This window comes from Centroberyx affinis, unplaced genomic scaffold (assembly GCF_046629955.1).
Source record: "Centroberyx affinis isolate AG114_WGS23_722 - 3 ecotype Tasmania unplaced genomic scaffold, CSIRO-AGI_Caff_v1 ptg001738l_1, whole genome shotgun sequence".
Lineage (NCBI taxonomy): Eukaryota > Metazoa > Chordata > Actinopteri > Beryciformes > Berycidae > Centroberyx > Centroberyx affinis.
Window position 1 is genome coordinate 16,649 of NW_027280142.1, and position 72,089 is coordinate 88,737.

Below are 72,089 nucleotides of genomic sequence, written 5' to 3' on the forward strand. Positions count from 1 at the left end.
GTGTGTGTGAATGTGTGTGTGTGTGCGCAAAATCTTAAGACCCCTCATGAGTGCTACACCCCTTTCCAAGACGTGTGTGTATACAAGGTTGTGCATGTGCTTTTATATGCAAACTCAATTATTAAATATAAATAAATATAATGCAAACTTAATTGTACGTACATTTTTGTGTCTATACCATGCGCATGCATGTGTGTGTGCGCTCTATCCTTCTCCTTAATGAGAGTAAATGATTAGAGAAAAATAGCGAGGACTGTATCTCATCTCGACACACACACACACAACACACAGTTATTATCTGGGAAAGGAATCTTTGATCACAAAAAGAGAAAGAAAGACAGAGAGGAAAGAGAATAAGTGAGCAGCAGATAAAACGGAGCGAGAGAGCACATTGAAGCAGAGAGGGGAGGTGAGGAAGCAATAGATGACTCTTTTTACTAATTCATTACCATGGTTTTATAGCGGCTATTTTAGTTAGAGTGAGGGTTAGATATGGTTTCAGCTTGTATAGGTATAACAATTTATTTTGCTATCTCTCATACACACACATACAAAAAGTAGAGAGGGCAGCACCCGAGGCCTGAAGCCGCATGCATCTCATTCTCATTGTATGAAATTCTACCATGACACCCTCCAAGGTGTGTCTATGTGTGTGTCTATGTATGTGTGTGTGTGTGTGTGTGTGTGTGTGTGTGTGTGTGTGTGTGTGTGTGTGTGCACCCACAGGGAGCAATGTCATGTGCTTTGTTAGGTTGGAGAGTAGACACACGAGGGGACATGCCAACAGATGGGAGAAAGACCCAGGCTGGCAATGACGAGAGATAATTAAAAGCCACATGCAAGACACACGCACGCACACACACACACACACACACACACACACACACACACACACTCAATCTCAAACCGAGACGAATGTGCAGTCTTTCTCTCGCACACATACACACACACACGCACACACACACAATGACTCTCAGTCCCCCCTGAGTCCAGCTGCGGTAGCCCTGAGCCCTGGCTAGGCTAACACAGGCAGAAGCATATGAGAGCTTCCACGGTTGGCCGGTCAATAGCCACGGGAGGCTAGTAGGCTGGCTAGCTCACTAGCCCACTGTAATACTGCCTTCAATTATGCCGCTGTTGATTTCATGCTAGGGTGCGTGCTAAGATAGGGGCCTTGTGGTGAGAGAGAGCAGGATGTAATATGCTTGGCTTGTCGTGCTCACATTAAGGCTTAACTGGGCTGGATGTAATGGGAAAACGCTATTAAATGGCTATGCTGTCATTAGAAAGGAGAGGCTGCTGTACAAAATGACACATTTTGCTGCTAATTTGGGAACCTCCTGATAAGATTAAGTGACTGATGGTGCTGCGAAGGGGAGCTAAATTAGGTGGAAAAAGTAAATATTAGATGAAAAGTATAAATGATCTGTTTTGTCTTGAGCGATCGGTCTTGACTTCTATCCCTTCTACTGTATCTCCGATCCCTTTCATCAGTCTCTCCAGCTCCCTCTCCCCTCTCCCTTTCTCATCCGCTCTCCCTCTCTCTCGCTCTGCATGTGTGTGTGTGGTGTGTGTGTGTGTATGTGTGTGTGAACTAATGACCGAGGGCTAGCAGCCGCCCGCACAAAGCCAGCCTCTGTGCTGCTGCCCGGGCCAAATAACTCGTGGCTCGGCTGGCTGGGCCAAATGATGACACACATGCACGCACACGCACGCACACACATGGACACAGTCACTATGCCATATTATCTGATTAGGGTTTTCGATTTAGTACCTTATCAAGCATAAAGCTAACATGCATAAAAAGAGTGAGAAAAATAGTTGAGGGAGAGGGATTGGTGTGCATGAAGAAGTAAATCAGGAAGACAGGGAACCCGGTCAGTCAGAAAAACAACATGTTGGAATGAGAGGACACAGGAAGGAGAGGAACGAGAGGGATAGTTAAGAAAAGAGTGGAGACTGTAAATGTATTTGCTGTGTATGTCATGGTGGATGTAGATGCCTGTTGATTAAAAACCATGTGTGTGTCCATCTGGTTTGCCAGGCTGGGTAGCCCTATTCTCTACCCAGGGGACACAAATAAACACACACACACACACACACACACACACACACACACACACACACACACACACATTTCGTCCATCTTCATTCCTTCCTCTCTGTCACCCTTGGTCCACATGTAGCCCTCATGAGCTTCTTCAAATGTCATCATTAGTGTGTGTCCATGGTGTGTCTATTAGGCTGGAGGTGCCATCTGTAAAGGCTGGGAGGTGGACCGGGACGTTTAGATGCAACACACACACATACACACAGAGTGTGACAGGGCTGCATTATGCGGTGCTAGAATAACAATGATCAGTCAATTAGGCCGTGACACAGTTTCCTGATGGTGACACCAGCGGTCCCAGTGGAATACATCAACGAGTACACACTGCAATATACAAATACAAACGACAAACTGTCACGTTTTATTAACCCCCAGGATGCCAAGTGGCCAATCGAGTTAAAAGTATATACAAAATCTATCTAAAAAATGTCTAGGCTTATTAATTCAAAACATTAACAAGATACTGGGTTTAATTTATAGAAATGCTATTTGACTTCCATTGTACAATAATTTAAAAGAATATGGCTTAAAAAACATATATAAACATATACATATATATATATATATATATATATATATATATATATATATATATATATATGGCTATAATATCTGTGTTAATGTTTGAAACCAGCTTTTGATCAAATTAAATTGGAGAACAACCCACAGAATTTGACATCAAGGTGCATTGTTCAGAAATAGCATCTATGGTTTGGATTTGGTCATAAGCATAACATTTGTCCATAAGACCTTTTTCATAAATGAGGCCTATTGTATGTAGAATAGCCATAACAACTCAAATCCCATCTGGCAATTTATGATTAAAATCTAGGCCCTTTGCTGCCGCTGTTATCCAAAGTGACAAACAATGAGGGAACCGATAGGGGCTCAGGTGCTTGGTAAAGGACTCTTCAACAGAACCCAAGGCTGTTAATGCACACACTATGACTCATGCAGGGATCAAACCTGTGACCTTTCGGTTATGGGACACTCACACTAACCACTAATCCACTCTGCAAATTCCATTTTGATAGACTCTTATCCTGCTATGATGGACTCTCATTATGACTGTTTTTGCTAATGACTTTCCTATTTGCTTGTTTTAGCGCCAGTAGCCAATCAATCTATTCTTGCATTGCAATAGGCTGTCCTCTCTGTCGTCAGGAGCCCTGGGTTCGGTCCACTGATGCCCCTATGAGATGAATGGGCACTTGGCAGCACCGCCCGCCCCACCCACCCACCTGAGCCTGGCACAGCCGCAATGGGCACACAGCGGGCAATGGATGCACCTACCACCAGGCACACTGGCCACATAGCACACAGCAGATGGCTCACATCGGCCCCCGACGGAGGACCCAGCTGAAGAATGCTAACCCGTGTGTATGTGTGTTTGTGTGTGTGTGTGTGTGGTATCAAAGACAGGCACTTACAATAGGTATGGGATTATCCACTGGGACCCTCTCTTCTATCTGATCTCCTCAGACCACCTATTGAGAGTGTGTATGTGTGTGTGTGTGTGTGTGTGTGTGTGTGTGTCACGGTGCATGCCCTTTCATTGTGTGCACTCAACAGTCCCTTAACATGCAGAAGTGGCCAAGAGGAGACGCCTAAAGCACTAAGATTCACTTGAATGTCCATCTGCTGACTGCTTTACTACATGGACAGATGTAGCATGGCTACTGAAATCCTAGCAACTGAGGCCAACGGCACTGCCCTCTATGTTCACACACACACACATAAACTAAATTATCCAAAACTCCCAGGTGTTTCTCTGGGCAGGAAGGGATGGAGGAGAGAGAGAAAGCCAATGAGCTCAATGTAGTGTAAAGCTGGCATGCTGACAGATAGATGAACAGAGACACACGGAGGCGAACGACAGACCGAGCCAAGCAGAGAGGGATAATGAAACAGTCAGAGAGAATGGAGGGTTTTAATCCTAAATATTAAGTGCAGTGGATGGCCAGTCCGCCGCTGTGTCCTTGACCACAGCAGTATCCAGATGACCGCTGGAATTAGTTAATCACACTAGTGGACGTCACCTCTCTTCATTACTTCCCTCCTCTTCCTCCCCTCGCTCTTCTCTCTATCTGCCCCCTCTCTCTCCTCTTCATCTTTCCATCTAACTCTCTTCCTCTCCCTCTATCTCTCCAATCCGTGTCCCATCAGATCAGGACTCATTAGTAAAAGCTTCCTCTGTGTGTGTGTGTGTGTGTGTGTGTGTGGCTGATAGAGCGCAGAGGGAATTCATTAGTGCATTAAGCATGTTGTTTATGCCACTGTCTTGTTGCTCAGGACAACCTTGAGAGGGTGAGCCAAAGAAGCCATATAGACAGTTAAAAATAGACTATAAAATAGACTATAAAATAGACTATAAGTACTACTCAAGTCTCTCTATCCAGCCTCAAAAGGATAACAAACATCAAATGTTAAGTGATACAGACGATTGTACATTCATAACATTGACGTTTCCGTCTGGCGTCTGCACACCTTTTTCTTTCAAGACATGAAAGTGAACGAAGAAAAAGGAGAGCAAAGCGCTGCTTGGATCTGGTCAGAACGTATGCAAACATTGTAATGCTCATTGGAGGACGGGTCTATCAATAAATTACATTACAAGTGGAGATACTTGCGGTGAAAACATTTTCCCAGGACCCTGATGAACACCAGATCTGGTCGTCACGCGTCAGTTGTTCATTTTTAACTATGCAGCCACGATGAAAAAGGCTTTTTAAATTTTTTTGTGTCTGCAGACAGAGCGCCTTGACTTTCCGGATTTCCTTCAATTTTCAATCGTTCCCCCTCTCTCTCTCAAACTGTGATTGTGCAGCACACTAGAGAACTGGGTCCCAGAAGCCCAGTCATCCATCCAACCACCATTTTCTCTGTTTCTCTCTCTCTCTCTTTCTCTCTCTATCCCTCTCTCCCCTCCATACCCCGAGGCATGGCTATATAAACAGCATTCAACACTACTGTTCGCCAGAGAAGTGTGTAAGAACAGGAAGGTGCTCCATCATTGCATCATGGTCTGTATGCACTCCCACAAAGCTGTTAAAGGCTGAGAGTGTGCGTGCGCATGCACACACACACATATACAGATCCTAAAGAGCCAGACACCTGACTTCCCAATGAGATATAAGTACACACACACAATCTCATACACAGTCTACCAGAGGACAAGTGGGAGCTTGTTCCCAATTTCACAGCACGATAGATGTAGCAAAAAGAGACTGGGTCTGCTACTACATGCTACTCATTCACACTGTCGCTCTTTTTCTATTTTTCTTGGGCTGGCTCTTTCTTACCCTCTCGTTCATCTCTGCAAGTTTTTCCACATGTTGTCTATTCTGTAACCTATAGGATTAACCCTAACCCAATAGCACTGCAGACTCTGGCTGTGTTACCACACACACACGCAAATACACACATACACACACAGCATACTCAAACAACCTTGTGTTGCTTTCCCAGGTGATGTTCCACACACGTTCCTTGAGTAGAGTGCATTATAGCGCAGAAGAAAAGGCATGTGAGAATAGCTAAATAAAGGGGCTGTTGCCAAGCTAACTGAATGGGTGTCACTTTGACAAATGCACAGCACTGAATCTTAGTCAACATTGTATTGTGCTGTCTCTCTCTCCCTTATACACACACACACAAACACACACACTAAATCCATGCCATCACAAACTCACTTATTATGCATGCTGTGAGTGACAAACACACAAACACTGCACGCATGCACAAACACGCATATGCACGCACAAACACACACGCTGATTATACATTCATAATATTGAATGGATGACAGGTCTTGAGCAGTGCAGAGGGAAACAGGGTGAATTCCAATGAGTTGCTATCTACCCTGAGAGCTCTGTCCTCCATAGACTAGATTGGCACACACACACACACACACACACACACACACACAAAGCCATGACACAAATATAGTCACAAATACCCAAGTTGCGTACACAGCAAGCATATTACACCAAGATAATTATAATTATGGCATACAGCAAGAACGTACATCTAACAAACACACAATCACAAACAGCAAAGTTATGTACAAACCAATCAGAATCGCAATTATATCACAAGTGTACAGATAACATGGTCTCTTCCCCTACCACAGCAACTGCATTACTATGGTCATCTAGCCGAAATTTGCATCCGATACAGGCACTGAACCAAAACTATCAAAATAATTAAGAAATTCACTCCTAACTCATAAACTTCAAGAGGGAGAAATTATATTAAATATTGGCGTTTAAGTTTAAAAGACAGCATGAGAGACGGAGAGAAAAGAGAGAAGCACAAGAGATGGGAGGAAGGCGAGACAAAAAGATCACAGGAAGTTTAAAACTCCATCCATCCATCCATCCATCACCTCTCCATCTCTCCTGTCCCTCTGTCCTTCCCTCCATCTATCCATTTGCATTAGTCAGTGCCAGACAGCTGACCGGACAGAGAAAAAAAAAACGCAACAATGTGGCACCAGGGAGCCTTTCAGCAGTCATAGAGGTTTGGATTGATTGAAGGCGAGCTCTTTACATGAGGCACGAGGCCGTGCGTGGCGTTAGGACACAGCAGTAACATTTTATGTCCCACGTGACTAACATGAAGATCGATGGGGGAGTAGTAGGAGACTCGCTTTAAATTGCTTGTTAAACGAACAGGCTTTAAGAGGCACTTGAATTATCTGTTGGAAAATGGGCGCTTGCTACAAAAATGGTGTCGATGGTGGTTAATCTTACTACAAAAAGCGTCTGCGCATCACTCGGTGTAAATGCAGGAAGATTGGTCTGCGAAAGTGCAGCTCTCTTAAAGTCTTAGCCTAGATTCACAAAGCGATAACCCTGATAACAGCCACTGGCCGCCCAGCTACCCGCCATCCAAGACAGAAAAAACATGTCACTAAATAAGTCATATCCCCTTGACAGATGTCTATAAAATTACAAGTGACAAAAAGACGGTTTGTTCTGCATTTTAGAAATAACTGTAAGATGCAATTTGCCCGGCAAAAAAACTCCATTCAACTATTGCACTCAAAATCAACCAAAACAAAACACAGCCAACATTTCAAATCCCTTTTCGGGGGAAAAGAAACACACACACACACACACACACACACACACACACTCTGTACATATATATAAAAAAGAGCCAAAAGAAGAAAAAAAATAAATGTATCCAGTCCTACCTTCTTCATCTTGCCGTTGCGCGTGCCGGCGAAGGCCACGGTGTTGCCGCGGTAGTCGTACGCCGCCACCGAGGTCATGCCATCGTCTTTGTCGATGAAGAGGGGGATGCCCTCGATGGTGCTGGTCCCCCCCAGGGGCTGGTTGAAGTCCTGGCCGCAGAAGTTATCGTCTATCTGCAGAGGCTAGAGGTGAAAAAGAGAGGGGGATGGACAGGAGAAAAGACAGGAGTCAGAAAAGTGGCATGAGTAAAAACCGTGCTCAGATTTTATCTCTAACAGATTCTCAGCATACCATAATGTTATTTTATAACATTTGGTGGGGATTTGGTGGGTTTATTGTGCAGTAAGGTGTTTGTATTTCAGTCTGGTGCTCAGAGGGAGAAATGGAGAAGGAGAAGAGACAGAAATAGTACGACTGTAATATGAGGGAACAACACGCTACAGACTTTAAGTACAACAGCGGTTCTTTCAACATAAGCAGCTTGATGAATATGAAGGCTTTCATTCTAAAATGCTACATATTCTTTCTGGAAAAGAACTGGTATTTCATATGTATTGCTCAAGCTTTAAATAATACGGATGTCTGCATTCTGGAAAAAACATCACAATTTTGACCTTTGTTTTAAAATTGCTTATATACAATAATAATAATCTTCCACTGTGAGTTGTACTTCATTTCAAAGAGTAACTTTCACATTTTTACAAATGCTGGATGTCTCATTCTGGAATAAAACACCAGAAAGTGTATTTGATGTAGTAGAAGTTTTTGATTCAATGCATCGACAGTGCCATTCCATTTCATGAATCCAAACAATTGACTTTCTGCGGCGCCTCTGGGCATAAATAATCTCAAAACAACATTTTAAAATGAGCAAAACTATCTAAACGCGTGCTTGTTTCAATATCCTCATGGGAGTGCAGCTCAATGGAGTCCGAGAGGGCTATAGGTGTATCTTCTGAGATCAGCTTATTCAAACATGTGCCGCTCTTGAACGCACCCTTCATCCTCCCTGACAGAATTCCACCATGCAAAACCTTTTGAGCATTATAATGCGTTCGGTCACGGTGGGGACGGGACGGTAATGCCGCTGACCCACTGACACTTTCCAGAGCATTCCACTGTCACGGGGGGGTTGGTCGCCCCTGGCGATCCACTGACCGCATGACACGTTAACTATTAAAGACACACACACAAACACCATATGTATAATCATCTGCCTGAGAAGTAGGATAAGAGTGTGCATAAGTGTGTGAGTGACTGACTGACGGACAGAGAGAATGGAGGGTTTGTACAACTACATGTAAAAAAAATTAAATAAATATTGTACACGTTTTCAAACCAAATAATTCATAACCTCAATATGGTTTAATTGTATAAACTTCTTTTTTTTGGGGTTTTGTTTTAAAAATGTACATGTTGGATGCTGCTTTGCCGCTATTGTTTCTGATCAACAGCCACATCAAGAAAATAACTGAATTGAATGAGAGAGCTCGGGCGTTTGTATGTGTCAAGAGGAGCGCGAGGTAGGGCTGGGCAATATATCGATATTGTGATATGAGACTAGATATCGTCTTAGATTTTGGATATCGTAATATTGTGATATGGCATAAGTGTTGTCTTTTCCTGGTTTTAAAGGCTGCATTACAGTAAAGTGATGTCATTTTCTGAACTTACCAGACTGTTCTAGCTGTTCTATTATTTGCCTTTACCCACTTAGTCATTATATCCACATTACTGATCATTATTTATCAAAAATCTCATTGTGTAAATATTTTGTGAAAGCACCGATAGTCATCCCTACAATATTGTCGCAATATCGATATCGAGGTATTTGGTCAAAAATATTGTGATATTTGATTTTGTCCAAATCGCCCAGCCCTACTTACAACTGAACATTTAGCCCAATTCGTAGAAAATACCGAGATATATATCGTGTATCGCCATTCAGCCTAAAAATACCGAGATATGATTTTTGGTCCATATCGCCCAGCCCTTGCTGCTTGACTGGTAAAGGGTGGGATTGAACGGGTGTCAGCGTGTGTTAACAGGAGCGAACAGATGTATGTGTGTGCATACACACACGTGCACACACACACCTGGGGAGTGTGTAAATGGCGGTGTAATCCACAGTCTTATCACTACATCATCTGATTGATCCACACAGGAGAACAGATAACTCGCTCTTCCTCCCTCTCTCTCTGCCTAAATTGCTTGCAGCTCGCCACACGTCAATATCCCTTTATTCTGCCTTTTCCTACTTTCTCTCTCTCTCCCTCCATCCCCTTCCAGCTGCTACAGTAACTGAGCAAACATCAATATCCCCTCCCTCCCTACTTCTCTACCTCCATCCATCCATCCCCTCCCTCCTAATCGCTCTCCATCTCCCTCCTTCTCTCTCCCTGCCTCCATCCCTTACACCTCTCCCTCTCTATCCTTGCCTTCCCTCCCACACCTCTTTGGCTCTGCATTATGTTAGAGGCTCTCCAAAGAGTGTAGGGGGGCTGTGAGGGTGGTTGGAGTATCACAAGGAGTAAGAGAGAGGGAGAGAGAGAGAAAGAGAGAGAGATAGAAAAAGAAAGAGAGAGAGAGGATAAAAAGAGGAACAGAAGAAAAGGGAAAGCAGCTGGCTATCAATTGGAGTTAACAAAGAGCTCTCTCTCTCTCGCTCTCTGTCTCCTCCCGTGGCGCAGCGATTGTCACCCACGGAAGAAAAGAAAAAGAAAGAAAGAAAGACAGTTTAATGGAACCTTCTCTGACTGTGTGTGTGTGTGTGTGTGTGTGTGAGTGAGAGCGAGCGAGCGAGCGAGAGAGAGAGTGAGAGAGAGACAGGGAGACAGGAACACACACAGCCATTACCTGAAACAACTTTCTTTTGTAAGCACTAATGGCTAGGGGGCAATTTCTCTCCTTGGAACAAAGGCAACTGACAGACAAACACACACTGACAAACACACACGTGATGACTTGTAAACTGCACACACACCAAGGCACACACACACACTTCCATTCAACCAAACCATCCAATTTTCTTACACTGTGCGTGCGTGTGTGTGCTACAAGCAACAAAACAATTCCCAGCGTCTTTATATGACATACAACTAGAGGCAACGGTTTCAAAGCATATAGTCATGGGAAAGGAATCCATCAATCTGGATTAGAGTCGGTCCCACACACAAACACAAACACACACACACACACACACACACAGAGCAGTCCTGTGACGTCACAGCCTAAGGGAGACGAGTTAGAAGGGTTAATCCATCAAGTGGAGAGGACTGAATGTTGAAAAATACTGTATACAGTAGCCCCAAGGGTCCAAACGGGTTAACACACACCACACACACAACCACACACACTCAACAAACAAACACACAGAGTACCCTATATGGGTCTCTGTGGGGCGCTGAAGGGTAAAGGCACTACAGCATTCCCGCAGGTCTGGAAGGTTTAAACAGCATGGAGCAGTATGGAAGAAACAGCATTTCCCTTGAGGTTGGAAAGCATTTTAATGCAGGCTACATTCTGGTGTGGTTTCTGCAGTTTAAGGCACTGTATTATTCCCACATGAACCAGAGTTGAAATTCAGTATGGAAAACCGATTCCCTCTGTGGTTTTTGAAGGGTTAATTCTGTAGACTGGAGACCATATTTGACATTCTGCTGTGTTTTCAAGGACAAGTCCCCCTGCTAGGCCTGGAGAACTCTCCTGGGGATGAAAGAGTTAAGCTAACAACGTTTCACTGACTTTGGCCGGGCTCGCAAAAAAGAGAAGAAGACTTTTCTCTTCTTGATTTTAAACGACTAAATTAATTTGTGGGTTTTGCAGTGCAGTGGTTCTCAGCCTTTACACCTCGGTACCCCCGAAAAAGGAAGTGATGCCTATGTGTGTGTCTTATTTCATGCAGAGCGGTGAACATTGACAACAAAGGCTGAAGTTTTGGGGATTTTTGTTTTTTGGCTGTAAACATCCATTACTTCATAAAGAAAAATGCATTTATCACACAAATCAAAATACATTTGTATGTTAAAAATATATTTTTTCCTAAATCATTTGTGACCCCTTGAGATCTTTCTGACTCTATGGGGGGTCCCAACTGTCAGGCTGAGGACCACTGTTACAGCGAGTTGTAGAAACCTCACTAAGCTGCTGTCTTTAATGGGAGTTTTGAAAGGGTTAATATATAAGCTTCTATTGTGCTGGGTAAGAGCTGACTATCATATCTTGTAGTGTGTACATACACGTGAGCTGTCAGCTGATATCCAAGGTCACAGAGAAATGTATGGCCTGGATACTGTAGGCATATGAGGATTGCACACACATACACACATATGTATATAAACACGGAGTGGTCTCTCTTGGAGCAGTCTGTGGTCGTGGTAGTGAGAAGTGTGTTGCTGGCCACTGGCCAAACCTGTGGTTTCCCATGGGTGGGGCTGCCATAGCCACTTCACACCACAAAACGATGAAATATAGTCATTCATATGGCGCCAAACACACGTGTACACACACCCGGGCCCGCAATAACACTGACTGATTACAGACATGTGCGCTCACAGGCCCGCGTTGAAGGGAATGGTTAAATAATCATTCCCCTATGATGGCTATTTCTTTAACGCATTACGTCAGGAAAACATGTATGGGCACATTAGGCCGACCTCAAGTGGAATTCGTCAAGAGTCACCTCCTTTCAGAGAAGCATATGGAAACAGCATAACACAATATAGGCTTATGTGGAAGAACATACACTGTGTTGTTGACGACATCCGTTGCCGTAAATTATGGCCATTAGCGGGTAAAGAAAACAAGTATGACAACCACAAAAACATCCATTCATTCAGTAACATACAAATGAATTGGGCAGTATTATAAACATACTACATGTTTTTGTTTTGTTTTTTAAAACATGATGTTTTTCTAGAGAAAATTTTTAGGAAAGAGGTGGAGAGTAAAAGAGAGGTGGAAAAGAGAGAAGAGAGAGGGGCAGAAGAGGCTGGGGTTAATGCTGACAGCATGGTTTCAAGACAAGCCTGCAATTCATCTGTGTGGGTCTACCTTTGTGTGTGTGTGTGTGTGTGTGTGTGTGTGTGTGCATGTCAGAGACAGAGCAAGACAGTCGTCTCTCTCCTCGCTATTCATCAGCTGTCTCCTCATCAAGCCAACACACACACACACATATTTTTCTAGGTTGCAGTATCCTAAAACAATGAATTCCTTCACACCCAAACATAATATATATCCAAGTAATGTGTTTCACTGTTAGTTTACACATGGTGCATGGAATGCATGTGCACACAATGACCTAATTCTGTGAGGGCGGGCAGGCACGCGCACACACACACATATACGGGGGTCAAGGGCGTACATAAACACAGTGTGTCACATTCCACATACTGGCAAAATAGCCTGGCATCTCGGCACAGCCCTGCTATTCACAGCTGTGTGTGCTGTGTGTGCTGTGTGTGATGTGTGTGTGTGGGCGAGGCAGAAGTGAAAGAAGTGCAGGCCTGGGAAGTAGAGAAGGGAGAAAGAGGGTGTATCATGTGTTATATGCAGAAGGTCCAGTTATGAAACTATCTGGCATCAAAACTATAGGTGCTGTTCCTGTTTAGAAGCTTTCCACCCTGGTTTCCTATCAGAACATAAAGGTTGTTACAGTACACACACACACACACACACACACACACACATAGTTCTTCCACTGCAACACTGTGTTGGCAGACGCAGGTGCCTTCTACCTGGTATGTGTATGTGTGTGTGTGTGTGTGTGTGTGTGTGTGTGTGTGTGTGTGTGTGTGTGCGCGCGTGTGTGCCTGGCTCCAAATGGAGTGAGGGATTCTGGGAGAGGCCAGCTCATAAATTACCCAGAAATCTCAGCAGGGGCCTTGAACTCACAGAGGTATCGCTGGAGTCTCTTCAAGAATAAAAACAGGAAACGCTGCAGTGTTTGTGTGTGTGTGTGTGTGTACGTGCATGCGTATGTGCGTGCGTCTATGTGCTGATGTATATAGCAGAGTGTCTGAGAGTCTGTTGGTATACATAGGTTAACATTTCTAATGCAAACGCTGCATGTGTGTGTGTGTAGTCAAAGTCAGTCAACATCACCGTCCAATGACTTACTATAGGCCCCTCTCCCATACATTAATATTTAGCCTTAAGCTACAGGAAAAAACAAGGTATGAATGAGTCACACACATACACACAAACCAACATACATAGGACTCTAGGTCAACTCTGTTGTGTGTGTGTGTGTGTGTGTGTGTGTAAGACAGCCACGTGCCCTACAACCAGGTCACAGTAAATTATAAGCAACGTAAAGCTTGGCTACCCCTGACAGCACTGACAAGTGGACACAACAGATATGACTCATGTACATACAGTACATACACACATACATACACTCCAATAAAGACGGCACACACATACAACACATATACTCAAATACACAATCTTATATAAAAGAACACCTCTCTTCAGTGAGACTGTTACCTAAACCTTGTAAGCTGGCTGGTCTACTGAAATGCCGCCAACGAGTGAGAATTGCATCTGACTGTTGGGATATTTTGTTGCATCCAGTCCTTTTCCAGTGAAAAGTCAGTCATTATCTTCTCACTTATGCTAGCACACTCACTCGTGCCTTTTTTGTAGCTGTAAAACGTTGGTCCCATTAACTTCAATAGTTTGGGAGAAGGCTGAGATGGACGGGGACTAAACGAACGTGTGTTTGATGGTCCTACAATCTTCAGTGGAGTTTCGACCGACACGGGGGTGAGTAGATGATGTCTGAATTTTCATTTTGGGGTGAGCTATTGCTTTAAAAACACACTTTATCGTTTAAGAGAAAGTGAGTGTGGTTCAGACTGAGAAAGTTGATAATGAGAATTTTATTGTACTTCCGTGTTCCAAAGCACTTAACACCTCTATTCCTAAGGGGTTTAGTGTACATGAAACATACAACTGTATATGACGTATGTACAGATATACATTCGTACAAACAAGCTCTCTTACACACAAACACACCTCTCTCAGATAAACCCGTGATATTTGGTGTTTGGTTGGTAGAGCTTCATGTTGGCTGGGTGATACTGGGGGAAGCATGATGCATTAGAATTGCATTTTGGCAACGGTATTAGGCAATTCTGGGTAAAATGTAAATAGCTATTGATGACTCAATAGTGGCGTATATGGAACAAATGCGCCACGGAAAGAAAAAAAAAATCGTCCTGATTGTTCACAATCTATGTTTAAATTGTTTCATTCCAAAAAGCTATAGCTAAAAGAGATGACTGCACCAATTTCATATTCAAGGGTTTCAAGATAGTAATTTCTACGTTGAGTGCACTCCGGGCCAGCCAGTGAAACCTCCACAGGAGTTGGCACCGATTCAGAGAGCTGCTTCCAAAACCTGTCACCACACATTCAGACCTCACTACAACTGAATGGGAGAAACAGAGAGGAAACGATGCACACATACAGGAAAAAAAACACACACACACACGCACTAATAAGAATGCAGGATCTTGGAAATGAACCGATGCCAGTGCACACTCACTGGCAGTTAGAAAATAGAAGTGGGCTTGTGATCAGAAGGTCACCAGTTCAAATCCCCAGACCAGCTGGGAAATGTGGGTGGGAAGAGTGAATGAGTAACTGTCTTCCTCCCTCTGTCAACAACCACCACTGAGGTGCCCTTGAGCAAAGCACTTAGCCTACAACTGCTCCAGTGGAGCTGGATGAGGAAATAAAAAGCCAAATTGAAGACTTTTTAAGACCTTTTTAATGCTACCTGTAGTTGAATTCAAGACCAATTAAGCACAATAAAGAAATTATACAAACAAAAAAAAGCAGCTTTTTCAGATCGAATGCAACTAATGAAAGTTCTGAAACTCTAAATGGGCAGTATAAGAAAAAGGACCTGAGGACCTCATTAAATGTTTGGGGACATGGCGTCCAATTATGTTTTTTAAAGCAGATGCGATAAAAACAAAACACTTTTATGTTTTGTATGTAATAACACTGTTCTGTATTAATTTAAGAGTGGACATGCACAAGTGCAAGTAATGTAATTCAACTTAAGAAAGTAAAACCAAACCTTCTGCAAGTCATAGGCTATCTTTTGAAGAAACCACATAATTCATGTCATTTGCCTTATTTGAATTGGCTTAAGACTTAACATCACTGAACGTAAAGAATATGTCAATACCACTATTTAATTTCATATTTGCATCCAAAAGAAACTTAACAAAAAAAAATTAACCTGTTATTACAGGTTCAAAAAAACATTAACACCTCCAATAACTGTACTGAAGACATTTTAATACTTTAAAGCGCTGAATTTAGACTTTATCGTTCAACTTAAGACTTGTTCAGGATCTGCAGATGCCCTGCTGGTTATACTGGGAAGCCTCCAGATGTGAATATGTATCTAACTGTATAAATGGAAAGCAAGGTGTTGGTAGATAAGAGCATGCATGCTCAGTCAACATTTACCCCGGATATACATCCATGTGTAGGCATACACACTCACACACAGAAAAAAACCCCCACACACATTCTGACTGCATTAATTTGACTAGACTCTGTGGGAGGCAAACAGTAAATCTGGAAGCAGATGTCGGCATTGAAAAACACACACACACACACACATAATACTGACATGCGCAATACAGGCACAACCCCTGCACCACATTTTCTGCTTACTACTGATAATGATGTATGCAACACACCACACATGCATACACACACACACACACACACACACACACACACACACAGCAGAGATCAATACATAATTACACTGACAATTAGTATCATTAGAGTGGTGCTGGAGATGGGGATTTGTTGAGCTAAACACTCCTCAGAGAGAGAGAAAGGTCAGAGAGAGAGAGATGAGTGTGGGATGAGAGACAGAGAGAGAAAGACAGCAAGAGAGAAAGGAGGGAGAGGAGAAGAGAGACAAAGAGAGAGAGCGAGAGAACGAGAAAGAAGAATGAAACAGCTCACACACACACAGTCTGCATGGGGTCTCTTCCAAAGGTTGGCTATTGTTCATTAATAATGGGATGAGTGAGACACTTGAGCACAGAGTGGGTGTGCGATTGCAAGCTCACACACACACACACACACACACACACACCACTGTGACACCAATCCAAAGTCTACCCTGTGCAAAAATGAACACATTCCTAATTTCAAATCAAATCTCCTAATATTAGCCAAAACATGACCTATTAGTACCAATAACGTTTAAGACGACCCGCCCAATCAGCGTCTCCTGGCTCAACTCATTTAGTCTGTCAATTAACTCCGCTCGTCAACTCTGGCTCAATTAATCAGGTCTAATTACTTAAACGCATTTGCCGGCACATCCCTTTTGATTAGGTCCACAGAAATAGGACTGTGTTTCACAAAGACCACAAGTGAGCTACGTTCATTAGATAATATCATAACGATGGATTTAATAAGGTTAGGAGTCAATTCAACTTTGTCTTTTCTATAATTACACCCAAACGTCATGAAAATCTGTTCAGTTTAGTTCAGGTGGGATCACGATTGTAAAGTACAAGGAGGGCTGTACGATATTGGAAAAAACTGACATTGCGATATACACTTGATCAGTTTGTCAAACAACCAAAACAGGCAGCGCTCATTTTCAGGTTGTGGTAGGCGACTAGTGGGGCCTGCTTTGGTTGTTTGATAAATTGATGAAGTGCACCCCTTCACAAGAGCACATTGGGAACTGATCTGTGTACCCAAGAACCATTAAATTGGACTAAATTATGTAATATCAGACGGACTTTTCTTATAGATTAGTCATGGAAAATGAGAACCTTGTGAGTTTTCCTTTCGTTTCAAGCAGCAAAAAAAGTTGTAGCATGATGTGTTTGAGTTAATTTGCCTTACTTGACATTGCGCGTCCTGCAATGTGACTATTGCACATGCGCACATCGTGATGTCGATGCTGAAAAGATATATCGTGCAGCCCTAAGTACAAGTGTGTAATATCTGATGTAACTTTCCTACGAGCAGAGACAAAACCTGATGTTCTACTATCATTTCTTTGAAAAACTATTTGTCTAAAAACTCTCCCCACTTGAGAAATATATTAGGGGTGACAGAATTGAGTTCGAACAAGGCAGGAACCTCAATCTGAGAGCGATAACAGGATTTTACAAATCAGCAGAACTCATTGTGTGCTCCATTCAGTCTAATTTACTGAGGGAGGGTAGCGTTCCCCCACAGAGTGCATTCTTATCAGCCTTAGGTAAAGTGATCGGTTGTTGTGTTCGCATCTGCTAGACTATTGTAGTCCGTCTCCAGGGTGCAGCTAGCTACAAGATGCTATTTATTCTGATAACCATGCTAATCTCAGCCGCTACCCTACCCAAGAGGTTAGACCAAATACACACACACAGTACGATAGGATTCGGGTTCATAATGATAGGAGTCAATGTACCACACCAAACCCACACGTGCAGGCATGCACACACACAGTCACACATGGAAAGTTAGTGTAAGTACAAATAGCTGTAGCACATTTGACTATTCCACCATGACTAGACTAATCTGAACATTTACATACAACAACAGTGATTCAAACTAAACCCCATTCATGAAAGCTTTTACACCGCTGCTCTAAACACCTGGAGTCTGCTCACAGGAAGTGATGCGTTTTATATCTCCAACAGCAATAACAGCAGTTTGTTTGTAATGAATAGAAGAAGAACTGGGTAGTTGTCATGGGCAGTGATAGCCACCGTGGCTGAACAGACAAAGAAAAGAGCGCCACCTACAGAAACTCAAACAACAGAAAATCCAAGGAAAAAGACGTCACAGTACTGGACACTGTTTGATTCACAAGTGATGTCTGAGAAGAGCAGTGCAGAAACACCACGGCTATGAGCACTTAGCAGCAAAGACGCCGTCAAAACATATATATAAAAAACAAAAACAAAAAACAAGTATACCACAGATTACCACTTAATTTTCAGGTTGAGCATCAAATCTCAACTTTGACACTGTTGGAGACACAACAGCTGGCCTATGGAGCCAAGAACACTGACTGAAAACATGCACACTAAGATTGTCATGCAAAATCAATACTTGAATACTTGAGATTGAATCTTTTTTTTTTGCCATGATTGATTCTGTGGACCTCTCCGATTGATTGATGCATTGGCCTGTGACAATGAAACAAATTCCACAGTCTCAAAAGTTCAAAACCCCTTCACCCCATCTGGTGAACGAGAGAAAGCAGCTTGACATTTTGAATAGCCTTTGAGTCAGACATGAGTCTGATGTGGACACTGGCAACTAGCTGTGCTGCTGCCACCTAGGACTGCTGTGTAGTGTGTGTGGGTGGGTGTGTGTATATGAGAGAGAGAGAGAGAGAGAGAGAGAGAGAGAGAGAGAGAGAAAATAAGACGAGCTCGTCATAGCCCTGATGTTAAATTCCATTACTTTTACATGACTTCTCATAACTACATCAGAGCACTTCAATGCCCTAAAAATTTTATTGATTTACTAATTTGTTAATGTTGTGCTTGCTGCTGAGAAAAATGGCTAGAAACCGCCATTTAATGTGATGAATGTGTGAAACAAGCTGGAAAATACATTCTGGTAAATTCCTGCAAAGTGACCCATTTGTAAAATTCCCTTACATTCCCTGACTTTCCCAGAGAATTGATCCAATTCCCTAACTTTGACTAACTGGAATACACGTCTCTAAATTCAATGATATTCCAGAAATTCCATGACCAGTGGCAAACTTTGTATGACACACACACACACACACACAAAAGTGTTGTGTAGTGCTTCCAGCATACTAGTTATTACAGCATTCATTTGCAGACACACACACGCACGGGGTCAGGGATAACACTCAGATGAGCCATGAGCCACTATAATATGGTCTCTCACACACACACACACACACACTCTCACAGTATTGACATGACGGAGAGGCCTGCTGCTGAAGAGGACAGTGTGGTGGCCAGGTGACGGACACCGATATTATTTGTGTAGGAGCCGGCGCTTAATCACCCTCTCCTCTCCTCCCTCCATCTCTCTTCCCTTCTTTCCCTCATCCGCCCTTTCTCCTGCTGCTGTTCTTGGCAGTGGCGGCGAAAAGATTTCTGGGGCTATCACTCTTTCTCTCGCCCGCCTCTCCTCTCCTCCTCCTCTCTCTCTGCGTCCGTGAATCACTGCCTCTCCTCTGAGCACTCGCCGGCTGTAAGGGCTTGCTCTCTCTCCCCCCCCCCATTCACTAGCTCGTCCCTCGCTCCATTTCTCCCTTTCTCATCGTCGTCACTCCTCTCTTGCCCTCCTTCCTTCCTTCCTTCCGCCTCTTGCTCCCTCGCTTTTCCCTCTATTTCAGTGCCTTCTTTCTCGATCCCTTGCTTTGTCCCATCCCTCCTCCTTGGCTCGCTCCTTTATTTTCGCACTCACTCTGTCTCACTCATCCACTCAACGCCGTCCTTGAAATTCTCTCTCTCTCTCCCTCTCCTTCATTTCTTTGGTGTCAAACTCTCCCTCTCTCTGGATCTCTCTCCTTCATTTTCTTGCTCACCCACATCCTGCATCTCTCTCTCTCATCCCTCTCCCTGCTGCTGGCTCCCTCTCTCTCATTTACTTTCTCCGACTCCCTCGCTCTCGTGCTCATCTGTCTACCTCTCTTGTGTTTTCTCCATCCCTCACTCCACTCTCACTCTGCCTCTCACCACCTTTCTTGCATTCATCTCTCCCTCGCTCTATCCTACCTTACCAACTCTCTGCCGTCCAAGCCTGCCACGGTTCTCTCTCTCTCTCTCTGTCTCTCCCTCTGGTTTGTATTGATCCACTCTCAAACCGGGGAGAAGGTCAGGGGTTCACTAATAAAGCTCAGGGACAAAACAGAGACACACACACACGCAGCGAACAAATATATGCACAGGTTACCCTGGGTTGAAGTAATGAATGGTGTGTGTGTGTGTGTGTGTGTGTGCTTTGTCCCCAAGTTTCTACACATGCACATGCTTTCCAAAAACACATCTTTACCCTAGAGTTGCTTGTAATATGCCAAAACATTTCTATTTACAGAAAACACCCAGCATCATCAGCACTGTGCCCATAAACAAATCACTGTAATGATGTCCCCAGGCTAGAAATTATGACCTAGCACAAATATGAACTACACACACAGGGAACTGACAGTGTGCCAGGCCATCCGTCATGTTACAGGCTGCATGGCTAGCAGCTGTCCAGGCCTCCACCCCCCCTGCCCTGCCCTCTTCATTGCTCTATAGCAGGGTCAAACTAAACTTATCCAGCCCCTCCACCACCACCCCATGTCAGAGAGCCTTTCCCACAGTGCTCACACAAACCCTGTTGTGGTAGGGCTTCACAGGTAGGTTAGAGAAGCGGGTTTGAATACCTGGACCAGCTGGGAAAATGTGAGTGGGGATTGGGAAATGAGTCCCAGTAACTTCTGTGGAATTACACTTGACTTAACATCCATCTGCTCTAGTGGAGCTGCTCAGTAGCCAACAGCAGAAGACTGTCGTTGTGCTAGGCAGCTCCCAGGTGTGAATGTGTATTACTGTATGAATATAAGGCAGGGTGTTGCAGAAAATGAGAATGCATGCTCACGCAACTTTCCCTGTATGAATTAAGTTAGTAGTCGACTTAAGTTAGTAGTCGAGAAGAAAATACTAAATTCTATGGAACCACCTCTTGGGAGTATGTGAAGGAGTTATGTGCATTTTAAATAATGTACTTCTCATTTTGGCTATCAACATTAATCGCCAATGCCATTGTTCATTGAACTGCCCAGACAGATATACGAGGAGTTCAACACTGTCATCTGATTTCCTTCAGTGTTTGTATCAGCAGCATATATCCACAAGACATTATCCCCAAGTAATACTGTCCTTGTAGATTATGATGAATTCATTACTATTTAGCAAAGAGGTGAAACATTTTGTTTGGGCAAAAACATGAATCCAGACCAGAGTCATCAATGTAAAGATATGTCTAATTTTTTTTGTCTGCTTTCATCACTTCGCTTGATTTTAAATACTGTACAAATAAAATAAATTGATCATAACAGGAGAGCTTGGGTCAAGCTCGGCACAGCACCAGTTCCCACACTGTGAAAAGCGATATGAGGCACTCATCTGAGGTCAGATTTGAGGTCTCTCTGGCCATTCACTGGGGTTAAGGTCAGTGGAGCAGTGCTGACATGAGGTCAGTGCTTAAGGGCAACATGGCAGACATCATTAACCTGAGGCTGACCCCTGGGGTCATGCTCGTGTCATGGGGTCAGCCAATCAGCTTATCTCTGGGGCTATTACATCATCGTTGATGACAGCTTATATGGGAGATACGGCAACAACAGTTTTTAAGAGCCTGTGGGTATGGTGATGAATTAGATAAGATTATTATTGGATGGAATCCTTATCAAAAGTGCATTGGTATTATTCTCCTGATGGGAATGTAAAAGCCAGAATGACTGATGGTAACCATGGCGATGGGGTTGACAGGGTTGCAGTCTATGAACCAATCAATCTACATTTTACACATTTAAATTTGTACAGAATGGGAAGGAGACAGGAAAGGAAGGATCTAAGGATGGAAAAAAATATGAATAAAGGATGGATGGATGGATGGATGGATGGATGAATGTTCAGTTTTATCAATTCTAGGTGTAGTAAATGGATGAATTTTATAAACCAAAGCCACTGTTATCCTAACAGATGCTCTTACTGCATAACAACTGTTACAAGACATTGGCGGAAAGACATTGCAAGAGAAAGGAAATAAGGAATGAAGGAGGAAAGTGAACAGGAAACAAACTACAGCTGAAAGTGAGAGGGAGGAAGAAAAGGAGGTGAAAGTCGAGCGACTCAGCTGGGTCATTCACATCTCTTCTGCTCCACTCAATTCCTCCGTACTCCACATGCAAACACACACACACACACACACACACACACACACACACACACACACACACACACACACCTGTGCACTCAGGCTAATGAAGACCCATAAAGAGCAAGACTGCTGTTCTTACCAAGCAATCCACTCCATTAAACACAACACAAGGTGAATGGTGTGTGTGTGTGTGTGTGTGTGAGAGAGAGAGAAAAGACACCTGCCAGTAAAATTGCTTGCACTGACATTTAAAGAAAAAGCTTTAAATAGGTTTTTTTAATGAAGCCATCTTGAGAGAAAGCGAGATGGAAGGGATGGATGGGTGAGTTTAAAGCGTGTATGGGATGGAAGATGGGGAGGCCGAGACAGATGGCCGATGGAAAACTACAAGAAAGAGACACTTAAGGAAGAGAGAGAAAGAAGCAGTAGAAACGATGGAGAAAACATAAAAGAGGAGTTGGGCAGCTATGGACTGAAGAGGAGAGAGAGAAGGTGAAGAGAAGCAAGAACAGACAGAGAATGAGGAATGAAAGACATGACAAAATGAACGCAGGATGTGAGCAGGTATGCGTTAACCTCAGAGAAAACTAGACTGTTGTTGTGCAGTGCATTAAGGCTGGCAGTGTGAGCTTGTGTGTGTGTGTGTGTGTGTGTGTGTGTCCTCTGTAAGGCATGCAGGGCCATGCATCATGGATCAGTTAGTAAAAACCAAGCCCAGCTCATGCTATCCCCTAGGATCTCACACTGCACATAGCAGTGCACCGAACCATACTCAATGAATTACCACTGTGTGTGTGTGTGTGCTTGTCTGTGTGTGTGTGTGTGTGTGTGTGTGTGTGTGTATGCTACACTTGAGTGACACTTCACAAATCCAGGGGACTGGGCTAATGATGTCCCCTGTCTGACTAAATCAAAGCACCAAGAGGTGCTGGGGAGAGAGAAAATGGGTAAAGAAAAGAGAAAAAAGGAAAGAGCAGGAGAAAGGAAGCAGAGTTTTTCACACTTCCTATTGAGTATCACTACCAATCTGCAGCAATAGTCGTTGGGAATGAATGTGGCATGGGAGGGGGACCAGGATTCAATTAGCAGGCCCGTGTTAGAGTAGAGAAAGAGGGTTGGGTGACGATACCAAGGACCAAGGACCACAGTGACACAAATTCCTCTGACATCAAAACAAGTTTTCAATATGTTTCAATATGTGGTTATTCATGTTTGCCAGCTTGAAAGTCTTCAGTAACTTTTCTGACAAGAGGCAGCACCCAGCATGTGAAAATGAGCATTACTCATGTTTTGCCAAAGCATGGTGTCATAATATCCTTTCAGACTGCTTCCTACAGAGCCAAATGGATTACTGGGTCCTTTCAATACTAATGCAATCTGCATCAAAGTCAAACTTGAGTGTTGGAAAAATAATATGTGTGCTTGGGTAATAAGTCAATTAAATCAGAGGCATTCTGACTGAAAAGGTTCTAAAGTGTATCTACTCAACAGAAATCAGAAAAGCCAATAGAGATGTTTTAGCTTACCGAGTTGATGCAGGCGAGCTCCTTGTTGAGCAGCCAGGGTAAGGAGAGCTTCCCATCTCCCTTGTAACAGGACTGGATCCTCTCTTTGATCTTCTCCTTGATCTTCCTCAGGGTGAACAGGCACAGCGCAGACTCTTTGGGTGGTTTGGCCCGATTCTTCTGACCCTGAGAGAAGACTGTGAAGAGGATGTCTTCATTCTCAGAGATCCCCAGAGAGTTTGCCAGCTGCCGGCCCGGCCGGGCCAGATAAGCATCCTGGACCAGGCGGTACTCTACCCCATCTTTAGTGCAGCCGATGGGGAACTCAACATAGGAGTAGAACTTGGGGTCGTCCACGCATAGGCGGACGATTTTGGAGGTGAAGAACTGCTCGCCGCTGGCATCGGGGGAAGTGAGCTGGGTATCCAGCTGCATGGTTAGATAATAGACAAACTGCTCACTGCTGAAGCTGTACACATAGTAGATGTCAAAAGCAGGAAACTTGGACAAGGTGTCCGAGGGGATCTTGAGCTGAGAGGAGACAAACTCATCCTGATAGACGAAGCTGAACATGTCTGCATTTTCTTCATTCTCCATCAACTTGCGGCTGGAGAGGGTGGGGAAGTACTCAGACTTGCCGTCAATGGGGGTCCCGATGAACAGCTTGCTGGCAGGACCGTGGGAAGAGCTGATGATGACCCCGGACATGGTTCCCGACTCAGCCACGCTGGACAGGTAGTGCTCCTTGCGATGGTGGGGCTCACCCAGCTTAAAGAGGTCATCCAGACGGAGGAACTGGCAGATGCCCTGCGAGGTGCTGCCGCAGGCAATGAGGCGGTTCTGGGCGTAGTCTATAAGAAGAAGCTTGTTCACATTGGGGGTCTGGGCCAGGTCGTGAGGGCAGGACTGGACGCTGGGCGGGGGGTAGCACTTCTCATTGTCCACCACTGGGCCGGTCATGTGGCTACGCAGCTTGGTCAGGTTGCTGGACAGCTTGAAGATCCAGTTGACAGCTCCCACATAGACTTCTCCAGTTTTGTTGTGGATGGCCAGATGCGTGAGCCCCGACTCAGTAGGGGCGAATCGTTTGAAGGGCTGGGGTTGGCCTTCAGAGAGGTAGGGGCTTGTGAGAAGCAGCAGACCCAAGAGGAGGAGCAGGTTCCTCAGGCTAGGGGAAGCCACTGACCGAGCTAGGGGACACATATCTGGGGCTGGCTAGAGGCAAGGTTGCAGGGGATGGGGGAGGAGGAAGAGGAGGTGGAGGAGGAGGAGTACAAGCTCTGGTACCAAGTCCCGAGTCAGGCTTTTTTTTTTCTTTCTGTTCTATTCCCCAGGAATGAAGGAGGACAATTGGATGGAGGGAGAGAAGGAAGAAGGGAGGGAAAACCAAGCTCCTATTGATTGTCTGTCCTTTTCTCAGCGTTGTAAGCCTTCATCAAGAGCATCATCCGCAGAGGCATGGGGGTGGGAGCCCTGCAAGGCAAACACAAAAAAAAAACACATTATGAGTGTCGAAGGAACATTTCCTATTGATTATGCATCAGGCAGGCAGAGAGGCCTAAAAGGCTCACGAAATGCACAGCTAAAATTAGAAAAAAAGTCAAGCTGACATTTGCCCCTGTGGTAAATAAATGATATTAAGTCAAGTCTGAAGGGCAAATGCGTGTCGGCATTTAATTATGAGGGAAGATAGCAAGGGAGGCATGGGCCGATTATTAAAGGTTCTGTACACATAATGCGAGTCGTGCTGCAATGAGTTATAGACCCACAACATTGAACTCTTTAATATTTCATAACTTCCAACGCTACCATGGGGGCTTTGGAACAGGCCTGTGTTTGAAAAAGTGCCAGTGGGCACTGTTAAATTGACAGCAAGCAATTTATAGCCAGGTCTACTCTAAGGCTTTCCCGTCATGGTTAGAACAGTATCAACAAACTACCCAGTATCCCCTTATTCTAATTACGCCTGTTGTTCTGCCAATAGTGTCCAGGCATCAGGCTCTCAGTGGCCCTCGTGGCAGCTCGGCAGCTCTCCAATGGCCAGAACATAGTCTGCTTTCCCTCAGGGAGCTACGATCACAACAATCCAGCAGCCGCTGTTCTATATCAGGATATACAAAAACAACTCAAGCAGAGACAGAAAGGAAAACTACTGACTGAGGTGTATGCTGTCTATAATGTCCAATTCCCTGGACATTATGTTGCCGTTGTTATGATCCCACTTCAACCAAAGTTGCCCCTGTCCCTCTAGACAACAATGCAAATTGTCTGTACAGTCCAAACCTTCCTGTGTATTCCCTGTATGGGAACAGTTAGAAACAAGTTAGAGAGAGTGGTATTCCTTCGTTCTTGCCGTCGTCACCCTCTCACACCGGCTAATTATGGGAAATGAAGAGAAGACGCTTGGTACACACACATAAGTCACATCCACTCTCGTCCATCAGCTTTTTACATTATAAACATTTCACACAGCACATAATATTCTCCAGAGTCGGTATCCCTTGACAACCCAGGATGCAGAAAACAGAGGGGAGTGATTGAAGGGCAGAATAGAGGTAATGAATTGGGTGGAAGGTTTATAGGAGGAGGAGAAGGAGGAGTGGAAGGGCTGAATATTTGCTCCTTTGGGTGTCCTCCAATGACAACACAATGGCAATGGGGAAGGGGGTTTGCCGGGCGCGTGCCTCACTGCCGCTACTTGACAGGCCAATCATGTTCCTGCGATACCAGGACATTAGTTCTCCTGTAAATGCTGATTATGCAAAACGGGCCACAACTCTCCCAGGGCCGCACACTTCAATTTCACCTTGACTATCAAAGTGTCTGCGCAAAGGGTGTTTTATGACCACGCCGAATCGGGAAGATGAGAGACACTACAGAAAGACTGGGAGGGTAGGAAGAGGGGGATGGGGGGCAAAAACATGAGATAGAGAAAATCAAAGGGAGGAGAGAAAGGAGGGAGAATGTGGGGTTTTCTTTTCTTTTTCTCTTTATCTTGGTTCCCTCCTCCTCCTCTGGTGAGTGATTGAGGGGCAGGCCTTTTTGTCAATCAATCACCAAGCATACAGGCCAGGGAGTGTGGTCAGTTTACCAAGCTCAGAGGGACAAGAGTGTGTGTGTGTCTGTGTGTGTGTGTGTGTCAATATCTGTGTGTGTCTTTTATGTTTCATGCAGCCATTCTTAAGGTGTGTGTGTGTGTGAGAGAGAGAGAGTGTGTGTGTGCACACACCAAGGGACAAGATTCACTTCCTCTAGAATCGAAAGAATGAGACACTATAAGTGGAGTCATTGAAATGCACATCAATTTTAGTCGCTGCTGCTGCAAACAGAAAGTAAGAGAGAGAAAAAAAGAGAAACAGTAGCGGCAGTGCTCATGGAATAGCAAACCACAGCTCAGCTGAGGCAAAGCCAGCCAGGTTCAGGGAGAGGCGGTGTTGTCCAATTTCCACAAATAAAAGGCTGGGGACAAGACAAATGTATAGGAGAGAGAGAGGGACAGAGGAAGAGGTGAGGGAGGAAGGGAAGGAGAGGTAGAGCGAGAGAAAAGAGAGAGTATGTAGGAGACAGAGGGAGGGGAGGAGAGATTGCACAGACAGAAAGACAGAGAAGAGAGCAGACCAGAGGGGAGCGTGAAGAGCAGTGGGAGCCAAACAAGAGGCAGCACTTCCCCGGCATTTTAATCATGGCTCTACCTGCATTTAAATCAAACAGCAGGGGGGCCCTGTGGGGCTGAGGCACCTAGGCACAGTAACTGCAGACAGCAGGGCCCGAGCTGCAGTTATCAGATATACCCGCACTCGCCTGTCTATGAGAATAAAACGACTCGACGCGGATCGCGGCCTCTTCGACATAAGCAGGCGCAATAAAGTGACGAGCCAGCCTATAAAAAAACTAATTTCTTGCTCAACGGTACAGTCGCGCTGCACTACGAGAGCAGATGTCAATTTAAAGCGTGGCGGCGCACGGGGAGGCCGGCTGCCTCATTTTCCTTTGTCATTTCCAAGTGAGGGAGAGAGACAATGAGAGCGAATGAGCGAGTGAGAAAAAAAGAGAGAGCGATAAAGAACGAGAGGACCTGAATAAAAAAAAAAAAAGTCGTCCCTACAGTAATTCCTCTTCATTTGGGCCAGCCACAGCTTGATGTAACAGAGCGTGAATCACACAACAAATTGCATCTGGGGGTCTCCGGCTGCTTGTTATCTGCCCTGGTAATAAGACGACGGCATCATGACACATGCTTTGATGAATGCACGTTACTGAAAACACAATGTGGAGGGATCCAACTCCACAATATAAAGTTGAAGCCTGATTGAAGCGGGAGAGGGGGCAGGAGGGGAAAAAAACTCACAGCAATAATTCCCTGCCCCTTCCCCCTGCCCCCCTCCCCAACCCCAGTCATGGCTGACATGACTGACAGATGAGGATATTGTCAATCACTCAGCGTCTTACAGATTTTCCTCTTCCACCTCCTCGCCATTTTTTTTTTTTTTTTTTCAAATTTCCCCATTTTCCTTGTACCTCCTTATCCGTCCAAACCCTCTTCAATTTCAATTTCCTCCCGACCTGAAGTGAAATGGTGGGAAAAGCGCTGGAACAAGGTTGTGGGCCATATCTGGCACCATCAAGGAAAAACATGTCAATCATTTTGGGCTGCAGCGTGTCTGCGGCTTTAGGAATGGGCAGCCGGCGCATCGGGGGAGCAAAGGCCGTTATCGCACCGGGAAAAGCGTTAGAAAGGACGGGGTGTGAGGGGCCGAGTTGATTGGATTTGATATCGGGACACCCTATCAATTGACGGAGGCCCGTACGCCGTCCCTATGGGGCTGGGAATGGGAATGAGGGATTGGGAAGGAGGTAGACATAACACAGGGATGGAGGTTTGGAAGGGGAGGGAGGGAGGGAGAGCGGGAAGTCCTTCCTCGGCTTTGTTTCACTTTGTTTATTTGGTTTAACAGGAGCAGGGTTAGGAGTCCTACAAAGAAATGGGGGTGGTTGTATGTCTGTGAGTACGGAATGAGGAAACTCAGAAGGCTGGCCAAGTGGTAGGTAGGGGATGCGTGTGTGTGTGTGTGTGTGTGTGTGTACAGTGGGGGTGATCCACAAGGGACCCCCAAGTAGAGCAGCAGAGAATATACACACCTCAGAGAGAGAGAGAGAGAGAGGAAGGCAAAGAGTGTCACACATGGAGAGACCAACACAAACACTCTCACTCTCTTTCTCCCTTTCTCTCTCTCTCTCTCTCTCTCTCTCCCTCCCTCCCTCCCTCCCTCCCTCCCTCCCTCCCTCTGCCCCTCTCTCCCTCTCTCTCACCCTCTTCTCCAAAGCAGCTAAACCTGTCCGTTCAGATAATGGTCGCTGCTCGGTCCCGGAGCTGTGCTGATTTATTGCCGGTGGCATATCAATTACAGCACTCGCGCTGGAGGAGAGGAAGAGGAGGAGGAGGTGAAGAGAGAGGAGATGAGAGGAAAGGGAAGGGAAGGGAAAAAGAAGAAGAGTGGCGCTCAGACAAATTCTCTCCCCTCTGCACTGCATCACAACATGTGGGTCACATCTGGGGCCGAGAGAGAGGAGGGAGCGTGCGGGAGGAAGGGGGGAGAGAAAGGAAATACATCAGGGAGAGTGGGAAAAGTGTGTGTGTGTGTGTATGTGTGTGCACGCAAAGAAGGGCTCTCAAAACGAATGCAAATTCTCAAGACACACACATTCTCATACATGCACAAGTCCATTATTGTAACCCAAACAACATATTCAAGGAGGTGACAGAATACTTCATGGTTTAAGAGACACTCGCTTCGCACACTCCCACCCCCGCCCATCGCATATCCTCTCACCCACGCTACGTTTGTGTCTGGATACACACACACACACACACACAAGGATTTATCCCATACGTTACGCGCATGTAAATCAAACACACTCACACACACATGTACAAAACTAAATGGGTCTCCATCTTAATCTCCCCTCCACCTCTCCGCTCAGCAGCCAACACACTCAAGAGATTGGAGATTTGCCCCCGGGGACGAGGGGGGTGGGGGGGTTTGGTTGAACAGCAAAAGCAGGCGAGGCGGGGGTGGGGTGGGGTGGCGGCTGTTGGGGTGTGCGGGGGGTTGGATGGGCAGAGAGGAGGTAAGGTAGAAGGGGAGCCAAGCCCCAAAGCCTTAATCCCCTCCCTGGGTCTGCCTAATCTCTACCATCACCACCACTATCTGCATATGGGAAGAATGGATTACCATCCCCCCGACACACTGACGGATGGACTGATGGAAGGATGGATGGCAATCCCTGGATAGGCTACACGCAAACACAGAAAACACACTAGCAGACAGATAAAAACGGACACAGTTATTACAGGGTAGATGAAGTAGGCTGCTCAACAGACACACACTCAGGGCCTCGTCACACACACACACACACACACGCTTCCACAGGTAGGCGTTACGCAGATTGGTCATTTGCAGCCTGGTTAGCCTGCCAGTCTAACATATGCCTAAGGGAGGTCAGATGGCTAGGAGGGGGACAGGCCCCCCTGTCCTGAACCACACTAATGCTATATACGTACAGGCCTCTTAGCACACCATCTCACACACTATAACACAACAATGACACTCAATCTGTTGAAGATTATCAGAGAATGTCAAAATTATTACAATAAATTACTGGAATATTTTCTAAAAATGTTGTCTGTCTGCCATTGTCAACATAATTTTGTTAATGAAGGACCTGCCTGGTTCAATAATGGTTGAAAAGTGAGAGAATACATATGAATTATTGAATTTGGATAGTTACAGTGTTTTTTGAGTGAGTTTTGGTCGATATAACCAGACAAAGTCATGAAAGCAAGCTAAGCTCTGACATTCATTTTCAGTTAATTGCTTTCATTTAAAAACTCATCACCAAGAACATTGTGCTAAAAATGTATTTGGTGCTAAAGAGCCAAAAATATCCAAAATGCGAGCTAGCACACTGGAGGTGCCAAAAAAAACTGTACATATATCCTATTCAAGACGTGCAGCGAGCCAAGAAAAACTTCAGAGGAGGTAAGACCAATTTTCGAGAGGTCGGACAATAAAGCAGTATTGTATATTGTAGTATATTGTATCATTTCCTTTCTGCCTTGGCTAGGGGAACGAGCTGACTGGCACGTCTTGAGCCGTATAAAAAGCCCTTATGAGCTCTGTTTTAATGCCAATGTAAATCAGTTTAGTGGAGGACAAGCGCTGGTGCCCTTTCTCTCTCTCCGTGGCAGACGGCCTGCCAAAACAAATGCCTTGTGCCAGGGTAGAAAGGTGCAGTGTGTGTGTGTGTGTGTGTGTGTGTGTGTGTGTGTGTGTGTGTGAGATGCAGTCAGACACTAGAACAAATTGAGCCCCCCGTCTTTAAAGCACCTTGCAGGGCTGACTCCTAAGCCAGCAACTCGACGAGAGTGATAAAACCTGATCTAGACTTGTCTGGCGGCTGCCCTTGATGTGAAGGAGTTGAGGAAACGCCCCAGATTAGAAATACAGGCTAGAGTCCTGATCTTATTTGATATTCATTTCCCCAAGTATGTTGGCCAAGAATAAGTTGTTTATAGCAACCGCTTTACAAGCTGCTCAACTCCGTTTCATGGGATAATGGATTTTGAAGATTGTAAAATGGCTTTTGAGTGGATATCACAAGCCCTGGGGTCATAAAACACATTATTATAAAACATAAAAAATCATGAAAAACATTTAAAAAAACAAAGACAGCTAGAAGATTCTTACACAATAGCCACCATTTTTGTTAGCCTGTTCCCTAATCCGTATTAATCTGACACACACATTGATGATTAATTGATTAGGCTAGTCAATGTCACCCATTTCCAAGTCTTCTATTTGTTTCCCAGGCTTGAATCAGTGGCTTGTACAAGGACAAGGGTAGAAGCTGACTACTCACACATTCAAGGGCTGGAGCAGCAATAAGTGCAAGGACAACTGCTTCCCTGACACCCAATGTGTTGTGAGGATAAGAGACGTGTGTGTATGTTCCTGTGTGTGTGTGTGTGTGTGACAGCTGCCACTCCGAGACAGTAGACAGACTGTGGGCGCTACATCACACAGATTCTTCCTCTCCCCATTCCCTGTGATGGCACACACACACACACACAGACACACTTGTGTTTTCAGAGGTAAACAGGATTATACGCCGACAGACGTGGCTTCAGACGCACACTGATACATTAAGTGTGTGCCTATGCATGCGTGTGTGTGTGTGTGTGTGTGTGTGTTTGTGTTCTGAGACGGGACTACACAGTTGTCCCTGGCTGCTCTGCCTGCATTCCTAGAATATGGGACAAAGGGAGAAGGGGGCGGTCAGCTGTGTGTGTGTGTGTGTGTGTGTGTGTGTGTGTGTGTGTGTGTGCAAGATGAGGCAGGAGGACATAACCGCATGAGACAAGCCTGCTTCCCGCACACACACCTCCCTCGCAATCTCACCACCTCCTGCAAGCTCTCTGAATCTGACCCGTGACAATCTTACACTAAGTCGGCTCTGAATGGGAATGCAGCGGGAATGCGCTCTGGACAAACCCCTATATGTGGAATTCATCACCTCATCAAACAAATACATAATATGTGTGTGTGTGTGTGTGTGTGTGTGTGTGTGTGTTTGTGCAGGGTGGCTAAGCTACATGACAGGTGTGTGCCCTACTCTTCTCGTCCCTTCTCTCAACTCTCCCTCTACAAAGCTAACAACCTGTTTTTCTTAATATATCTCCCTCTTTCTCAAGTCTGCACTTGTCCTTCATTGTTTCAGATGTGTAGCGCTGGAGTCACAAGGCAACTAGTTGTTACGTGTTCATAAAAAATGTCAAGAATTGGGATACACGGGTAGCCGGCATAACCTGAACTATGAATAGTGTCGCTGCTGACTCTGACCTTGGCATCAGTGTTTTAATGTTCAAGGCCAAGAGTGTAAATGTGTGAGCGTTTGGTTAGTGAACACCGACCCAGCATTTCAAACTCTCTGAGCAGTGCGAGAGCATTGGCTTGTGAACGCAGCCCTAATGTTATGAAGCCTCCATGCACAGTTTGCAATTGTTGAGTGATGAATGCAGCCACATGCTCTGAACACTTAATGAACCGCATGTTATCGGCGAGCAGTGAACGCAGCCACTGTGTTTTGAACACTCTCTGAACAGCTCGCGGTGGTTGGATAGCGAACGGCATCCGAATGTTCTGAGCGTTTTATGAACAGTGTGTGTACGTTGGCTGGGGAACACAGGGTTGAGCGCCCCGGGGCTCTCTCCCAGGCATCCTGCCCCTGTCATTACAATAACACATGGACAGCAGACAGACTGTATTTGTCTCTCTATCCCTCTATTTCCCTCCATCTCCTCTGGCCCTTTGTCGCTCTCTCTCTCACCCTGTTTCTTCCTCCCAATTCTGCCAAACACCTCCCATCTCTCTCCGTCTCCTCTATCTGCCTAGCCCTCTCTTTCTCCCCCTCTTCTCCTTGTCGTGTTCGACCTTTTATGGTTCAGAGGCCCAGCTAAAATCCAAATGGCTCTAACGCCAAACCTATGCGTATCACAACAAACAAACCAAGAGCATGGGAACCCATTTTCTCCTCCCTGCTTCTCTTCTCAGAGGTGAAAGCCCTGGAAAAACAAAGACCTTCATTCCCGCTGCTAAGACACAAGGAAACACTGTTGAACCAGCCATCACATAAAACCTGCCCACGTTTCAAACAGGAGCACACACACACACACATACACACACACACACACGGAGCCAGGCACCGTCAGATTAGTGCTTTAGTCTTAATCTCTCGACTGTGTTCGGGCGGCCGGGCCTTTCTTTCCTTGACAAATCCTCTATGTGCGTGTGTGTGTGTATGTGTGAGTGTGGTGAGTGTGTGGGGAGGTGGGAGAGGTAGGCGATATGTAGGTCAAGGCCAGAGCATGTCTGATATGAGTCACAAAGTAATGCAGTAACAGTGTTGCTAGTTTAACATTTCACTACTGCCACACTATGGCAAACGCAGTCAGTCTATACTGGTGTTCATCAGTTCTGTAGTAGAAACCTAATGTTTTTTTCCATTATTACTTATAGAGAATGACAGTAATGATGAGAGAGCAGAAGAGGTGATGACATGCGACAGCAGGTCATGAGCTGAACTTGAACTCATCCTGTATGTAGAGCTCACGCATGGTAGTCTTGTCCTATAGAGCACCACACAATTTCACATTTTATAATGAAATTAATCTATGCCATTAACAAAACGGTAAACTTCCATGCTTAAAAAAACAGCTGGATTAGCACACTTTTTAAATTCTCTATTACTCAATACAAAGAACACTGCACCTGCACCACATATTTGAGCAAACCACCCTGTGGAGTGTGCAAGCAGGGGGTTCCCCAAATTTTTGAGTACCCAGCCAGGTGGGAAAAGTAACCGGCTAAGGGATGTTTGTGGCGGCAAGATACATTTTTACGGTGATGCCACTTTTTAGCAAACCTTAAATATGTTTATGAAAGTATGACAATTAAAATAACATGAATACAATTTTTTATTAAAGGCTCAATGCTCAATTGAAAAATAAACGGATAATCTTTATTAATTGTGAATGTTAAATGCACTTTCTTGAGTCAGTGCAGAAATGCAATTTTTAATTGAAATAAGTAGGCTAGAACAAAAATATATAACAAATAGTAATAAATATAAGAACAAAGTTAATATTTTAGTCTTCTCAGAGCAATACTGGATCTCTCTCCTGAGTACTACTGCACTCACAGAACTGAGATCCAATAATTATGGAAACATAAATCAGTTTAAATAATGAGGAAATGTTCCAATTTTACATGGTCATAACCTGCATACTGGGGCTTTAACAAACCCTCCTAAAACAGAAGCCCCTATGATCTTTCCCTGTTCCTCCCTTTACTTCTCCCATTTATATTTTGAACATTGGCAAAATGGAGTCAGTGTACAAGTGGAACTTGTCAGGATTAGTTCAACTTGGGTGGCAACATCAAAATCAAGGACCAGAATGGCTCGCGCAGATTAACATGACGTTGTTCAGTCAATTACTGGTGTCAATTAAACCGAAAATACAGGCAATGGTAGCCTCCATATTGATCTGAAGTAAACGTTACTATGGTTACAGACATTATTTACAGGCCATTGCGAGATCGTAGGAGCGGAGTGACTCCCGTGTACCATACATATGCGCATTCACTCAATTTGGTTGTCACTACCAAATTCTGGCAGTGTGTATGTAGCGACAGTGACATTCAGTTAGACAGAGGTGGGTAGACGGTTAAATAGCTGGCAGCCGGTGCTTGGGGAACCCCCTGTGCAAGGTGCTAAACTAGGCATTGCTATTGCTAATCACAACAATGGCATGTAATTGCATGCCACCCGTTGACATGAATCAACGCCGAGTAATGCTGGTCACATTGGAGGTCAAGCACAACAACCTCGTGGTTTTCCAACACTCATTCACACTGCTAATCCCGCTGTGGTTCGGGGTTTCTGAGCTGGTTGTACAGGTGTTGATGTCGTGAAAAAACAAAGCGAGACAGTTTCGGTCAGTGGTTTGAATGAAGTGGTGAGCAAACATGGTAAAGAGGGAACTTAAAATGGTGGCTATCCACTGACAAACAAAATTATTCACTGACGTCTATGTTTATGTAACGTCACGTAACTAACTGTATACTGTGAATTGAAATGATAAAAATGTGGGTCACATACAGTATGAGTTTTAAGGCATGTTTATTTACAACGCCCATCCCTGGATTAAGGCTGTGTCCTGGGATGGCTCTCTCTCTCTGCTACAACAAAGCCAGTGCATTCCTCCATAGCGCTGCTTACATTCTCCCTGCTGCTCACCATGATGGAATGCAGCCTGCTTTGCCGAAAACAGCCTATTACCAAATACCGCTGTCCTAAACCGCACTCTCCCTCCCTCTACTTCCTCGTTGCCCTATCTCGCTCTTCCTCTCTGCCTCCGTTTATGAGCTTCATTGACCCCCCGACACCCAGGGTGTTGGAGTGGGCTCGCGACGTGGCCCGCCACACCGCTCTGTAAAAACGCGCCAGAGAGTGCTGATTCTCGTAAAAGCCACCGCAGGCCATTATAAATCCCCTCTGTGAGGATGAGGACGATGCTGGTGACGGTGGTAGTGGGTGGAGCGGGAGTCGCTTCAAGGGGAAAGGCATTAAAAAGAATCACTGGCTCCTTTTTTTTTTTATGCTGCCGTAAATGTTTCCTCCCCCTTTTTCGGACTTCATATTTCCAAAGTGGGCACACGTACGTGGATGGCGGCACCGCATTTGCAGCCAAAATCGTTAGCGCCGACGACGGGGAGGCCAGATGAACGGCCAGCTTGCCTTGGGACTGTATCAGCGTTTGAACACAATGCCTGTTATGATGTATCGGCTGCGAGCCCACGCCAAGAGGACCGGCTAATGGGGAGATATTTCAAACGGCCGGTATCGACTCCAAATCGCCATTCGTCTGACACGAATTTCAAGCATAAAGGGTCACGGCGTTGAGGAGTTGGGAATAAGTGGAATCTGAAAAAGGAAAAAGGAGGTCAATAGGACAGTCTGCTCCTGGCCTGTTTTACATATCTGTGGCATCATTGGGATTTGTGAGGGGAGAGAGAACGTGGTGCGATATCCGTCTCTAGATAAAGACAATATAAACCAGAATCCCATTCGTATTTCCCTTTTGAGATTACAGTATAAAGAGACCGACGCATGACCTGAGCACTTCAAAGAATTGAAACCAGCCCCAGCCTTAAACTCGCTCATATCTTCTACTCTTACCACAGTGAATTCTTCTGGTGCCCCATCACACTTGATATGATCTTCTATTCACCCATTTGTTAAACACAGACAACCAACTGACCGTCTGCCTTCCTTTGTCCTTTTCTCTGAATCATTATGTTATTCAGCACAAGTTACAGCAAACAACCGTCCTGTTTCATTGTAATGACAATGTAATGTAATGAGCACACGCACACATGCAAAAAACTCATGCAAATGTACACTGACACACACACACAGAAACACAAGCACATGCTGGCGTCTGGCTTGGATCACTATTGAGTTGGGCAGCGTCCTTATCCATCTTTGTCCATTAGGGCCCATGCTGTGTGTGGATGTGCGCTGTTGAGGAGTATTAGTAACCATATCAGCAGCTATGACCGCATGGCCTCGTCCTGTGCTCTAACTGCTTTAAGATAGCCGTGTGGCTAGTGTCACAGAGTATTTGGATTTATGTCTGCGAATAGGTCACAGGACATTAAGATCGGGGTTAATGTAGATGCCTGGGCTTGGGGATTGTGGGTTCAACTCCTCAACAGGGGGTCCATCAAAAATCAGTGTGATAATCCATGTAAGTTGCTTTAGATACTAAAAGGCATAGACAGTAGTTTCCCATCATTTGTGGCAGGCTGTGGCTTATATGCCCTGTCCTAATTTTGAAAAACAACTTTACTTGGAATTCAGTTTACTGTATTTGAGCCCTGAGACAAGAGAGAGCAGAAGCTTTTGTCCTGAGCGTACAGCAAGAACAACTGGCCAAAGAGAAATTCCAACATAGTGAGCTTATTCGCCGCCCAACACTCACCCACACGGTCAAACTCATAGCCGCATACAGGAAGACACACACATGTGCGCACACAAAACACAGACACTGTCCTGTCCAAAAACTCAGTGGGATAGGACTGCTCATTTTGCCTAAATAGCACCGTTACATCTGAGCCATTTGAGGCCAACGCCAATTATCTTCAGTCGCGCCGCGCTGGAGCTGAAACAAAAGAAGCTCGTCTATCTCAACCGTTTTTAGCTCGGGAGCCAAGTTTTAAGCCAGTGAATATTCAAACATACAGACAGTGTGTGTGTGTGTGTGTGTGTGTGTGCATGTGCATGGTGTTAAGTAGGAAGAGAATAGGGGCCTGTGAGCTCAGACAGTTTCCTGCCTTTCCCTAGCTCGTCAGCACATATTCCCAGTGAAGCGCAACACACAGCCCAGCATGCCTCACTGCTTCACTATAGAGACAGAGACAGGGACCGGGGGTGGGAGGGGGGACGAGGGTCATGTATGAGCAGTGGATCCCAAGGTGGGAATGGTTTTATTTGACTAATATTCATTCACTAGAAATTAGCCCAATAAGACAATGCATAACAATGACTGTTCTGATCACAGGTTTCATTTTCTCCACTGTTATCTCTCTCCCTACAAAAGGGACAAATTACATGTAAATGAAATTAATCTTCTCAGGTATGGGGATACATAAAACTAAATTTCATCATCAAATGGAGGGCTGTGGTCAAATATGCATCTATTTGGTGGTGCTTGGCATGATTCAAAACCCATTCAAAACCCAAAGAAAGAGAGGGAGTGTAAGTATGAAGGAGCATTAGGAAGGAGGGGGGAGGTGGAGCTGAGGTTGAGAGAGAAGGAAAGATCAAAAAATAGGATGAGATAGCGGGCTGGAATGGGGAGAATGTGGAAAAAAAAGACTGGTGAGAGACAGAGCGAAAGGGAGGGAGGGTGTAATAATCAGGTTGGAGATGAGAGGGCGTGAGCTGGAGAGAAGAAGGTGGCAGTGAAAAGGCGAGGTGATGGAAAAAGAGAGAGACAGAGAGACGGAGGGGTGAAGTGAGAGGAGTTGACGATACCTTTTCAGATAGCCGGCGAGGCGGAACGAGGGGGAATGGAGAGAGATAAGAGGAGAGCAGTCGGCGCATGTTTAGCTAAAAGGGAAACTTTTTTCTGAGCTAGTGGGCAACTGAGTGCCTGTCACATAACTACATCCAACACCACTTTAACTCAGACTAAGTACTTTAAAACAATACCCTTTATGTTACAACACTCACACAACTTTCACAAGGATCCAACATTTTTTAGAGCTTCAATCAAGTGTCTCAATACATGGACATAGTTAAGCATTTATCAGTCGATGTGCTTCAAGTAAGAGTAGCTCCCATTTTGTTTTCACTGGGATTAATGATTGAAAAAGGCTGCGCTTGTAACTTATTATTGTGATACACCAAAACAAACAAATGCCTCTCAACTGATTTTGAGGAGTCTTGGATTAATCTTTTTCCATCATCAAGAGGCAAATTCAGGTCAGCCAGTCAGGCGTCAGAGACTTCATTCCTCTACGCCTGTGTGCTATCAAATATCACAGCTTACAGCTCTTGAGAAAATAATTTTCTGCTAATCTTTATCGAGCAGCATTTACAAACTAAACACAAGTTTTGTTATTGTGAAAACCTAACCTTAACTGTGAATCTTAGCTGTGAATTTTCACACAACTCCCACAATCCCCTTCTTGTACTTCTAAGACAGACCCCTTTAATACCAAGTGTTTTTAGCACAAGAACCTAAGTAGCATTCCAGCATGACAAATTTGCGACACCCAGAGCGTCTGAGTTGCTTGAGAGGCGCCCGGCTGTTCGTGGCCCCGTCCCAAGAGGAAGGGCCAGGCCGGGCCGACCAGTCGGTCCAGTAGTACAAGTAACATCGGCCAATGTGTGTCAGGCAGAGGGCAGGTAAGGGGAGGGAGGAGGGAGGCTCAATAGAAGACAAAACACACAGCAATCTAGAGCACGTGTTCATTAGGTCATATTACTGAGACTGCCTTTCAACTTGGCAGACAGCACAATTAATAAAGCTGGAGCTAGTGTAAACAGCGCGTGTGTGTTTTGTGTGGGTGTCCGGCAGTCTTTGTGTCTGTCTAAGTTTACATTAGATGTTCCCAGGCCTAAATTTAGCAAGCAAGACATAGGGAGGGTGAAAGACAAAGTGCTGTGTCCAAGAGCTTGTCAGTGTCAGTATCTTTACGCCAACAGAACCCAGGACAAGGTAAAGCTTTGTGGAGGGAGGGGGGAGGGGGGGATGCGGGGGAAGACGAAAACAGACGTGGAGAGAAAGAAAAATACAGAGGGAGACATGTTGGAAGGAGAGAAATGTGACCACAGAGGAAGAGCGATAAGGGGGGGTGAGAGGAGGAGTGGTGAGTGAGAGGAATGCCAGAGACAAAGAGGGGAGGAGAGGAAAGAAGAGACTAAATATCAGCGTCTTACTTAACATAACATTACAGAGCACTGAGCTGGATATGCAGTCCGAGGCAGAAATAGAACTGCTGCATGTTGGACTGGATGCTGCAGGCCTAGATACATGCACATCTTGTTATATGGTTGCCAAATTTCTGTCAATTCCATCCACAAAGAAGAAAAACATAACCTCTATACAGCCACACATTGCCCAGATATAATTTTGTACAAAAGCTGACACTGCTGGTGGGATCTGCATCACCTCATACACAGTCTGTCCCACAAAGGAGACAAATAAATCCAGTATTTCTAATCTCAGGTCAGAATATACTGTGCATGATTGACACAGCCTCATAAGAGGATACACTCACTGTGAGATAAGAAATATTTCACTTCCCATGGCTTTCAGGGATTTAAATGTGGTCAAATGTTATTTCCTCCGGTCTGATTAAGTCACCCCTCTATTTCTATTGCATTCCAGCCTGCTGAATGAGCTAAACACTCCCTCCACACCCCCACTCCTCCGCATTCTCAGCAGGCCACCACGCTCAAGTGTGTAAATATATCACGCCAATACTGGCCAGGCAAATGACCTGCCATGTTCCACGGTCCCCCAGGGGCCCACTGCCACTCATAACTCCCCAATCCCTCGCTTATTTCAGCCACTAACCGCCACTTTCCAAGCAGATTGAAAATATGACTGAGGCATTATTTGAGCGCCATTACCGTACACTGTTTGGGCATTTATGCAAGCTAGGCCTCTCGGCTTCAAAGTGAAGTAGATGGTGTCAGTAATGATGTGAAATGTGTTGAGATATATATTGATGCTGTAGTGGAATGCACAGGTGCAGAACAGGACAGAGCACAGACACAGGGGCTTTCAGTTTCCACAATTTATAATCGTAGAATACAGGCATAGTAGCACCCACTATGGTCTAAAAAAAAGAAACATCTTAATATGAGATGTCAACAGTGGAGAAAATAATCAATACTAATCATCGTAATTAACAACTGTGGTCACAATATCAAGAAAAATAATCAGGATTATGATTTGATCCATATTTTTGCAGGCCTACGTGGTTATTAGGTTGTGCCAGCCCAGTTTTTAAACTATTTTCTTCTGCACAGCAAATGGGATCAAGCTTTGCCTTCAATCCTGTGTCTGAAAGGACTTAATACAAGCAACCTTTTGTTCTCTAGCAAATCAGTTTACAGAGAGGAAAATCAGTTCTACAAAGCCCAGGAATTAAACCACAACCTAATATGCCATTGGTACAAGTGGGCCTTGACCTATTATTTGACAAACGCTGTTTGATAATGGGATTCGGCACTAAGCCGGTCTCCATCGCCGCACTGCAATCCACTTTCCTCTGTAGGTCGGCTGACCCTTCCCTTGATGTGCTGAGGGATGGCTTGTATGATCTGTTCTCGCTTGTTAAACCTCATGTGATTTCACAAGGGGGAAAGGTTAGACTCGCACAACGACAAGAACCTGTCACCAGAGCCGCTCTCGCGACCTCTACCCACAATGCCCAAGGAGAGGGACGTCCTCAGAAGATCTGTTTCCCTCTCTTCCTTCTCTCTCTTTTGAGGAACACTCAAGTCTCGACCTGCAGGCCTCATTTGAATTTCAACGGCTGCCTCAAACTGGGTGGCAAGACGCACATACATACACACAAACACACACACACCAGAGCTTTTCAGCTCAATCGTCCAGGAGAAAGCACATTTTCCAGGCAAAGTGACGCATGAATGGTGGATTTGTGGGTCGGGAGATGTCTCGCTATGCGCTCTGACCTTTCCAAGGAGAGAGCAAAGTGATTCCATTTTCTCCTGGCAGTGTTTGTATGAAGCACGAGGCAGCAATTATTAAAGCCTAATGAATAATGGGGACAAAACAAAGTGACGGCGCACTCTAGCCATTTCTGCTAACCCAAAAGGCTACATTAGCATCTTAAATGCAAATGAAACAGATACAACTTGCTCTTGGGGGAAAAAAATAACATTATTCCTCCTTCCTACCCTGTAAAACCAAACACTTACAGCATAAATATGAGCCAAAATTCTTTTTTTTAGAATAGGTGGTCGTTAATTGTTGAAAAGACGGGAAAGAGGGGAGGGGAGACATGGGGAGTTACAGAGCTGTATGACCATGAAAAATGGCGTTGGTCTGTAGTTCAGATAGCAGAGGCAGAGGGTTGCAGGCTCAGTCTGGGAGTCTTTATTTTGAAATTATTTTTGGGGAGTAGTCGCACGCGGCAGACACTGCAGCTGTCACTAAAGAGGGGATATTGAACAGCTACATATGGGGCTTAACTAGCACACTGCAACAGGGAGCTACACTGTAAGCTGATTCACTCAGGAAGGAGGAGGGATAGATTGAGAAAGAGAGAAAGAGAGAGAGAGACTCAGAGTAAAAGAGATCGACAGATTGTGTAGGGTGACCACAACCGCTTTGACCACCACCAAAACCTCTTTAAGCTGTTATCATGTCAAATCGTAGAAATCCTAGAAAGCCTCAAGCGCAGCGTCTGGCTCTGACCATTTATTTCACAAGCTCCCAGCTGAACGCACAAACAAATCTCTCCCTTCAGAATGGATTTCTGAGTCATCCATCAATGTATGCACTGTTGTGGTGTGTGAATGGATGGGTAATGCTTGAGGTGCTTCGTCCTGCAAGCGTGACTCCATGTGGCCGAGGTCCAGCCTCGGACCAACAGGCCGCAATACCGCTAATAAGGGTTACTGTGTTGCCGGGCTGCGGCCTGTCTTCCTACGGGAAAGCAGCATATGTGTGTGTGTGTATTGTGAAAGCATACATGTGGGGGTAGTTAAATTTTATTCACTGTCTGTTCTCCAGCTGTGTGTGTGTGTGTTTCCTGTGCTGAGCTAGGCTAGTCCCTCTCTCTCTCTCCCTCGCCTGTTGTAATGTGGTTTTGATTAGCAGGCCAGTGGCTGTGGTAGATGGCTGGCAGAGTTATTCCAGCTATGTGTTTGTACTGGGGGGGTCCTCAGGGAGAAATGTGTCAGACCGATCCACTGCCTGGACGAGACCCTCACCGCCGCCTCTTACCATGGAACATGACAGAGAGGGATGGGAAGGAGGGAAGGGGAGGACGAATAGAACAGCGAGGTAGAAAGAGCTGCGCATGTGTGTGTGTGTCTGTGCACGCTAGTATGTTGTTGCCTTCTGTGGTTGTTGAAGCTCGGCCAAGTACTTAGGCAGTAAACACACATAAACGTGTATACACACACACGCACACACATGCACACACGCACACACATGCACACACGCAAACACAAAGAGGGCTTTGCTCTCTTGACAGGAATAAACCTCAAGAACAACAGTGAAACTGGATCCTGAACCCATCTCCTGAAACAGTGTAGTCAACAGTCTTAACTATTACTAAAGTGCTCCCAGACCATCGGAAATGGGGGAAATATAGATTTCCTTGACAATCTTTGAGACTTTGAAAGAAACTTCACGCTCTTTAGCCTCTCAGAGCACGTCTACTCTCATGCAGTAACTCAATTTGATCTTCTAGAGGTGGCACTAGGAAAGCCCTGCTTTTCCTCTGTGGTGGCAGTTTGTCAGTTCTCTCGAGCAGCAACGGGTAGAGAGATGGAGAGTTTAAAAGAGATTCTCTATATACTGCACGCGACCACAGTGCGAGCTGTGCAAACACACCCGCGTGTTCTTTTACCGATTGGCTTTTCCTGTTCCACCTGCACGACTGCACAGACACTACACACACACATGCGCGCGCACACACACACACACACACACACACACACACACACACACAGAGCATACAATGCCAACACTGCAATTGACACACACAGTAAACACAAACTGAAACTTCACCAATGACACACACACACACACAGACATGGGGCTGGGGCTTACCACAGTGGCGCCGGGGCAGAGCAGGCGGTAGCAGCAGCTACTAATTAAGAGTGGTTGACTGAGCAGCTATAGTTAGGATTGGAGCTGGAGGGCTGGGGAGAACAGGGCGACAGGTCTGACACTGTGTCTGTGTGTGCGTGTGTGTGTGTGTGTGTGTGTGTGTGTGTGTGTTACTAGCAGCCCCGGGGCTATAGGCTAGGGCCCCAGTTCAAGTCTTGCTGACTCAGATTCAACACCGCCTGTCTGGCTGGCTGCAATACTGCTGGTATAGCTAGCAGGGAGGAAGCGCAATTTGCTCCCTTGCTCACTTCCCCTGTCTCTGTTTCTTTCTCTCTCGCTCGCTCTCTTTTTGCCTCGCTCCCTCACTCTTTTCCTCCCTCGCTGGATGTTGCGTTTCTTCTACCTTTTTGTGCGTATCTCGGTTTTCCTTCCCCTCTCCTGCTTTTCATTCCCTTGCTCCACTTTCCTCCCACTCTGTCATTTTCTGTCTCTCCCTCTTTCCTCCCTGCTTCCATACACAGTCAGTATAATTCAATAAGCTTTATTGGCTGTGAATGCGTTTGCGGAGCAGAGGTGGGGATTATAGTGGGGATCACAACAGGAAATACATTTGCTTTTAATGGTGAGCAAATGATAAACACTTTCCCGACACTGATACTATGAATCAATCTTTTGCTCTCTCTCTCTGCCTCTGTTTTTGTCGTCAGTTGTGGTGTACCAGATATTCCTGTTCTCCGGCAATTGTAGTGAATCAGACGTGTTGCGCAACCCTGGGAATTAACCGTGTCATGTGGTCTGTGTCTCACGCTGTGAAATGTAAACACAAACAAAAAAGGAGACACTCGTCACGGCCGGAAATATCCTCAACGCCACTTTAGGACTTTGCAACTGTCACTTCGCAATACAGAAATAAAGCTGGTTTGGTTTGCCAATACAACTATGTCAAAAGGAAATGGTATTTTCTCTGTTTGCCCTGTCTTTTACAGAGCAGAATTTGAAACAATAAGTGAGCTTGTGATTTGATTTTCATGATTTACCAACACAATAGGACATCACACATCTCTAGCAATGATGGGTGTCTTAAGAAATGTGGTTAGAAATACGCAGGCATTTCTGGTATGAACTACAAAGCATCTAGTGTACATTAATAAAGCGATATATATTATATGGCAACAACTGGTGACCATATTAACATATATTAAAAGAGGCTTGTGGCAGAGTAAGAGGCTTGGCCTAGGCCTTAGTTATTTAGCATGCCAGCTAATCCCATTGTTGTTGTCTCGGGAGCATAAGTGGTGAGCTTGATGTTAAATCCCTGCTTTTGTCTCTTTGCTGTGAATGTATCATTCCCTGCCAGGGAATTTCTAAAATAATGGTCCTTCAAATTTAAGTGTACGCCATTTTCGGATGTCAAGTACTGTTCTCATACATACATGTACAAATACAGTGTACTACAGTGTGAATGTCACATAAAACAATCCTAAAAAGACATCTAACTAATACACTGGGTGCATAATCATGGCTACCTATTGGACTGATTTCATTCCTCCCAACCCATCCACTGCATTCGCAGCATTGTTGAACTGCCAAAAATGGACATTGACATTGTTGACATTTGGTGCTTCGTACTGTGGGAAGGTTAATGACGTGAAATCGGCAGGCCATGTTTTATGCACCAGGTCCTGCTCTGCAACTCTCCTTTCTCTCCCTTTCTCAGGACTGCTGTTTTCTGGGGAGTTGCATACACACACACAAACACACACAAACACTTGCTCCTTTGTGTTTGCAGTCTAAACAGAGAGTTACAGGAGAGTGTGTCAGTTTATTGTTTGGCTGTTCCTCTCTCCGTGCTCCCTGATGTTTACCTCTGCCTAACAATGGACTGGCCTGGGAAAACTTCAGCACAGGAGGTCTGATCCTGTGTTTGTGTGTGTGTGTGTGTGTGTGCGCGCGTGCGTTTGTGTGTCTGTACGTGTGTGTCAGAATGAAGCATTTCCCCGAGCGTGTATTGAAATTCTGATTGCATTTCCTTCATTCCCTCGCTGTATTTTCCCTGATACACAAAACACAGCTACTTAGCACTGTCTATCCACCACCGTGCCGCTTCCCGGCCGTACGAACACGAAGGCCAGGTGTCTACATCGAATCACGTATTTCCTCACATACACCAGTCACAACTGGAAAGCCGCTAAAGCAGGCCTACAGCCTCCGTATCCACACAGCTGGATTAGCACATCTGCCGATAGACTACCAGATAGAGATAGAATGACGGATGGTGACAGAGAGAAAGAAGATAAATAGAGAACAAGAGAGACATGGACAGAAACACAGTAGAGAGGTGAAAAGGGCACGGGCTCTCCTGCTGGTAGCCTTACATGAAAACCAGTGTGAGTGTGTGTGTGTGTGTGTGTGTGTGTGTGTGTGTGTGTGTGTGTGTGTGTGTGTGTGTGTGTGTGTGTGTGTGTGTGTGTGTGTGTGTATGTACAGTATGTGTGAGATCTGGGCCCATAGCCGGCCAACAGCTGGACTAACCCAGTCTCATGTGGGCTAAAGCTCACTACTGAGGCTAAAGCTGATATGGCTACTGCTGTGTGGCTAGTGGATTGGGGCACTAGCTGTGCTGTTTGGCCCAATATCCAAGTTAGCATTAGCATTAGTGACGGTTAATTTTGCATTTTGGCATGAGGCTTCGTCTAGCTATGGCATTATTACTGCGTACAATGGCAATGAATGTGCCTATTCATAAAGCTATTTTAGTTTGCTTGCTGCAATGGAGATCAAATTTATCCTACATTTATACAATCAGAAAAGACGAGAGGACTCATTCTGTTTTATGAGAAAATATATCAAAAGGAGGTTCAAAAGCAGAGCATGTTATCAAAAGTAAAGGCCATGTAGCTTTCCATTAGGCGAGCTTGACACAGAGGCAGAACAGAGAGAGGCCTACGCTGTGCCCATCCTCACTTTGGCCCAGTGCCAGGTCTGCTCCGAGAGAGGAAGAGAGAGAGGGGGGGGGGGGGGGGGCAAACATTCCCCTGGCAGGATCCCCGGGACCCGGCGGAGGGCAAGGTTCAGCCGCTGAAGGAGAGGCGGTGTGCCCGGCAGTCAATTAGCGGCCTGCATTTACAAAACAAATGGAGCTCCCGCGGTTTCTCTCGCACACACGCGCGCATGCCACTCATGAGTGTATCCACTCAGCGCTCATCAGCACACGCCAACGCAAGGTCAGAGAGATGAGGAGGGAGGGAGGGGGAGAGAGAGAGATGGAGAGCAAGGGGCCAGCTATCTGGTAGAGTGGCTCTCCACACACACTAACTCATTGCCCGTATCAGAAACATAAGCAGGGCCATGGTAAGCACAGAGTAACAAAACCTCTACTATTGAATACTGGTGTTGTGAAACATGTATGCATATGTGTTCCCAAAAACCATTTGCCCTTATTAGATTTAGTGGAAGAGATAACAGTGAAAGACACAAGGTTGCTGGTTCAAGTCCCTCGACAAGTTGGGAAGATGTGGGTGGGGAAAGTAAATGAGCAACACTCTCATCTCATCTCTAAAGGTAAAAAGTAATATTGGAGAGAGGCTACTGAAAATAACTAAGTGCTCCACCAAATCACCACCTTGCATCGATCCATACGTCCACATTAGCTCTTTCCACCAAACTTTATCAGCATGTAGTCAACCCATGAACAGGCTACCATACCAGGTCAGAATCAGCTTGCTGAAAGAGAGAAATAAAGAACTGGCAAGGTAAAAGGGAGCTACTAGCCATCCAAGCAGAGGACGAGATCAATATGCATGTTAATAATACTAGTAGGAGAAACACAGGCGCTCCTTATCTGTCTTTTTTTTTTAACAAAGTGACGTCTTCCATCACACACCCTAAACGCAGCATCAGGCCTCACCTCACCTATCCATCCGTATGTCATGTGTGAACGCATTCTACACAGACATTTTACAGATAGTTGCCAATAGTGTGAACAGGGGAAACCACTAGCACTGCCGTTAACATGGCAATCTTACAGGTTTTATGTGTGAAAGGGGCTAGAGAGACAGAGAGAGAGTAAGACAGAAAACTGAGAGAGAAACACTCTCCGTTTCCCTCTCTACTTCCCCTGCTCCTCCCATCCATCTGTCACTCTCTCCCATTGACATTCAGGTGAGAACTGCCTCGTCTGCAGACACCCGTCTGTGTGCGTGTGCGTGCATGTGTGTGTGTTTGCGTGTGTGTGTGTGTGGGAGGGGGGGCTCAGCAGTAACAGAGCGGAAGCAGCTTGCCGAAATTCAATGGAGAGACATGGTTCTATACTGCTGTGGAGGTGTGTGATTGCATGTGTGTGTGTATCTTATCACCAATTGGTCTGCTTGCTAGTGTGTGCATCTGTCTGTCTGTCTGTCCATCTCCTTGCATATACATCAATCTATTAGGTATTAGTGAAAGGAGACCAGTGGTAAGTGGATGAGGTGACCAGCGCCATATAGCAATCAAACCCCCAACCCGTCTCTCTCCATCTCGCTCGCTCTCGCCCTCCACTCCCCTCTCCTGCTCTCTCCCTCTCTCCCTCCAGCTGTGCTCTGAATAGGCCCTTAAATCACTCGGCCCCGGCCCAGTGATTGGTTGACCTCTCTGCATGATTAAACAGCCATTTTCATCACGTCCTCCATAAGAGAGAGACAGAGTGAGAAAGAGAGAGAGACAGGCAGACTGATAAGGGCGTTGAGAAAGTCCAACCAAATGGGATTTCTCTCCACTGATGACAACAGACATTTGGAATAGAGGAGAGGAGAGAGATTGAAATTCCACTATGTGCATGCTGGTGTGAATGTCACCTGAAATCATAATGCAAAGCGTGAGCTCCAGTGGGTATAGCTTGGCCAGCGACTTCAACGAAGGACAAGTGTGGCACAATATCAAAAGTGGAGATGACGGGTGCCATATTTAGAGCAGGTTATGGTGATAGATAGACAATTTATAGTTTAGGGTTTAGACAGTGAGTCGATGTTCCTATCCAGAGCGACTTGAAGTGAATGAGCAGGAAGCAGTTCAGTGTCTTGCTCAAAGACACGTTGACGAGACACAAGGCAGTTGATGGACACAACAGTGGCTGTTGTGGCGGAGATTGAACCTGGGACCTTCTGGTTACAGTACAGTCTCTCTAACCTCCAGGCCACGCTGCCGGCTCCTTGCCAAATTAAGCACAACTCAGAAACTGGTTTATTCACATATCACTTAGAGAGACTCACATGTACACATTTCACAATTTTATGTTGCCCCTGCATTAGACAGGGGTTCAGCATCTTGCTCAAGAGCACTTCAACAGATATGAAGATGTTCGGACAGCGTTTCTAACCACCACAGCACTGTGTAGTGGCTACTGGAATGACAATGTTACAATCACCATTGCTGTGACCCACGGACCTCAACACTAATTCCTTGAAATCACCAGTCTGGAGTGAGGGACAGTTTAATTTCCTCCTCTTCCCTGAAACCGAACTTCCCGTCCGATAAAATCGCCACCCCCGTAACATCTGTTTGGCTTCCAAATAAAAAAGCCGTAAAGCCGGTGTGGCGGGGCGGCGCAAGCGCCAGCAGCTGTTCCAATGCTGCGTTCAGCCCTTAATTAAAGTTTGACTCAGCTTCTCTGGGTTTTTGTCATCCTTCTTTCCCCCTCTCGCTTTTTCTCCACCCTGCCTGTGCACAAGAGCTCCTCTCCGCAACAACATTATTCATTATTCTCCGGTACGAGCTGCCTTCTTGCTGTTCTGGGCTGGCTGGTGCTGCCAAGTTCCCTCCCTCACTCCTCTGTTCTCTTCTTCCTTTCCCTCTGCCATGCCTGGCCGAGGTGCATGCTCTGGCATCGTTTTGTTCAGATTTCTCCTTTCCCGCCCTTTCACAAATCTAAACGCTCAAGGCTTTTATGTTCCTACAGTTACAAGCAGACTGGGAGACGGGCTACTTTTGAAAATGTGTCTGTGCTGTGGCCAGGTTTGACTGCAGCACTGATTGCCGAGGGCAGGATGAGGTGTGCCTCTTGAATGAGCTAAAAACAGCTCGCGCCATGTTTTTGGAACAGCAGATGTGGTGATGGCTCAGATATTTGTCTACTTCACTGGTTTGGGCAAAAAAAATAAATCATGTGTCTGACTGCAGGATTTCGATCTCTGCACACATGGTGTGATTTTATGATATGCGTAGGCCTGAAGACATATTAGTTTGGAGAATGTAACCTTTTCTTTTTTTTTTAAAGATTTATTTTTGACATTTTATGCTTTATTTGAGAGATATAGTGAGAGAGAGACAGGAAGGTATGGGAGAGAAAGCAGGGGGAGGACATGCAGCAAAGGACCACGGGCCAGATTCGAACCCGGGTCGCTGCGGGAAGGACTGAGCCTTATGGTACGCGCCCTACTCCGTGAGCCACCAGGGCGCCCCGAATGTAACCTTTTCTAACATTTATAAAGTTATATCCTCTCAGTGGTTCTATGCTCCTTTTTTCCAGCCTACACTCACCATTCAGAGTTGCCAGAAGAGTCGGTTGGACAATGCCATTTGTCACTTGTCAGAGGGGAGGGAGGGAGAGTCCACTGGCACACCGGGGGCCATGTCACGCTGATCTCAAGAGCCAAATGAGGTCACACTCAGGTAACAATGGAGGGCCGAGCCGATCGACCAGAACAGCCACATTCCTCCACAAGCAATGGAAACCAAGGAAATCATGGATAGTGCTTGGTGAGGGAGTGAAGGAGGGAGGGAGGGAGGGAGGCCCAGAGAGAAAGACTTGGAGAGAAAGGAAGGAACTCCTCCCAGCTGCCATGCATCAGCACATCACACCAGTCACAAGTTACACACCCCATTTCATTAGGAATGCAGCGGCCCGACAACAGTTGAATAGTATCACTGCTGCATTCCTTCATGTTTGGTGGCTGGTTCATCACGTGCTCGGCCTGCTTACCCGCCCCAGAAAATCCACCAGCTGGAAAAGCGGAGCACGCGGAATCACTGGGGCAAGCTCAAAGATTTATGTGTATGTGTTACAGTGAGTAACACTTAAAGACAGCGTGCTTGGCCAGCCTTCTCCCTCACCTCCCTGCCTGACTCCCTTCATGTGGGAGCTGGTACGTCCCTGACCTATGTGACAGCTACTGGGGGGGGGTTGGCTGGGGGTCAGAGGTCACTGAGCACAACTGGAGCTAGCATGGGACAGCAATGTGTGGCTCGCACTCACACCGCCCAACTCCACCCCACCTCTCTCCCCCACGCAGTAGCAGCTCAGCCCAGGCCGGGCAAAAAGCAACAAGAGGGTCCTGGCAATAAAACCTCCATGGCCCCACTCCACCTTTAAAGAAGGGATCAGTCTAACCTTTGACCTCCCTTCTACCCCACCCCATTCCATTCCTCCTCCCAGTTTGGATGCCTCCTCCTCCATTCCTAGCTCCACCCCCCCCCCCCCCCCCCCCCCGGCGTTCCACCATTGTCTGGTCTGGAGTACTTATTCCCAGAGCCCCCGTCCTCCTGCTCCGCCTGCCTCTCCTCCCCAGGGGGTTGAGGAGGGAGAGGAGACTTAAAAGCCCCCCCGGGACTCCCGCCGCTGCAGTGTGGAGGTAGCCCAGGTCTGCTAAAAGAATTAGGCTGAGCAGCCACCAATGTTCTGCACAACATGCCGTCGAGTGGTTTTCCTCTTAACAAGCTAGGTAAGGGAGGAAGGGAGGAAAGGGAGGGAGACGGGGGTTTTATGGTCCTCGAGCACATGTTTCCACTGAGGGAGGAGAGGAAAAACAACACAGAGCTTTCTAGAGCTTCCCAAACCTTTGGCCTAAAGAGCATGAATGTCAGAATAAGCGGGTCTTAGCTGGTCAGCAACAGGTACAAGGAGGTTGTGGGCTAGAGTTACATATCATTGCAGCAGTAAAGCATTTAAACCTTATCATATCTATGACTGAGGACCTTTAGCATTGGTTTGCATGAGAAACGTCTCAGTGTTATCGTTAGCCTGCTAACCTTTGGGAGTTTTTTTGCATTGATTTGCATGAGGTGAGGGTAGCATTACTGGCTAACTGTAGGACCCGTGAATACAGAAAAGTCCCTTGTACATGTGTCTGCGGTCGACATGCTATGCAGTGGCACAATGCCAGCACACAATGGAGGCCAGACTCCGTGGGCTACTCATCACTTTTCCCTCTTTAACCCTTTGAGAGGAGCACAAAAGAGGGAGCTGACAAAGGCTGCGTAAAGAAAAGGAGGAAGGAGAGGGAGGAGGGGAGGTGTAGGGGAATCTATGCAACTTCAGCACCGTTTTTAAGGGAGTTCAGGATACATTTGTTATCTGACAACTTGAGTTTGGCTCCACAGTAAGCATGGGGCAATGGGTGCCAGGAATCCAAACTATTTCTCAGTCCAAGACATAACACTGTGATTAGGGCTGTAGAGTCAATAGCCTGGTTTCCACTACGAGGCCTAACAGGGTTTACACCATTATTTATGTCTCAATTTCCTTACAAAATAACATTTCTGTGGTTCTTTTCGACGTCGGTTACCAACAGCAATCATTTGTCATCCAGGGTACAGTTTCAAATAAACTAATAGCACTTTCAGTCGGAGCTTAGAAAAGTTTTGAGCTGGCCCCAAAACCTGACAGGTCCCACTTGGCCCTCCTATGGAAAAGTGGCTACTGAGAGTTTAGCATGGGGAAGTGAGAGGCTGGGAAGTGCTCCAAAGTGATTTAGGGCTAAAGCTACTCAAAATCTACCCTTCTTTTCGCCACTGAAGTGGGATCGCATAGCGGATTTAGGAGGGCTAACTGCTCGTTCAGTTACTTTGAAAAGCCAAAATGTTTTTCCCCCTATCGACTGATTTTCTGTGAAGTGTCTGCCGATGTAAGACCTCACGAATCACACACACACACCAAACTAGCCAGAAGCACCAGCCCACATCTAAAGAGTGCCAGGCACTCAGGGGAAAAAATGAGTGGTAAACAAAATGAATAAATGAACACTTATCTCCATCTGGTAAACACACATGCAGGTGCTGACATCAGAGTGTGTGGCTTACGAGCCATGGCATGTGTACATGTGAGTGCATACACACACACACATGCAGCACATCTAATAGAGAAGAGGGAGAGTGATTTTACCTGCGTACTACACACACATGCGCACACACTCTTCTCTCACTGCCCACCACTGCCTCAGGGGGTAACACCATACCATTGACCTCTTTCAAATGAGCCTCTCTTCCTTCCGTTAACGTTGGGGGGGGGGGGGGGGGGTGTTGCTAGCTAGCCGTCTACGCGGCCACAGTAAAGAGGCCAGACAGGCAGCTAGCTAGCTGATTTATAGGCTCGCCCACGGCCATGCTTTCCCTGGGCAAGTGGCTCTCTTCAAAGGCCCGTCTTCTATTAGTCTTATTTACAGGGCTAGGGAGTGCAGGCCGCCTGAATTATTTAAGATTCCCCTTGGTAAATACAACACAAACCAATGGGGGGGTGGGGGGGGGGGGGGTGAGGAGGCAAAGACTGCACTGCAGAAATCGAGGTGGAGAGGAATGGAAGTCAGGAGTGAGGAAGGGAAAGATACAGACTGTGGGGGAAAAAAAGAAATGCGCAATTATGATGTGCTACACCATTAACATTAATCACAACAATAAATGGCTATGTGCCTGTGTAAACTCTTCCCCGTTTCATCTTCTCCACACTGGAGAGTGTTACCTTACATTAAACATGAGTCCCAATGCACGCACACACACACACACACACACACACACACTTCTAGACAGTATCCTGTATAGTATCCTCCTGTAGAAGTGTATACGGTGTGCACATCGACAAATACACACCGACGATGCACTGCTTATCTCAATGCAAATACATGCACAGACACACAGACACACACCCACAGTGCGCTGCCTCCTCTGTCACACAGTGGTTCTCATTAACAAGCCAAACATGCCTGAAGAGGCAGACAGACTCCAGTGAGCACGGTAAACAACCAGTAGGCTCCCTCATCTAAACTGAGACGATATCAGCATCAGCAACAGACACTTTCTGCCAATGAAACCAACGGATGATAGGCTGGACGTGATGCATTTCATTCAGAAGATATTCCTCTTAACCAGTGGAGATTAGTGTGCCTTGCTCGGGGGCACCTTGGCAAGCACAGGTATAATGGGGACGGGTGATTGAACTGGCAACATTATGGCCTCCAGGGCGCTTGTCGAAATTCAATGCCATCCCGATGTCTTTGCTTTTCTGCCCTATTCTGACATGATAAAAAAAAAAGATTGTACTGCGACATCTTGACATTTACATCAACACAACATAGAAGGTCTGGGCTCCGTTTCCCCACCAGTCAGTTCTTACCTCATCACCTTAGTTAGTGGGGAAGATGTAAAACTGACCTGAGATCAACATATAACAATAATAAAAAGGGGCTTGTATAGTGTTTTTCTAAAACTCATTTCACAGAAATTAACATGACAGAGTTCTAGGTGCAACTCTATCCTACTTCTACACCTTAGCAATAAACTCAGAACAGAGTAGAATAGGGAGAGGTAACAGGTATGGCTGGTGTCTTGTCTTACAGAAAGGAATCAAGACTTCCTGATCAATAGCAGACCCCAGCTCCTCTTCACGGGAGGTAACAGAACAAGAGACGCCATTTTTTGTTGTCGGCACGAATCAAGGACCAGAGCTGCCTGTCTGAGGGTGTCTGGAGGGGAGGAGTGGGGAGATGGATAGAATGCTGACAAGAGCATTAGCATGCCAAGCAGGAAACCTCATATGCTGAGGCTGTGCCCAGTGGCGGCGGGGGCACTGGGATTTTTACACAGGGCCGCCAGGTCAGAAGTCGAACCGGGGTCAGTGTCGCGTCTTTGGACCTTCGGACTGAACGGCCAGGTGACTGTAACTCAATCCCAATGCTGACGCGCTGGAGGCTGAGGGTCAAATATAGCCAATGACAAAGTCTTTTCAGTTTGGGAGAGAGCCCATTCAACCAATATTGAAAGACTGTCATTTTGACTCTACAAGGATATAAAGCCAATGCAGTGTCCTTATCCATAAAACGAACTGCCAGCAAACGGAACAAGCAAATTTATTCGTGCCCTACTTAAGTCAATCTTGTCGCTCTGCTTTACATTTCAACCAAACTAATCAACAACCCTTTGAACAAAAGGAAACCATGTAAATTTTGTTCCCAAACAGGCAGCACAGGGTGCAGTGGAGACGGGGCTTATTTTCAATTTGCAGCCAGATTAGCAGGCAGGTTTTTGATACTGTCAGAACGGCAGAGATTTTTCTATTCCAAGTCGTCTTGATGTGAGTGGCCTTTTTAGTGCCTGCTTCAAAAAGCAGCCCCCGTACCCAAGCAGCTGTCACTTTCAGCAGGCACTGTGGAGGACGGAAGCGGGGGAGGGGTCCTTTGAAGAATGGTTAAAAGTGGGCGATAAAAATAAACTGGGAGAGAGGAGAAAATTAATTATACATAACAGACATTTCACTTGGATGAGCACGACGGAGACAGAGAAACTTAGGCTGCTTCCCTCAAAAAAAAAACAGCCATTTTCTGACTGAAATGATTTTACTCTGCCACCACAGTACTCATATTTATTTGGCTATATGCAGTGAGGGATTCAACAAGGGAGCTTTTTGGGAAAGGTCAAGGCATCAAACAATGAAGATCAAGCTTTCATTTCAAACTCTCCACACTAGCCCTCAGTTCATGCATATGCATCCTGTCTAGAGTGGGCAGTTTGCTGGGAACGAAATAAAATTGCCAACACTGAACACGTCCTCCTTCTCAAAACTGTGATGCAGATAGCTCAGTCTACCTTTAAATAGGCTTCTGATTGGCATTGATGAGGGTTTATGCTGCTGGCTCGCCTGCAAACTCACCTTTCGCTATGATTCTTAATGCACCAGTACTTTGCAGTTTAACACCGCCCACTGACTCTCACTCCCCGCGTCTTATTCGGGCCAAACTGAGGTCATTCCCATTTGAGCAGTCAGTCAAGACAGGCCCGCTAGGTATTGGGGAGTGAGTTTATTTCATATTAAGGCTTGTCGGCTAGAGAGGTGTTAGCACAGTGAGGTGTGTGTATGTGTATGTGTGTGTGTGGCAGGGCCTTTGGGTAGAGTCCTGCTGCTGGTCCCTCTTTAGTGCGTTTTAATATTGCTGCTGCGCTGAGTGGCTCCTCGCCTCCGGGCGCCACACAAACCCCGGAGAGACCGAGCAAGAACACTCAAATGGAGAGAGAGACACAGACAGAGGAGGGAGAGGATGGGGTGGCATTCAAAAAGAGATGGGGAGGTGACAATGAGGAGAAGCAGAGGGGAGGATGACAGGAAGGTGACAGATAAAGAGGGAGAGGGGGGAGGGAAGAGAGGAGAGAGAACTTAGAAGAAGGAAGGATCGACACCATGAAATGAGAGAAAAAGGAAGAGACACGGGTGAGCAACATGAGCGAGAGACAGACGAGCAGGGAGCTGGAGACTGAATGAAGCGCAGTCGGAGCAGAGCGCCAGCGACAAGGCGCTCCGGTTAACCTCCTTAGCGAGACTGACACAAATGAAAACTTATGTAATAAAAACATGCCATCTCCACCGGCTATGATATGAAAGCAGATACTCCATTACAGTGCCGCCGTGCCAAGGAAGCCCTCAATCACGCGAGGAAGGGATTAAACCATGGCGTCTCCGACACTGTCTGAAATAACCTCATATCGGTCGGAGAAGGGATCTTCTTTCACTAGGAGTAAATACTTCCTCATTCACAGAGCCAAGGAGTAGCAATAGACAGCGACTGGCAAGCCATGACCACTAGACGTCCCATCAGAAACGTACCAGAGAATTGGTCGTCAAGAGTCTCGAAAACAGAAAGGAACAGAGAAGGGGAAATTTCAGAGTGAGGGAAATCTGAACACCGTGAGCCGCTGAGGCAACAACGCTGGTGGCACTGTGCGAACAGAGAGGAAGGTAGGCCTTACATGTGCATGGCCTCTAGTATAGAGGAAGGAGGAGAGAGAGAGAGGGACGGAGGAGGACAGAACTGCTAGGTAACTAGACAGATAGAGAGGAAGTGAGTAGGAGAGGGGAAGGGAGAAGGGAGGAACAGAGCGGGAAAACGAGAGAAGAAAAAAGGCAGAGTGGTGGTAGTGGTGTGGAAGAAACGGAGGTTGATGACGGCAGAAGGCTGACAGGAAGAGAGAGAGAGAGAGAGAGAGAGAGAGAGGAGACAGAAGGAGAAAGCCTGAGTGACACCATCAGGAGGGAGGCAGGGAGAACGGCAGAGAGGAGAAAATGAGAGAAGAGGAGGCAGAGAGAGGAGCGAGAAGGCGAGAGGAGGAAATGCCTAAGGATGAGGTTGTCACACTGGTTTAAAATGTCTAACAGTCACTGGGAAAGGAGCTGGGTTCTGCCTTGTCTTGTGAGACACACACACTGCGTCCACAGTCCATACATCCGCTTACTGCATGGAAGCAATGAATCACAGTACAGTATACCCTAAAGAATACAGTTATGCACTGAAACTCCTTTCACGTAGATAAACTATTTCAATGACCCAGTAAAGTATTTCCAAGTGAGGAAGTCCCATAGGGGCTAGAAGCAGTCTAATTCAAATCCTCCCCTTTCATTCCACTTTCCAATATGCTGCATTGATAAATACCCTATTACACCTAAATATTTCAAGCTGATGGCAGTCTTACAGTGCCGCGTTGCAATTCAATTCTCACATGAGCAAAGCTCTTTTGCTTTGTCATCCATCTACAATCTAATTAGACCTTAAATATGCCGCTTACTGAAAAGTCCAGAGGAATGCAATGGGGGGGCGAGCCACACAAAGGCAGGGCCAGAGGGTGCAAAGTGCACACGTCAGCTTGAATTCCAAACTTTGGACATCATAGGTTTACCCTTCACGGCAGCAGCCTCCAATGAACTCAACCGGACAGGGCACACATTCAAAATGCACGACACCGCTGGTCTATTGTGGGGAGATCTGTATCATAATTAGGGAAGATTGAGGCAAATTGCTTGTAATTTTCTGGCTGGGCTGCTAGCTTTCATGTGAAATGCCATGCAAGGTCATAGTTTTGCAAAAAGATGATTTTCTGAAGACCCCCAGTCGTATGGGGTGATAACCTACATTCTGCAAACCACCAAGGTTATCTTTTGGTGAGAGTGTTTCTCACAGAATTTCTACTTTTGCATTAAGATTTAAGTCAAAAAAGAGTGTGTTACTTGACCACCTGTAACATCTCACTATAACACTATGGTCTAATGGACAGATTGGCCAAATTTGATCTTTAGAAGGAAGAGCAGGGAACTTATCACAAATGAGGTAGGAGAGAATTTGACAGTCCTCACATTATATTTTCCATGAAAATACTAATGTGTAGCTTTTTCTCGAGCTAGAGCATTTTTGAGGAAACTGTCCAAGATTTTGACACTTGAAGATGTGTGCCAGCTAATCTGAAAAAGGAGGCTGACACTGTTAGTCCAGGCAGAAAAGAGAAAAGAGCTGGGCCACATTACTGCCACTCCTCGCTGTCAGTCACACACTCCTATACAGTAATGACTGTTTTGATTGAACAAGTTAGGTACACTTCTTTTGGGTGTTCGGTATGTCAGTCAGCCTGTGGTTGAATGATTTAAAGCTGTGACCGAGCACCACCTCTTAAACAAACACTCATGTCACGGTTGAAATCCCGCAGCATTTACATGTGAATGGTGGTGGTCGCATTGAACTGTCAGTTAGAAGCTGCTGCTTGACTGAACTGAGGCAAAATTGGGGTCACGTCACTTATGAAAAAGACCAATAGTTATGATAACCAAATTATCCTATAGTCCGTCTAAGAACGATGCTGTAGAAATATCACAGCAAAACTATATATAATATCCTATAGGAAAATTATAGTGATACCACAGAAGATAAAATATACCGTACAATACAATTTGGTCGATGTAAAGTCACCACTGACTCCCGCAGACAGACTGTAATTCCTTATAGAAATATTACAGGAATATTGCAGTGTTTTTTTTTTTTTGGTAAGGGGTTGAATATAGCCTGCCCCCACCCTCCTCTTCCTCCCACTCCAAAAAAAAAAAAAATTACATCTAAGCCCTGGCCCATCTAACATGATTCATGAATACAGACTTTTAATGGGCTCCAAATGAATTCACACTGCGTGCGGGGTCGGGGTGGGTAGTCTAATTTGGTTAACCAGGATTTGATTAAAAAATAGAACTGAGGAGAATCCGATAGAGCAATAAGAGCATTTTCAATAGCTGACAACCAATGCGCACTCCACACACCCACAGACAGCCCTCATCACTCCATCCCTGCTCAATAGGGGAATTCAATTGCTGTCGAATAACAAAGCTTACAAATTGCCTCTCATTCGTTAGCAGCTTAACGCTCTTTTCACACCACCAACACAATTTCTAATTATTTCAAAGCTAATAGGGGAATCGATTTTTTTTATATATACAAAGCAGCACCACGTCCCCCTGAGAAATACAACACAACTCCTCCCTTAGGTCCATTTAGAAAGCTGGAGCATAATGCATTCAAGTAATACTGTGGAAAAAACAACCACCAAACAGGCACGCAACACATTTTTTAATCTAAATCCATGCGCGGAGCCTCTCTCTGAGTCTCGCAGGACTGTTTATCCAGGCGACAGTGAGTGTCAGGTCTGTGAATACCTATAATTATGTATGGTGGTGACATTCCTTCTCGGAGGCAATGCAACAGCCATACGCGCCCCGTGCCACCAACAAACCAGAAGCCTGCTACTCCATGTCTCCGTGCAATATTAGTGATCAATGCAAAAATAGGAGAGACTGGGGATTTAATGCAAGCTGAAGGTTTACAAGATCGGAAAAGTCTGTCTTTACTGCAGCTATACAATCTCCAACCAAAACTAACCTAACGTTGCACCAAATCCGAGGTTTCGTGCGAAAACAGGCAACCTTTTAACCCGAGGGGGAATTTAAAGCCCTGGGTGTTTGGCGTAAATGAGTAAAAATCCAACCAAATCAAAAGAAAACCTTGTTCAGCGACCAAAATATCCGCAGTTTTGCAGTTTGGTGTGGATCAATCCGACTGGTGGTCACACCGGGGCGCACATTCAACACTGCTCGCAGAAGCACAAGCCTTTACAAACCAATACACACCTAAATGTCTGGATAGCGCTACTCTCCGGTCTTTTCCACAGCTGTGTTTGGAGCCTCAAGCCCCTCAAACTCGTGGAGAAACAAACCAGCCGCCGAGTGAGGAGAAGACAAGACGAGACGGAGAGACGGGAAAAAACCCAACGCTAAACTCACAACACGGAGCAAAAAAAAAAAGCTAACCTAAATATTTCAACCGGCTCACCAAAACCCGCTTCTTTCACGCGAAAAGCCCTGCGCGAGAATCTTCTCGGTACTTACACATTCAAGTGATCCTTAGGCTAGATATCCTCGCCATGGTTTTAAATTCCAAAACTTGGGGACATTTCCACTCTGGTCACGGAGTGGCGGTGCTCTCTCTCCGGCGGCTCCCTGCGTGTGAATGGAGAGGAGAGGAGAGGAATGCAGCTCCGGCTCCAGGAGGGAGGAGAGAGGAGGGGGGGAGGGGGGGTGGGGGAGTGGGGGGGCGCGCTCTGCTGCTGCAGTACCGCGCCGAGCCCATAGAGGGCGGCGCTGGGTCGAGTCCTGATGTGGCCAGACGGCGTCTAGCAGCCCAAACACGAGGCGCTTTCTCGCTGCAGAGCCATGTTGGGCGCAGGGTTGGGCAGTATATTCCAATACAAATAGTGTAATCAGTAACATAATCCAATTAATTAAATGTAATCATTAACATAATCCAAGGTATTATGTAAATTCAGTAATGTATTCTGATCTCTTTCAGTTACTTTGCCATATTCGAGGTATAAAAGTACTAGTGAAAGTGAGATTACAAAATTCAGGGAATTTGTTTCAGGTTTGCATACAAACAAAATTTTATCTGTGCTGCTATTTAAATGGCCTTCTGAGTTTTCATTTTAAAAGTATTCCCAGAAGCAATCCTCTAATTTTACACAAATATCTGTAATCAGAATATTTTTTTTAGGTAACATAAAAGAATGCAGTTACATTTTTTTTTCTATTTAGAATATGTGACGCCATTGCAAGTATTGCATTACTTCCCACCCCTGTCTGAGAGCCAACTCAAATGTGTTTATTACACAGATTCAAAGACATTGTTGACTACTCCTACGACTAATAATAATCAATCATCATCATCATCATCATCATCATCAATGTATTTCAATGTATTTAAGTCAAAGTTTATAAACTGCTTCACAGTAAAGACAATAGTGGCAAAAGCATAGAGAAAACTTTGGGGTGTGGGATATGGACCCTGGGGTGGGGTTGTGATACAGAATGGCAAAAAATATTTTGGGAAGAAGTGAGTGACAGTATTAGTGAGTAAGCTCTGACAAGCACAGTTTAGCCTGGATCTGGTCACCAGGGTATAAAACAGCTGACTCCTGCAGGTTACATCTCTTGCACAAAACAGTAAAGTTCAGTTTTGAGTGAATAGTGAATAAAATAGGAAATGCCTAGGAGACGATGAGTGGCAGGCTTGCTTGTGTGCTCCACAAAACAAGGCAGGTTCCTAATTAAATGAGGAGGCCCTAGGCCTGCCTGTCGCGACCCGTCAGCTGACACGTTCACACTGACTAACTCACGGTGAAGTGACACTTTGAAGACAGATTTTGGATACAAGCTTTACCCGTAAGGCTATCCAGCAAACTTTTAATTCTTACACTTTCCTTATGATATGCATCCTCGAGACAGCGAAAGTGACTTTGAAAGCTGAATTTCAATATTCATCACACAGTCAGTGAATATCAAGAGCTTAGACAAAGTGTGTTTTGGGCACGGTTCCACGATGTCTCTGAGGCAAGGAAGCTTTTGGGATAACTCGGTTATTCAAACAGCCAGCTCGGGTTACCAATTGCACTCAGGAGAGCAGAGAGCAAGATCTGGCACTAACCACACCTCCTGGCCCCATGCGTGGTGTGTGTATATATGTGTGTGTGTGTGTGGGTGCATGCGCGAATAAAACAGCAGCTGAATTCCATGGGCAGTAATGTTTCTCTCAGTCTATCACACCTCGCAGCTTTTAATGGTTTTCAAAAGCCCGCTGTCAACCTTTGGAACAGGTTGGTTTGGGCATAGTCATACTAAGAGATTAGGCTCACTTACCATGTGAAAGGCCTCTGGACAAAGCCATTCTCTATCTCCAGCTTAAACACCAACACATTGATTAGCTTTGAGTTAGTGCAGCTCAGGTCAGTCCAATTCAACTTTACCGCAAGTTCTCATGGGAATATTTCCATGCAGCATGAAATATGGAAAACAAAGCACAACATCAGGCTTATGCATAACAGGATACAAAGACCACATGTGAGCTGGGCTATTGCTTCCTTTTTAGTACTGAAAAACATTTGTGTATTGCATAGTCTTGCACTGTGCATTGTCTTTACCCTTTACCCAAGTGTATACAGTGTACATATACTCAAAATACAGTCAAAATAAAGACACTGTACCTCAAAGACCCTTTAAAATAACACCTCCCTTTTCCAATTCCACTGTCTACAAGCCATTACTATTTGGTTTATTCTACTTACCTACAGAATAAAGCTAAAAGTTGTTTTGCATACAGTGCTCAGTGATGTTTTTTAAAACGAGCCAGATTAATCTTGGCTGTCATGATTTGACTAGACAGTGCACAGGCCGAGCAGCTTGGGCTGAAAGCACAGAGAATATTAAATAAATTTAAGCATGGCTGTTTGGTGGTTTGCTGTTGTTTTGCTCTCTATTTGCTTTTTTTTATTCATGCACTATTAATGGGCCTGTGTTCGGCAAGAAGAACAAACGTTTTAAGCGAGCAGAGAGATATAGGGACTGACTGATCATGGGGAGAAAGAGGAGTCCCAACTGTCCTTGAACACACACGCACACGCACACGCACACGCACACGCACACGCACACGCACACACACACACACGCACACACACACACACAGAACACACTAACATGCCACGTACGCAATTGTATGCAGCCACACTCATACAACCTACCAAGACTTCTGTGTGTCCATTAACATACTGCACACACACACACATACACACACATACACACACACACACACACACACACACACACACACACACACACACACACACATGCACATACAGAACAATGTCAGAGAAACACAGACCCATTCACAGACTTGGCTTTTTTGCCCTATCTACAGTAACTGAATACTAAACAAATTGGCCTACAAAACATTGTATGAGCAAACACAATAGGCTCTTTGCATTCATAAATATGTCAGATCAATTTCATCACAGTCTCAGACACAGACACAGCCCCACACACACACACACACACACACACACTACTTATTGCATATATTGCAACATATAGCCTCCAATAACACAATTTGATGACATGCATATCAAAAACTATCAGCTGTAATAAAACAACCTTTTCGTACTTATAACCTGACAGTTGATCGATGTTGGTCCCATCTCCCATGGAACTGGATCTTCCCTACTTACAAAGCAAGGAAAACATCAGATCTGTGCCAATTAGGTAAAACAAATCAGATTTGAGCCAGCAGGCTTGGTGGCCCTGTAACTTGAGGTGGCACAGCCCCGCTAACCAGGTAATAAGCCACTAATTGGCTAATGGCAAGATGGCCGACTGTTAGCTAGCACGCTTGCAGGATACCATCCAGCGAAACCTGTTTGATCTCTTTGTACAATCGCTCCAATCCCACTTTGGCCGTTAGAATCACAGGCCACCGTGGAACCGGGCCATCTGTGCACACTAGCACCAGATTAGAACAGATATTACCTGGCGTTTTGGACCTGTTTGGAGCTACAGCACTCCACACACTGTCATTCTAAATGCTAAGACACTAACAGATGGCAATACAATATGCTATCTGTTTATCTGTTGAGATTTGATACCATGAAATAGCTGTAGCCTACATGTTAGAGCTAAGTCAGCTACTAGAGAATAATAGGATGTTTTAACTATTTGGGTAAATATCTGTGAAAATGCTTGCAGATCTTAATGTGAAAATCTGCACTGGTCAAACATGTTGTAATAATAAAGACCTTCAGTGTAGTCTAAGGCTTGTTATATTTCTTTTGCCTGTTCATTTTTATTCCAAACAAACCGCTGTTGTTGCTTCAGAACAGAAAATGTAAAAGCTTTCATGAAATGGGAATGTGTTCACTATTGTATGATATCAATAGGCGATAGAGAGTAGCATTTAATCTGTATGAAACAGTTGCAGGTTATTACTTTAACATATGACAGAGCATTACATTTAAGTAAATCATTGAAATGCATCACCACACAAGGGCTCATTAGGCAAGGCATTGATCAAACAGTTGTGGCTTGTGATTCATACATAAAGAGACAAGTCATCAAGAAAATCATTGGAGGATTGAGCAATCACTGCTTTCCACCCGGAGTTGTCCGAGGTCAAAGTGTTTATGCATTTTAACATTATGCGTATGCTGTACTTTTGAAATAATAACGTCTTAAGAAAGGTAATATGAGTTAAGCATATTTCCACCTTAATTATTCATTCAGAGTGCATTTCAGTTGCGGGAAACCTTAAGAGACTCTGGAGACTTGTTCTTTAAATTGCTGCAACCTTATAGGCAGGCTCGTTGGCCATGATTTAATGTGCATCTTTTCATAGACCTCAATTATCAATTAACTGTAAGTGTACACCACTGGGAATATCTTCAGCCGTGTCCGCCACATTAACATCCATTATAAGTGAATCACCTGTCTGCGCAAGAGCTCCTCAGCTACTGAATGTTTTCCTCTGGGCTGCAGTCTGTCATTCTGGGGAGGAAAAGACTGGTAAAATAATTATTTGCAATTACTCATGAATCATTTTAAGGTGGTCACAAATCTCAAAAATAACAGTTTCAATCACGCTGAATAAGTAGCAAGCCAAGAGACTGATTCTTCTAATTATGGATGTGATGGAAGAGTAGGACCACCAAGGCGAGACAGCGGATTTGTGATGTAATTTGCCTCCCATGGAACTTATTAAGAGTGCTAAAGACATATAAGAAAGGCTTTTTTCTCCAAAACAAGCCCGCATGTTGCAGCTTTAAAAACAAAACTATACCATACCATAAAAGCCTTTTGAGCAGAGTCAATTAGCGGCACATGGTATGATGAATATAATTGCTATCAAGAACAATAATGACTTTGATATTACGTGAAAGGAGCAACATGATTAGAAGCGTGTTGTACCAGACACACGCCTCTAATCATGAAAAATAACATGTTGCACTTCAAACACAGCACTATTCATTTTCCAGGTGCTCTTTGTTGAGCCAAACACGCTGACAATATTTTCCTTTGAGAAGTTATGCTAAGCTAGTTAGCTGCTCTGCTTTCCTTCCCCCTGCCCACCTTTTCCAGGGAGCTTGAAAGAAGGCACCTATTTGGTGAGGAAATATTTGAAGTACCCAATCATAATTAAAATCTAGGTGAAGCGAACGGAACCTAATTAGTGACAAACAGCCTTTTTGTGTCGTTCCTCGGTCGCTATCAAACGCTCAGCCTGGCCTTTCTTTGCTGGCTTGTGATGTCTGTGCCTTGAGGTGTGCGTGGCGGGGAGGCCGGCACACACCAGCCTTTTGATTAAACTCGACACATTTCATTATGATCAAGATTACAGGAACTTGTGTCGTGGCTTTCCTTTCACATATATTAGCATTTTGTTCTCACTTCAAGGGGCATCAGATTTGGAGGACAATGATGGGGAAGGAGGGAGAGAAATGAGAGAAGGGGAGCTTTGATATTTGAAGTTGTACAACACAAACTCCTTGAAAATAATCTGAATATGTGTTTTGTAGTCGTCCTTTATGCGTTTGCTTACTTTACAACTGCAAACACTTTTTTTTTTGCTCTGTGTGTGGGTTTTATATGACATCATAGCCTATGTAATGGCTCCACAAATGATGTCAAACATTTGAAAATTTTAAACCTTTCTCCCACTTAAATCAGCGAACTAACTCACCCCAAAGAATACATACATTATGTACACATACATGCTGTAGCGGTGTGGTTTGAATCTACTCACTGACTTCCTATTGGGATCCCTATACAAAAGGTGTTTCTGCCACTAGTGTGCAATATGTAAGCTATAGCATGAATGAAGCACTGATTTTGCTGATGATAATGGAGTACAGTTTGTCATTCCTCTATAAGCATACGTATTGTGCAGCGATCCTGATGTTATACTCTAATGCCAATTTAAGCCATAACAAATGACTATTCACTGCTGACACCGTGTGAAAGATTTTGAGCAATGAAATATTTCTGAAATGTTGCCAGCACGAGTCAAGAGGGATCAGTAAATTAAGCTCTGCTGTGAAAAGCCTGTTTATATCACACTTATGTAGACAGACAGATAGATAGATAGATAGATAGATAGATAGATAGATAGATAGATAGATAGGTAGATAGATAGATAATTCCAAAATGAGATATCCATTTTAACAATTTGACACTCTCTGAAAAATGATTTCCGTCATCAAGCTCACTATAAATTATTATTGAAGGTATTAGCTAAATTGTAACATTTTGGATTATATAATAATTTAATGTTTAAAATATTGTAAAATTTCTTTGCAATATATAGCGCAGTGGAATGAAATCCCTCATTTGCCCTTGGACCCTAACACTATTCTGAATACCTGCAGACACATGAGACAGGTTTCATCAGGAGCGCTGATCTTGGACCAGCCCAGCCTTTCAGACCACAATGAACAGTTCGGGGACCTGACCAGTGATCCAGATCAGCTCTCCTACTCTGGAAGACGTTTGGGTCCAGACCTTTCCCTGGTTACCCATGGGAGAAAGTGTGTCAAAACATCTACTTTTAATGACAGCCTAATGTGTGGAAGTCGTTTTAAGCGCTGGGGCCTCATGCCAGGCCCATGCCCGTGCCAGGTTTCAGGTCTCGGAGACAGTAACAGTTTTAGTCATGTCTTGGCAGGTCCGCTTATGCCAAGGGTTTTACTGAGCAGGAAGTTTGAGGTTCGGCTGGCGTTACGCTAACAGGTTCTGTCATCTCAGCTGGGCCTAGAGCTGAAATCAGATCTCACACGCCTCTCTCCCTAACAGTGATGGATCATGTTGCATCTTGGCCACCGAGAACCTGCGGAACGATACCAACACCCAAGACGCAGACATGAAAGTTCAAAACCGAAATGTCGCACCTGTGTCTAATGATTCATTTTTCCATGCAAAGTGGAGAACGGTTGTGGCACGATGCTTTTGGGGGCCGTTCTGAAGCAGCTTGCACCAACTTTCCAAAAGAGTTGAATGAGCTGTTACTGAAAAGCAAAAAAAGGCAAGTGTCTACGCAACGATTTTTAAACTCAGCCCCGGTTTATCATCTCTCAGGGGCTGAAGCTTTCATCGAGGACAGTTGCCGTGTCAGTTAGCTCTCTCCGGCACTGTAAAGCTCAGTCCCATCTTGTCCTTGACAGAGGAGCACTGTCACCCTCACACAGTAATTATACCAGAGCTGACGTCTCCTCTTTCCATTGAATTATTGAGGAGCTGGAGAGGGCACAGGATCCCATGTAGAGAGAGACAGCCCACCTCGCCTCCCGGTGGCCTGGGGGTAAATCCAAGATGGACGCTGTAGCACAGAAACACTGTAGTCTGTAGTCTTGGTGAAGTCTTTCTATTCTTGCAGCCAACTTAGGTAACTTGAAAAGTTCACAGTCAATATCTTAAACAGCCAGCGTTGTAACGGTGATGTTATTTAAAAAAATTCATTCTAAAACTGATCTTCAATCGATATTTGTGACAAGTCTATCCCAAAGCTAGAAACAGGAGAAGAAAGCTCTAACAATGACTGAAGATAGTTTTACAGTCATGCATGTGACCCTATTTGCATGCATGCAAGGCTTTCATAGTGGGTGCAGGAGGTGTTTTACACCCTCCTGGCAACATAAAGCTACGGGACCATAAATGATGTGTAATGGGGGGTAAAAAAGAAACAGAGAAAGAGAGGAAAACATAATGTAAACAGCTGATATAACCCTCACCCTCCAGCACTCCCAATGCTTTTGCAATCTAATTTCACCTTTTTATGTTACATATCTACCTCATAGGTTCTCCCATGTTCATGTACATTCAGCTTGCGAGCCATAGTGATCTTTTTCCAAGAACTGACATTCCTGTTCTTTTAGGATGGATAAAACAAGCCTCAGTACAGCAGACTTAACCAGACTCCGCTAAAACTTGTGTTATCATTCCACAGGAAATCCTGCCTCACTTCTCTCAAAATCCAGTTCAGTGTTTGTGCGGTGTCTGCGGTTCCTGGCACGTAGTTATACTTTTCAGAAGGTACACAGCAAATACAACCCTCTGCAACCCTCTTCAGCTGCCGCAGACCGCCTGTGTGTCTGCACACACTGTTTCTGTTGTCAGGAAAGGTTTGTTTCAACTGTTGAATCCAAATGAGCCTTATTTCATTTTTTTTTTTTTTTTAAAGTGTCTCTCTGTCCAAAGTTGGTGTCCCATTCACTGTCAGCAGCTCCAGGATTTGCTTCTTGATGACATTGTTAAGAAAGTTTTGGGCTCCTTGTTTCTAGGGTGGATTTAGGGCTAGATTTTCCACTTAAGTAACTTATCGCTTTGATTTCTCACCAGGGAAAGGAACCAAAAAAATGAAAAGTGAAAATGAGACTGAAATAAGATGTTGGGGTTTTTTTTTGGAGGACCAGAAACATAATCAGGAACCAAACTGATTTCTAATGTTCCAGTGCTTAGGAATTATCCTGAAAGCCAAGAAAACAGTTTATAATGTTCTTTTGGCTTCCTATCCTTTTAAATGTAACTGTAACTCCAAGAGGCATATTAGAATAGCAACCACAAAAAAATAAATATAAATAAAAAAAATCACAGTTTCTTTGTATCGCTCACCTTCTTCCTGTTCATGACTCTCCTCCCGGCATTGCCAAGTTACCATGGGACCATGGTGATAGTTCATACACCACTTTCCCTCACCATGCCTCCAGTCCGTGTGTGAGTGTGTGTGTGTGTGTGTGTGTGTGAGTGTTTGGGGGGGGTCTCTCTATTTCACAAATACATTTACCATCATGAATGTTATACTTATGAATATGCAGACTGGAAGAAAATGTAATTTAATCACTCAAAAGTAAATTATTCCCTGGACAAATCAGCAAGTTGTGGCACATTCCACAGAGAATGACTCTTAAGAGATGAACTTACAGCACATGCATAACATGGTGGTTACTGTAGAGAAATGATTTTTGAACTAATGAATATACAAAAAAAACAACAATGTTTCTTTTTTCAGTTTGGAACAACACTATTTGAGCTGGCACATTTGAATCACACTCATTTTGGTTCCATTCAGTGTTTCTCATATCCAGCTTCTCATGCTTTTTTAGAAGACAAACATTTGTTTTATGGTTCGTAGGATGTTTTTCTCTTCTGAGAAGGTCACAAGATGTCACAGTCAGCGTACCTTATGTAATCCACACAGAGAACTTACATAACCTATTCTATGGCAGGACCTTGAGGTTTCGGTAGGACTGCCCTTGAGGGCTTGATGTTGCTTGTTTACCTGAGAATTCTTCAGTACCGTCATGGGCACACATACACAGAGAGAGAGAGAGAGAGAGAGAGAGAGAGAGAGAGAGAGAGAGAGAGAGCTTGGACAAAAATACAATTTCTCTCCCTTTCACTCCAGGCTGTATTCCATATGGGAACCCATTATAAAGAGAAAGACAGTGACATGTAGGAGTAGCACAGGATGGCCGGCCTCAGTTCAGTGCCTCCGTCTCCACCCCTGACAGAGCAGTGAGTGGCCCTCACTCACAGCTGTCCTGGAGCCAGTCAGCCAAGCACGGCTCAAACTTGGAAAACAACAGGATATGCTAGGATGCTAAGATGCGGCTGGCAGTGCAATTTTCTTTCCAGAGGAGATAGAGGGACAGGGAGTTATTTAAATGCTAAACAATGCGACCTGTCGCTGTAACTCTCGACAGCTTCCCGATGACTTCCTGGTTGGATCGGTCATACAGGATGCGATGCGTGAGGACTGTATATGAGGAGACCGGGGAAACCCTCTGAGCTTACAGGGCTGACTGGGCACACACAGCTACGAGGATTTTATTGAGTCGGCGCATGGAACAATATGGCAGGCAGGGTATCTGCACCAAATCTGACAATAAAAAAAAAAGTCAATGAACAAATTACCCTTTAGTGTAGATATACAGAGACACAGTCAAATGCATGGAAATTTATATCTAGGCTCATTTACTTGAAAAAATGAAAATATTTACTCCCTTTTGTATGAGGATTCAGCAATTTTTTGGCACGTGTCTTAGTGGGTGACATTCGCTAAAATGTTTTAAATGTAATTCCAGGCTATTGATGCCAGCAGGAAAGCCTCATTAGTGGTCATGGACACTTGCGGGCTCTCATCTCACTCTGGTCATTTTCTCAGGTAAAATGGAGAGCAAGGGAGGGGAGAAAGGGGGAGGGTAGGCAACAGAGAATGCAAGCATGATGGGAATGATAAGGAGCAAAATAGAGAACTGGGTGAGGACAAAATAGGGTGATATCAAGGGATGGGGTACAGTGGGTGAAGCGGGGATGAATGGAGGCCACAAAGCTATGTTGGTGTGGACCCAGTCACCTCCTAGGTTGGGCTAGCAGAGGCTCTGATGCCCAGGATGCATCACCACCATGAGCCCCAGACTCCTCATCGTCCTGGACTAAGAGGAAAAGAAGGCTGCTGATTGGGAAATTATCATTCGTCGAATGCACCTCAGCCAAGTTTGTAATTAACCATTAACCAATGCTACTGCAATTGATTGACATGACATAAATTGCATTCACTCATAACAAGTTATAGTCAGTCTTTCAATGATAGGTGTCAACCTAAGTGTTACTTAATGTAGTATGTGGTAATATGGGAATGTTGAGGTCAGCCACTCTTTGAGCTTATCAGTTCCTGATGAGGCATAAATCTGTCCTCTACTGCAACACAGCTGGCAGCATTTAACACTGTTCAAAGCTTTAGAAGATGCAGACTGCAGTCAGTAGCTGGGAGTGGTGTAGGGCAAAGACTGTGCCTGCAGACCAGAAGGCCTCTAGTTTGATCATACCTGGTGCAATAGTTTTGGGTGAAAACTATAGCCTTTACCAGCTTGTTAGTGTTGCATAAACCTGATCCTTTCCACCATGATCTAAACTCTACCTGAGTACCTGACCACACCATGACACGTTTGACCAAACAGCCGCACAGATTCACAGAAGTGAGACAAAACTGCTAGTGAATAAAACTCTCTCATGCTTGCTCCTGTTTCTTCTGGCTGGTTTCATGTTTTTTTAATGCTGAACATAACATTACAACCAAAGCCTTTGAATTAAAAACAGATTAGGCAGTGAAATTTTAAGTGGAAGCAATATTAACTCCACAATTCTCCTCTAAGTATATTCTGTTCCAGATGCTCTTAAAGATTTTGTCACCATGGTAATTTTATCGAGGGTACTGTTCCATATTTGCAGCCAACTTGTCTTCGCTCTAGGCAATGGGCAGCAACAACTGCACCCATAATACAACCTCACCAAACTCTCTGTGGCTCCAGGATTTGGATTTTTACTTTTAGACCTTCAGGTTAACTGACCTACACTGGCTATGGCAATGAAATTCAGAAAATATAATGTGACTAAAAAGTTAGTTGTCTTGCATTTTATATTTAAAATCTTGAGCCATCATTTAAATAGAATGGTGTACATTGATATGAGGAATATGAGGAAAGGAGTGATATGAGGAATCTGTTATCCATTGTCAGTCATTCTTTCACACACAAGTAATTCCATTGAGATGCAACGGGTAGATTCTACCAATATTATTGAAATGCATTCACAATGGGTAGATTGTACCAAGTGCCAATGTAGATGAAAATATCAGTAATGAAGACTATTGGAACTTAGCATCCTTCACCCCAGAAGACAGAGGAGAGAAATGTATGGTTATATATGTGAGGTACTGAATGCTATTGTAAGGTGTTTCTCACTGTTGAGAGGAATAAAAGTAAGAGACGTCATTCTGTCATTCCTTTTCTTCAGTTGGTATCCTATGACAACAGAAAGAATGGGAAGGAAAAGCAGTGGGTGCGTTAAAAGGAGTGTATGATTGTGTATGCACACAGTTGTTTCCCTAAGTGCATTTACTCATGGTATGAAAAAGAAATGATGGCAAAATTGCCTCTCAATTCATTTCCCTGAACTGAGTACAACTGCAATGAGAGTGACAAGCTGTAAATTGTGCAAATTGTGCAATCCCAAA

General features: G+C 45.0%; 1 protein-coding gene across 1 annotated transcript; it reads right to left on the minus strand.

Moving 5' to 3' along the window:
• Positions 1–7,310: 7,310 nt before the first annotated feature.
• On the minus strand, positions 7,311–60,206 carry LOC139651996 (plexin-A1-like; the record flags this gene model as incomplete). Its single annotated transcript, XM_071528910.1, has 3 exons — positions 60,098–60,206; positions 23,745–25,196; positions 7,311–7,493 (listed from the first exon to the last, which is right to left on the minus strand). Coding segments are annotated over exons 2-3 (1,365 nt in total), but the record flags the coding sequence as incomplete, so codon positions are not given.
• Positions 60,207–72,089: the final 11,883 nt, after the last annotated feature.